Genomic DNA, 66,881 nt, shown 5'->3' on the forward strand with positions numbered 1-66,881 from the left:
ATTTTTCTACTTCTCTTCTTAATCCATTTAAGAACCATGTTTTTTTAAGTAGGTCATGGAATTGAGGAACAAGTTTATTAACTGCTCATATTACTCTTTTGAAGAATTTTCCTACATTCTCAGCCTTCTTTTATTTGAGATGTGGAAGATTATCAATGACTTTTTTATTACTATTTTTTTCTCTAAAACAAATAATAAATGCATCTTTAAGACCTTTTCAAGAATTAAAATATTATGTAAGATATCAAGCATATTATTCAAGTGCCTTTTTTTAATAATAAAGATATATATATATATATATATATATATATATGTATATATATCTTTATTTTTTTATATTAGCCTGACAAATATTATTAAATTTCTTGATGTAAATGTTTAGATCTTTTTTGCCTTTAAATTTGGATAATCTTGCTTTAGTATGTCTAATAGTTAATGTCATATTGGTTGTTTCTCTTTGTTTTAATAGTTTAGGTAAATTAAAAAATTAAATTAAAAATTATATTAGTTTTATACTTTTAATAGAATTTACTGAATTTAACTCCTTTGTAAATTCTTCTATGATTGAAAAACCTCTTCTTTCTTTTTTTTCTTATTAAATTTGTGTCATCTTCACTATTAGAACCTAAATCTTTCATTAATTTTTTTAACTTAAGTTCCTCAAAAGAATCTCTTTTTTATTATAATATTTTCTTCTCTCAACTTTTTTCCTATCAATTCTTTCTCTTCTTTTTGTTTATGTACTCTATAAATATGTTATTATCCAGCAGCTTGTTTCTTTGGAATTTTTGGACTTTTAGAAGATCTAATTTCTTTGATCATTACCTAATATAGTATTTGACTTTTGTAGTGATTTTTTGATTTTTTAATTTTTTTAATTTTTCTTCATACAAATTTTTGTGATATAGATCCCTCTTTAATATATATCTTATTTTTTCTTTTTTCTTGACTAATGTTAGATATTATTTCTATCTTCTTTTAATCTATCTGCTTAATACTTTTGATTTAATATCCAATATAAAATTGTTCCATATCATCTGTATTTATGGTTCTTAATACTTGTCATAAAATTGATAAGTTCCATTCATAGACATCGTTCTTCTTTCTTAAATCACCTATATTTAATTCTAAATTTTTTATGAATTTAATTACTGTAGATAGCAATATATTTCCAGCATGGTTTCCAAATGAACACCTAAATTCTTGCACTCGAAGAATCTCAAGTATTACTTCTATGTTTCCACATAGGAATTATTCTTATATTTATCTTAGATCTCTATGGTTCATGATTTTATCATAGTCAATAATTCAACCTTAAAATTGTCTTTAATTTATTTGTCAATTTAATCTTATCTTCTTCAACCTAGTCATCATACATCTATATTTTTATAAAATTTATCTTATTTTTGTCTTCTCAACATAATCTTCAAGAATCTATATCTTCATTGATTTCTTCTTGTCTTCGTCTTTAACCTAGTCTTCAAACTTTATTTCATCTTGTAATTTCTATAATTCAGTATTAGACCAAAAGTGCATGAAAAAATATGCAAGCATGTTGATTATACTTTCTTTATTATATTTTCTTTTGATAAATAAAACACAATTTTAAAGCTATTTTTAAATTTTATATAATGAATTTTCTTTCTATGTTATTCAACATAGTAAAAAAAATATATATTTCTAACTATCATAAATATCAAAAGTAGTTTCAACTACCTTGTCCTTTAAACACATGGATAGCTAATAGCTTTGTCATTTTACACTCTTTTAACTTTCTCTAATCTTATTTACATTTGATTCTATAAGTTATTTTTTTATACTAAATTTTATTCTCTTTTCTTTTTTTATTTCTTTTTTATTTTTTTATATAATATTTTCATTTTTCTAATAGTGATTTTTGTGGTTAATAAATTTTATTGCCATTGGCAAAGATTTTTTATAATAATATGGTATATTCTTCTACACAACCAATATTTTTATTTATTAATTGTGATTATCAACCATAATTTGATACTTTTAATTTTTAAAAAATTAATGATCTTATAATAGAAAATTTAATAAATTATTTATTTGAGCTATATATAATAATAAAAATATATCTAAAAGAAGCTTAAGAATGATAAAAAAAAAACCAATGCAAATGCTTAATACAAGGAACAACTTCAATTCCATGTTGAGAATAAGATATGATTATTTCGTTGTAATATCAAGACTAGCAAAACTTTCAATAAGTTGAATTACCATAGACTTGGACCATTTTTTATTTGTGAATAAATTAATCCAATTTTTTATCAATTAAATCTACCAAAGTCTATAACAATCCATCCCATATTTCATGTGTTTCTTTTTGAGCCATATAAGATAGTAAACATCTCAAGAAGAAGACAAATATGACCTCTTCTTATAAAATTGGATAATAATAAAGAGTTTGAGGTAGAAGGAATTTTAGACTTAAAGCAATACCAAAATAGGTTAGAATTTCTTGTTCATTGTTGCAAATATGATATTAGTGAATGTACATAAAAGCTAGCTAAGAATCTTGTAAATGTAGTAAAGAAAGTTGATGCTTTTCATTAATATCGTTTATCAAAACTAACATAAAAAATAACAAATCTTTACTATAAAAGAAATATAATTCAAGAAAGATTACATTTTACATTCTATCTTTGTTTGTAGTTTAAGTGTAGTATTAAAGACATAGAGAACTAGCAATTAATAGATTCAATTCAAAAGTTATTGTTTGTTGACTTACTAGAGTAAGATATATAGTGATTGTTACAGCCTTTAAGATGATATAATCAAGATAAAGATCCAAAAAGAAAAATAAGTTCTTCCTTGAATAGATGGCAAGATATAACATATTTGATATCACAACCTTGGAAGAGATTTTTAATATTTGGTGATTTTATTAGAAGTAGGAATGACTCTTGATGGTCTAATAAATATTTTTTTTGAAAAAAGTTATAAAAGCTTCAATAATGATTAAATAACAAGATAGTCTTCTCTCCTTCAAATGAATCATTATTGATAGGTGAGATGACTTATCAACCACTTTTGAAAGAAACAAAGATTAGAGTATATGGAAAAAATAATTTGTCACATCTTAGACTTTGTCAATATATGATGACTACTCCTTGTGAAACACATTCCTAAAAAGAGAGATAATGTCACAAATATATATATTTAATTAGATAAAAAGTATTAAGTAAAAAATAAATATAGATAGATTTAATATTATCTTGTAGCAAAACTTCTTAGAAGTTATATAGATACATATTCAACTTTATATATATTTATAATTGATTGGTAAGTTAAAAAATTAGGCAACAAGTTAGTCATATGTTGCATATGTGGATAACTTATAGTATAAGCTAATGATATTGCAAACATATAGAAAACTTACCTTACAAGTTAAAACATGTGTCTTAAAAATTGAACACATGTTAGAGGCCCTATAGGACATTACTATGTAGCTCCTAGTTAGATAGTATATATAAAGGAAAGAGTGAAGCCTTCTTCATTCTTGTCAATATTTTTTTAGTTTTTAGTCTTTTTTTAAGACTTTTTTATCTTTTTATTTTTATCAATAGCCAATCTAGTTCAATATATTACTATCTTTGAATAATTTTTTAGTCTTTTCTAGTGACATAAGAGTGTATTAAGATTTTTTTTTTTGAGATTTATGTCCTTGACAAGTTCATAGTCATAAAAACAAAAAAACAAACAAATTGGACTTTATCTCTTTTATAACATAGAAACAAATTTGAAACTTATTGAAGAAATTTTAGTAATAATATAAGATAGAATATAATAATAAAATGGAAGGTATAGATACTTATACTATAATAGATTACAACATTTGTGAGATGCCCACTAAGTGCAAAGATTGTCACTGTTTAATACACTTTGAAAAATATATAAAGACTTTCCAGTGGAATAACAACATCAAAAGAGATTTTCAAGAACTTCACCTCATTATGTTAAAAAGGTATTCTAAATTATATATTTTGATTTAATAGGTCTAATGAAAATATCATCGTTGAGAGACTCTTGATATTTTGTAGTATTTACACATGATCATTTTCATAAGAGTTAGGTCTATTTTCATAAGAGTTAGGTCTAAGAAGTAAAGATGAAACCTTTAGAAAGTTTAAAGAATTAAAAATACAAATAGAAAAAGAAACAAGGAAATAAATAACAAGCTTATAAATAAACAAATGGAAAAAATATCTAACTCAAGAATTTAACATATTCTTAACCTTTTATGGAATAAGTTAGTAATTAACAATATTATGTATTTTGCAACACAATAGAGTCAGCAAAATATATAATCTAATAATAGTAAAAAAATATGATATTATGTTGTATTACAATTATAGGATAAAAAATGAAAATATAGATCTTAATATAGAAGAGTCTAGTAAAAAGATATAGTAGCAAAACATGGATAAAAGATATGAATGTAACAAAAAATTTAGTAATAATATTACTTTTTTACTAAAAAAAAAGTAGTAAAAAACAACTTCTTCTTTGTAAATCCACAAATAAGGCAAAACAAAGTAGATTAAGAAAATAAATAATAGAAGTATCTTTTAAAGAAAGTTAATAATAATTGAAGCAAAAATTGCCTCAAGATATTAAAGATTGATATATAAAGAAAACCAATTGTGAATCAAGGTTGAATTAGATCTTGAGGCACAAAATCATGCACCTACGGCAATTCTAAGATTCTTTTGCTGATTAGAGGAAGGGATATAAGGAAAAAAAAAATTATAAAGGTTGTTTTAGTATTGAGTTCAAATAATTTGCTTACATATTGAGTTTCTAAGAGCTTTTCAAAGTAAGAGATGTATTCAAAGATTTCAGATTTTAAGAAATAAGAAGAGGCTTATATATTTGAAGAATTTGGATTATTTTAGTAAATTTATAAGTATAATTTTATGATTTTTTTTTCTTCATTTTATTTTACAAATTTTAAGTCAATCAAACAGTTAGCTTGAAGGATAGAGAAGTTTTATTGAATTAAGGTCTTGGATATTTAAATTTTAAGGTCAATAAGGATTTTTGTGATATGAAAAAATCTTTTATTTTGATTGAACTAAAAATTTGTGAGAGCATTTTGGACTTGGATATTTATATTTTTAATTTTTTTAAAAATAAATAGTTTAATAAAGAACAATGAGTGCTAAAAGATTAATATCTAAATTGGAGAAAGACAATGGTCAATACCCAAAAGTTTTAGAAGCTTATTCTTTCAATTAGTAAATTTAATTTTCTTTAAATTATATAAGCTTATTATTGATTCAAAAAAAATTAGGATTTTTTTAGGATTTATTAAGATTTATTTTAGATTTTTTAAAGGTTTCATTAGGATTTTATTAAGATTTGTTTAAATATTTTTAGGGCTATATTAGGATTTGCTTTAGATTACTTAAGGTTTCTATTTTAGTATTTTTATAATTTTTTATTATTTATTTGAAATTCCTATTTTTAGTATATCTTTATAATTCTTTATTATTTATTTAAAATATCAATTTTTAGTACTTTTTATTTTTAAGATTAATTTATAATTCCTTTATATTTTTTTAAGTATCTTCTTTCAAACTTCTTTTGAATTTGGTTAAAGTTTGAGTAGGATTGTTAAGATTTAATTGAGTTTATTTAGAATTTTATTAAACTTATTAGAACCTTATTGCAATTTCTTATTTACCTTCCATAGCTAAGTACCCAATGTATTCTCAAATAAGAATTCATATAATAAAACAATACTTAATGTCAATTGTTTGTCAACTACTAACACACTTATAGAGAATCTACACTAACAAGAACCTCAACATCAAGTAATTTATTTGATTGCACCATTGAGGAAGTCACATCTTTAAACAAAAAGTGATCAATACCACTCCCTCTTTCACTCTACAATACACTCAACTTCAATTAATATTCAAGGAAGCTAAACAAAGAATTACACAGACATCAAATCATCACTATGACAAACCAAATCACTAGGAGCAAAACTTGAAACTAAACATAATCAAGTTTCAATAAACCAAGTAGCAAAGTAACAGACAAAAAATAACAAAGGCAAACAATGCAACAACTCACAAAAGTTAACTTGTCAACCATACATTGAAGTCGCTCCACCACCTTGCTTAAAGTGAAATGGTGAAGTACCATTCCAAAACAAATGATGAATGCAAGTTGAGTGGAAGTGTTGGTGATACCCAATCCGCACTCATCTTCTTGCAATAATATTGCTTCCTTACACCACCTTTGTCCTTGTGTCACAAGCACATCACTTCCCACTTGCACCATACTATGAGATGAGTAGAAGTCAATTCTTGCTCTCTCCATCCACTAGCTCCACATTGACAGTGGAAGAGACCTCCCCTCAATCTAGTTTTAGGATTAGGTGAAATACTTCTTACTAAATACGTGGACTAGGTTAAACAAATGTATAAAGTGTCACTTCATCGAATGATATTGCAAGTTACTTGAGTGTGTTTTGCAACATAATCACGGTGTCCTGCTCTTCGAAACAGAGGCCAACGCACAGAAACCAACACAAGATCGAAATGCGGCATGAGCGCAAGCAGCTGAACGTTCAGACGAGGTCATAAAGAAGTGCTTTGTAAGCCTTCGGCACAATTCCACTGTTTCCCTACCAGTGTAGATTGGTAAGCACACCACACATTAAACATTAAATGAATCTATGAGCACGGACAGTCAATGGTGTTCCACTAATATCTAAATCTGTACAATGAATTAATTCCCACCATCTAATCTAAAATCTCATCAATTGAGTTACACCGCGGATGGAGAGCACTCTCCGTGAAGCCTATCTCTACGGGGACTGCAAGCACGCTCCGAATCAATGTAAACCTAAGGACTCGAGACGGAATTACGGTTTACTTCCTTGCTTGACGTAAGTAAAGGGATCCAAAGCACACGGACGACAGCTAAATCTTGAGCAAGTTGCCGGGCGTGATATCGAGATCGGCCTGATCGTTGAAACCAATTTTATCACATGAATGAATCTGTCTGTTATAGAATTGTACAGGTCCTGCCATTAAATAGCAAAACGTTATTCGATCGACCACACAAACCATCAGCGGTATATTTCGCTCAAAAATGAGTTGTAAGAATCGCCGGCCTCGATCAGGGAATCGTGCAGCGTGCTGAAGTCGGCGAGGTTGTCAAACGTGTCCAGGAACGTCGAACTGCAAAAAGACTTATGGCAGTCCGGCTTGCAATGGGAAGTTCCATTCTGATGCCCCTCGGTATCGTCGGATGCCTGCTCAATCGAGACGACCTCGGAGTTTCTTGAGCTTAGAGAGCTAATCGACGTTGCAGCCCGAGTAACACCGTGTTTCTGGTCGTGTAGTGGCTCATTCTCGGTCTTCGACGTCGATTTCAGGTGCATATGAGCATCTCTGTGCGCGCTCTCGTTGTCACCTGCGGCAGCTGGTTTCAAAGAAGCGGCCCTCTCATCAGCTATTTTATTTACAACCACGCGGCTGACAGGAGGCCGGCAGCTTGATCCAGCTGTGCCATCGAAGCCGCTGGGTGTTGGCACGGCGCCACCAATGCAGCTATTGCTATCTCTTTCCGTTCGCGTCACGCTCGGCAGCTTCGACAAGAGCGCTTGCAGGCTTGACATGGACGGGAGCAGATTTGAGAGCGTAGGACTACCCCCACTCTGTGGACTTGCAAGCCCAGTATTCAAGGATTTCGGAGGCGAAGGGCATTCGGGCCGGTGTAGGAAGCTCTCACCATTATTCACGTAGGGGTATTCGTTGAAGTTAAACGACAGTGGCTCCGTATCAGAGGGCCGCTTCACCCCGAGGAAAATGGTGTCGCTGGAGGAGCGCCATAGCTGTTGGCCGATCCGTGGCGACAAGAACTGGTTGATCGAGCACGCTGACATGTGGGGGTTCGACGCGAGTTTGTCACAGTCTGGAACTGCAATCCAGTGGCCACGGTCGGAGGGCGGAGAGCCATCGCCATTCGATCTCTTCTTGCCTGCGAACGACATTGGGTGGGGGACGAACACCCCGGGGATGGATTGAAGGTAGTTAAACCTTCTTTGCATTTGGAGTACGAAGTTCAAGTCCTCCATTATCTGTTTCTCAACCGATTCACCATCAAACCATGAGAACTTGTGTTATTATAATTGGGTTTCAGTGGTTAGAGATTTTCTTGTGATCTGCCACACATTTCATAAGATCTTGTATAAACAGCATGTTTCCATAAAGCTCACTAGACTGCCGAAGTTGCAGTCCTCTACCCAGCCAGTGGCTTAGGTCACCATCCACCACATTGGTAAACATGAGCTTTTTCAGGTCAAGCACAACGGAGCAGGCTCTGAGAAAAAGTTTATAAACATGTACTGAAAGGGGGAGAGGCACCTTCTTGGTGGATCCCAATTGAAGAACGCCTTCCTGCACTGCCACCACTGCGATGGTTTGGATTCCAGACTTGAACTGCGCTTCCCATGTGCGTGGGTGCTGCACGCATAAAGTCCTTAAGACTCAGTCAACAAGAACACACCCGAGACGAGTATCCTGTAGCGGACCATGCCTGATGACATGCACATTTTGCACAGGCATTTTGCGGCGACATAGCTACGTTATGCGTGGTGTTAATAGTAGAATACCACTTCACAGGCTGCCATTGCTTCACGATTACAGTAAGCGTTTCGATCCTTCGATAAGGAGGTGAAAGGCTGAAGAGGAGGCGAAACTTACTGGATCAAGGGAGCCATGCCACGGGGAGAAGAAGCTAATTTCGTGCTCCACCGGTTCTCGGTACACCCACTTGTGACTGTTGTCAGCAGCTACTTTTCCCATTAAGCTACCAAACATTAATATCCACAGAATAATCTTCAGCCTCTCACAGACTGGAATTTGACAAAAGTTATACGAAATCTTTGAGGCTATAGAGCTTGCACGGCGCAGCACATACGGTGTTCTCAGAGCAAAGGTTGCAGCATGAAGGAATGGAAAGTGGTACCCTTCTCCATAGTTGTAGACTTCGTGAGACATTTTGAAGAACAGCTCAGGATTCATGGCTTCACAATCTTCGTCGCTTCCTCGCCCTGGCTCTTGGGCAGATTGAGGGAAAGAGGAGAATGCTCCATTATCCATGCCGATGCCTGCAGCGCATGCAGAGAAGTTGCAAAAGCCGTCTTCCCACACCAAAATCCTGCGCATCGTTTCAAAGTTTTGCAGGTGTTTAATTTTTTATTTTAATGCAGGGTGCTCTGAACCAGTTTCAGAGTCTCACACTGCGTAATTCTTCCATCCAGGGGCTGGCAATCACAAATAACTATCGATCAACTAGACCCAATTTTTGGCGGTAAAATAACAATGGTACAAGGGTCGCATCAAACTAACCAGTTCCGCTTGTTGCCTTTAGATCTGTCTATCATGCCGCCTTCGGTATCCAATCTGCAACCCAACCTCAGTTATATTGCTAATAGCTTCACCCCTACGATTCCAGTATATTCAACAACTTTGGAACGGAGTAAGAGTCAAAGCAGTGCATTCTACCCAGAGACTCTTCACGAGGAAACCGTAATAACTCGAATAAGAAACTAGAATAGGCTTCAAGTACGAGTGCATGGTGCACGCGACGGTTATTAACTTTAAAAAAAAAATTAAAAAAACGTTTGTAAGAGCCACATAAAGTCTGTCACAAGTCCAGTGCTACTGAAGACCAGAAATCATATTTTGAACTGGTATTTGGACAGTGTAGATGGTAAACCAAAACCTTGCATGTGATTTACACCAGGAGTTAGAGGGACAGCATTGGCGAATAACGTTTGAGATAAGAGAGGGCATGGAAGAGAGAAGGTTTTCGAAAACTTGAGTATTTGCTACATTTGTGGTGAGCTTATGCGTTATACAGGGATCGCGGAAAGCGGTATCAGGCAGAATCTGATTACAGCACAAACCCGAAAGTACACAAATTGATCCAATCCAACTGAAAATTTCTGAGAATCAATTAGCAGGAGGAACGCACTGTGGGGGTGGGTAATTGCGCGGCAAAATGCGCCAGAAGACAGCATAAACCCACTGCGATTCTGTGCATAGCCTACGAAGAGTGTGCTGCAGAAGATAGTTCAGAGTCGGCAATCCCTGTTGAGTGGTATCCATTCTGAAGACGCGATTAACTTGTGTTCGCCTTCAGTGGAGTGAAGAGTACCTTCCAATGTATCCAATTTTGCGAGCCGATCCGCTTGTACTCTATCAGCAGATAGTCATCGGAGGAGGATCTGAAACTATTGTGCATGTAAAAAGACCCTTGTTACAACTTACAGGTTGTGAAAGCCCAGATCCGGAATCAAACTCCAGAGACGCTTGATTCAAAGTTCACGTGAAGATTAGGCAATCTGAGTGCATCTTCATTAGAATCAGAACCCTTGAATCTTCAGTTCTCTGCGCAGACAAACACCCCTCGGATTCATACAACCTCCCCCTAAAATATTATTCTATTCTCCTAATGAGCTTTACAACTCAGGTTGATTCATGCGAGAGAAATTACACTAGCCAATGACGGTAGGAACAATGGAAGCAATATCCAAAAGTCTGACAAATCTAGCTGTGGACCAAGTGAGAAAAAGGCAATGCCGGCAGTATGGGCAATTCACCGGTGCCAAAAATATAAGAAGTTAGCTACGTCGAGTCTGTTCCTGGACTAAAACTCGCCTTGACACTACCTCTAGATGGCTGAATCAAGGCAACCCTTTCAAAGTTATCACAAAACCCGAGGCAGGAGCAGTGCTGTAGCTGTGCAGCTCGAAATAGATTGATGGACAGTGAGCGGTTGTAGTCGGTGCAGGTGGCTTTGAGCTCAGATTGGATCAAACCCAAAAATACGACACCGACGCACTCCACTGAAACTTATTCAACAAACTGGCGACACTCTTTTTCTGAAGTGCCGTGATATGCACTGCAAAGTCCCTGCCCTGCTCAGAAAGCGAACCCTGCTACTTCTGTCAACGATAATGCGGTGATAAAGCTTACACCTAGCTCTTAAACGCCTTTAAGTACCCGGTGCCCGCGCCTCACTCTAACTCCCCGAGCCGAGTAATTCCCTTCGCAAGATCTCAGTGGGGCTCCTAAACCCAATTTATCACGAATTTTACGAATCAGTCTAGATCCCGCACCAACTGCCTTGTCAGCTCTGCAACACATTCAACTTTGTGCAGAAAGTGGCACACTCGCAACTTCTATCAGCTCCCGAAACTAATTCAAGCTCCAACAATGGGACCAATGATCCAACAGGGGGTCACCCACTCTCATCCACAAACCACACGACATTAACGCCATTACTGGAGCCCTTCTGACTACCTCCGACAAGGAATTCAACAGTTCCAGCAAGATCCTTTTGAGCTTTTCTTGGTGGAAGACTTATGAATCTGCAAACTCGCAGCCAGGGCGTAAAACCAATTCAGGTTCTCGTACATGCATACGAACAAACGAACAAACAAACAAGTATACAAACAAGCGCTGCCTCACCTGTCACTACCAAAAGAAAGAAAAAAGAAAAAAACGCTCCAACACAATAATCTACTCCTCCATCGAAAAGATATATGACAATGATGATGCCGCCGGCCTCTGTGGAAATCGTTACACAAGGAGGCGGGGGGGGGGGGGGGGGGGGGTCACGACCAGGTGACCTTCCAGAACGAACAGGATGGATCAGACTAATGATCGACAAACCCTTCCAGATTAACTGTTGTTATCCCGGGAGTTGCAAACTGATCTAGAACAGTCTCCAGCTCTTCCCCTCTCTCACTCTCACTCTCTCGCCCACCTTCCCGGTGGATCGACCCATCGATCGATGACTGGGCCATCAGGGACTGTCTGTGAGAACTCGCAGCAGGGAAGTATAGATTGAGACCACTGGGGACGAGTTATAAGGCGCCGATTCCAGGGGGGAGCTGATCTAGTGCCGTCTTGTGCTATAAATGTTATTTAGGCCATCGAGTGTGCGAGTAAAGTAACTGAGATCGGTAACACCATCTTTACACACCATCTTTGTGACTCAACTCGCGATGTCTGAAAACAGGGAAACAAAATGCATTCGTCTCTGCCGAACTCATGGCCTGCATTAGCTTCATCAATTCTCTGCTCGTCTCCCAGTCTCATCACCTCCTCTCGCTGCCGTACTTTGGTTTTGCTTTGCTTCCACTGCTAACCTAGCTACTGGACTTATTCATTTGTTTATATGTGTGTATATATATGTGTGTATATATATATATATATAAGCTGAAACTTGTGCAGTTGTGTGCATGGATAAGTTGTTTACATATAGTGAAATAGAGGTCTTTTTGCAGGTTATGCTAAGCTTTAAGTTGATTAACGATTTCTTTGATTTTGGCCAATAAGAATGCTTTCTTGTCTCTTTGTATTATACCCAAGCTTCTTTATATATATATATATATATATATATGTTTTGTGGGTGTGAGTGTCAAATTCAACAAGGCAACTTCAACGATAATACTAACATGTGTGCTAATATGTGTCGGTGCTAAGTGTAAATTATAAAATGACAAAATTAAAAGCATTAATTTGAAAATATTGTAGAATTTTGATTAATGTGTGTGTGTGTGTCTATATATATATATATATATATGTGTGTGTGTGTGTGTGTATGTATGTATGTATGTACAGGTGTGAATATGTTTTAATATAGCAGCTTTAAGAACAATGGTGTTGATGTATGAACATTGCTTATTAGAATAGAATGTTAGGAAGATGAATTGGCTCATTTAGAAATGCTTAGAAATTCTCTTTACATATATTATAAGAAATTTTAGCTTGATTGTGGCTATTTTAATTTATATTTAATAACTGATAGAGTACAAATGACATGTAATACTTTATTTGAATATAATTTGATATATTGGGTTAATAAAAAGTTGTGTGTGTTTAAATACATGCCTACAAATTACAATATTAATTATATATGTTTTATTTTCATTATATTTTTATAATATTAATATATATAGTTGTATTATATTTATATATATATATATATATATATATATATTTTATATATATATATATATATATATATATATATATTTTAATATATATATATATATATATTTTAATATATATATATATATATATATTTTTAATATATATATATATATATATATTTTTAATATATATATATATATTTTTTAATATATATATATATATATATATTTTAATATATATATATATTTTTAATATATATATATATATTTTTTAATATATATATATATATATATATTTTAATATATATATATATTTTTTTTAATATATATATATATATTTTAATATATATATATATATTTTTTAATATATATATATATTTTTTAATATATATATATATTTTTTAATATATATATATATTTTTTAATATATATATATATTTTTTAATATATATATATATTTTTTAATATATATATATATTTTTTAATATATATATATATATTTTTTAATATATATATATATATTTTTTAATATATATATATATATTTTTTAATATATATATATATTTTTTTTTTAATATATATATATATATATTTTTTAATATATATATATATATTTTTTAATATATATATATATATTTTTTAATATATATATATTTTTAATATATATATATTTTTAATATATATATATATATATTTTTAATACATATATATATATTTTTAATATATATATATATTTTTTTAATATATATATATATATTTTTAATATATATATATATATATTTTTAATATATATATATATATTTTTAATATATATATATATATTTTTAATATATATATATATATTTTTAATATATATATATATTTTTAATATATATATATATTTTTAATATATATATATATATATTTTTAATATATATATATATATTTTTAATATATATATATATATATTTTTAATATATATATATTTTTAATATATATATATTTTTAATATATATATATTTTTAATATATATATATATATTTTTTTTTAATATATATATATTTTTTTAATATATATATATATATTGTTTTTTAATATATATATCCTATTTTAATTTTTATTTATCTATTATATAATTTTATTAGTCATACATTAATTCTAATAATAGAATTATAATTATCTAAATAAATACTATATTTTTAAATAAATTTTTGTGATCTAAATTAATATTTTTTATATATGAATGGTTGAAATTTTATCCAAAATTTACAAATAAAAACAAATCATTAGTTGATTAAATCTCAAATTTCATTACTAAGAAGATTACACATTTATAATAATTGTTAATTCATTGGATATTTGGTTGTAATATTACAAAAATTTATTGTTATAACAATTAATATAATTGATGTTATACTACTTTAATTAGATTTTAAAATTTTTAATTTAATTCAAAAAATAAATGATTTGTAACTTAATCTATTGTTAAGAATATACTAAACATCCACATTATGATTTACAAATTAATTTTTTCATCTAAAACTAAGACAAGGTTTTTTTTTTAAATACAAATATATTATGTTTATAAGCCAATATTTTTACCAAATTTTGTGCAATAAAACAAGATAAAAGAATAATAACAATTAATCTCTCAATTATATAAGATATGATTAATGCCACCAAAAATATTGCTATCATTACTACAAAAAAAAATTGATTTTTTAATTATATTTTCATTAAAAAATAATTAAAATTTTATGGAATTTGAATTAAATAATTAAATATTAATTTAAAAAATTACTAGAATAAAGAAACTTATATGTTAAGTGGATAGTGGATTGTGGTGGTCATAAAAACAATTGTGATGGTACGTAGTAAATGGAAAATTGTGATGATAGTAGCAAAAAATGTAGTGGCATTAGCTACACCTAAAATATGTTATAGACCTATTTTGTGATAATATCTCAAATAAAATATATGACTTACAAGGCAAGTGTCCTAGAAAGTCAACACATATTGGAGGTCCTGTAGAACATTGCCACGTAGCCCCTTGTTAGATAGTATATATAGACACAAGAGTGAAGCCCTCTTCACTCTTGTCAACTCTTTTCTTGCTTCTAATCTAATTTCAAGGGTCTCTAGTTTTCTCGTCTTTTGGCAATAGCGATTCCAATTTCTTTTTTAATATACATATTGAATTATTTCTATTTTGTCATCTTTTTTTGAGAAAAGTCTTAATTGTTTATTTATTTTTATCAAGTTCTTGTCCTTGACAATAACACATAAAAATTAATTGCTATACATTAATAATTTTAACAAATAGAGGGATGTGTAGCAAATTAATTAAAATAATTAGAAATAACTATAAATATTTTACAAAATACATTGCAAAATTTATTGAAAAAAAAAAAACATGATTAAAAAAGCACTATATTCTGAAATCAATTAGTTGAGTCATTTGTGGCCTTTCTTTCTATATTATAATATATCATAATAATATTATATCATAATAGTTTTTTGTAGTTTTGGTTATGAAAATTTTACTTTTATTTTTTTTCCAATATATTAATATGTACTAGATGTGTGTATGAGCATGTAGGTATACATACATACATATAAAAGAATATTTTCTTAGAAGTATTACACAATAAAATAAATTGTTGATTATATTTTGTAATAGATAAATAATTAATCACTATTTTTATAAAATCAAAATCAAAAAAATCAAAAAATACCAATTTTTTAAAGTATTAAGTAAAATAAAATTACGATATTTGTTGTAAATGTTAGGAGATATTTTTACTTGATGGAAAAATGAGAGATCATGACTTTTGAATTCTTTCATTGACTGAAATCTATAGATTTTTCAATTTCAACCTATCAAAACATTTAAAAGGTTTGACCTCTCACATTATCTCCTATATAGAATCCACTTATTTTTTGCAGAATATGAGGTAATGTTGTATTTATTTCAGTGAGTGTACTCTGTTCAAAATCTAAGAATTTGTTATTAAAACATCAACTTCACATTCATTTCACCTAATACCCTTCTAATATTTTGTCATTTTAATTTCTCATTTGCAATAGGCTAATTGAACAGGACCAAGTGAACATCTTATTTCAGAAACCAAAATCACCATCAAACATTGCAAAACACAAGTTTAAAATACTAAAAAGTGAAACATGAAGATTTTTATAAGACATTCAACTCATTTGCAAGATTTGTATTCCCTTTTCTAGTGGCTCAAGCTTGAACCACCCCTTTGGCACATGGGCACAACAATACGACCAAACCCTAAAACAGCCACTCTTGGGGAGCGGGAGTTTGGCACCAATATATAATTATTATTATTATTATTATGATTATAATTCTCTCTTCCTCCAAAGGGGAAGGTTCCAAATGAAACCCACCATCTCAAAGTCAGACCATGCCAAGTCAGCAACACAACTCCGTCTTTATCTTTTTCTCCTCATTTTCTTTATTTTTTATTTTTTATTTTTTTTATTCCTTTCCTTTCCTTTCCTTTCCTTAGACAGAAAGTGTGTTATTGGGTCTGAGTCCCAATTTGATAGATGCAAAACTGACATAATAAATGATCTGAATGGAAAATATGATATATATCTTGTTGTGAATAAAAAAATTGATTGAATGATTTAGAAACGGTTTAAATATTCTTGCACTTAAAAAGGGTCTCATCAATTTTAATTAGAACATAGAATCTAGAGTTTGAATCATACATTTTTTAATTTATATTGAAAAAATTCACATATTAAAAAGTATCAAACAATAATAAAACTAAAGAAATTGGAAGTGAAAATATCGAGATATATTTTTTTAAATAAATCACCGTCCAATATTGAATGTACTAGTCCAATATATGTGAATTTTAGGAAAAATCCAACAAGGCTCTCTCGATTGTAAATACTTTTGTAATGTTGTGGAAACATTTTCTCCAAAGTACAAACTTTCCATTAAATAATTGAATACACCAGTAACTGTGATGACAACAATGTACAGTCCTACCCATAAACTGGATTGAGTTTTAGAAGGTAATTTGCAAGAAACACTTTATTTGATTAGAGTCCTAAAATTTGGTTCTAAAATGCACAAGTCCTTTCAATTAAGAATCGAGAAGTAAATTTTTGTATTCCAACCAAATAAACGTTTGGAATTAAAGACTTCCAAAACTTTGGATTAATAAGATCTTAGTCTTCTGGAATGATCTATATAGCCAAATACAGTACTACTAAAACCCTAGAACAACTATCTTAATTTTCAGCAAAAAGTTTTAAACCAAAACTGAATTCAAAACAATATTTAAATATTTATATATATATATATATATATATATATATATATATGAAATTTCTTTTTTCATTGTGAAGTTAACATTTGTTAAACAATAAAACAATAGATATACAAATTATGTAACTATAATTCAATATTTATCTTGGAAGATTTTGAAAAAAATCTGGGAATGAATGAGAATAACAATATTGATCTTGAAATATTCTAAAGGTCTAGATTTTGTTCCACAACTATTGTGTTTTATAAAAGCACTCAGTATCAAATTTTATTTTAAAATAAATATAGATCCACTGTCATCAAAATTTTTATTTACTCATATTCATTAAAAAAAAATTGTATTCAATTATGTTCATCTTCAATGAATTTGAAAACTAATTTTAAAAGCATCTACAAAGTATATGGAAATTTACTTAACAATGAAAACCAATAATTAAAATCTCAAGTCTACATTTTATAAAAAAATTAGGTGTTATTACATGTCATTTTGTGAACTTAATAAAAGTTATAAATTAAAAAAATGATTCAAGTGATCAATTTTTTGAAGAAGTGATCTTTTATTTTTAATTTTTTTAAAACATATGGGCTATATAACTAATTTTTTGAATTATCAAAATTATAAAATCTTCTACTGAGATTATTAAACCAACCCAAAAAAATCAGTATATATATATATATATATATATATATATATATTTCATTACTCATGTAGAAATTATATTCAACAGTACCAATGTCATTTTATTTTATTTTTTATCTTAACTTAATTCACACCATTTTTTTTGTGCATACATTTACAATTAAACTCAAAAAGCATATATGTATATGTAGACACACAATTATTTTTAAGCATTGCCAAATTCGTATATATTTTTAATTTTATTTGATTCTCTCTAAAACCAATTTGTACACAAATTAGTATCTGTTGATAAACAATCTTATTAAAACCAAATTGAAAACTGGAATTCAACATGGAAAAAAGGCTAATTTGTGTGAGATATGTTTTCTGTACCTTAATGTTTAGTTTTTTCAATAAAATGAAGGCTTTACAACATATTATTTATTTTCTCACACCTCCAAACTTTATTGAGGTAAATAAAACACGTTATTAAAGACTGCTTTCACATTCCATGTGTTGTGTGTAGATATATTATTTTTAGATAGGAGAAGGAATAAAAGTGCAGCGGTAAAAGACAAGGACATAGACCCAACACAATATATGCATCGCTTTATCTTCCATTGCCTCATTTATGAAAAAGGAAAGAATACAGAATGACAAACCTGGTTGGATGGATGACAATGAAATGGGGATGAATGAAGGATGGGAGGAGTGCAATTTCGGTTAGCCAAGGACGTCTCAGTTGTGGGAGCTAAATCAGTTCTAGAATTAGGGCTTCACTGCAACCTTTTTCCGTTCGTGACACGAGATTTGCCTCTGGAGTGTTGAAGTTTTCAGCTGAGTCGGAAGGCAACTCATTTCTCTGCGTAATTTCACAGCCTCAAACGAACAAGAGGTGTCCAACAGTCACAAACTCCAGCTCCGTTCTGAACTTCACACAGAATTGTGCCAAGTCATATAGATTTAATCAGTAGGTATGTGGTAATACTGAACTCCAATAGTTACTTTACGAATATATAATAGCTAGTGGAGTTTAGAAACTAGCTTATTGATTGATCTACGTGAGTGTTAGACAATTCAGTTCACTTGGATTTTAAATAGCCTGGTTCGAGTAAATAATGATAAAGTCTTGCATGTGCAAATACAGATGGCCACTGCACTCTAAACATACATTGGTTCCACGGTGACGCTTCAGACACTCGTTCATGTCTCAGGACCAGGCCAGGTTTAGACCAGGGCAGCTCGTGCTCTTTTAAAGGACTCCCTCTAACAAATTCCGATACAAGTTTAAGAAAAATTTTCAGCTATAGATGCTTCATGCTTCATGCTGCTTTCCTTGCTCAACAATTTGTACATAATGCTCATACAAATGGATATGTAAAGCGGTGTACTGTGCGACAGTTTTGATGATTGTTGATAGTAGCGTAGCTTCCAGTCACGGAACTTTCATTTCAATCCATCTCGTCCACCTACATTAAGTACACGACCTACAAGATTTAAACCAGCGAAGTGCATCGTCATTGCCTTCACTCAACAAACGAAATGTTGGAAAAAAAAAACTCCATGAAGAAGCACACTTAATCTGTAAGATCAAAAACAAGAATACTAAATTCCAATTCCCTCAGTTTGAGTATTTAGATAGCTGTTCACATTGATTTAAAAAAAAAGGCACAAAGAATATCTAAATGATGAATCGCTTCTGGAGAGACAAGTCTGAACATCTTCAATAAAAACTTGGCCTAGAAACCAATAGTAAACCAAAGCATATCACATAACGTTCTTTCGTACACATTCGATGCTAGCCAGGAGGAAAAGAACACCTCTATCTCAGCGTCTCTGACTCATTATACGATCACAGCCAAGGCTGTACCAAACTGAATGAACCGTCAACCATATTGCTCATTTTCAAAAAAATCGCAGCAGGTTTAACATAATGTCCATAAATCCAAGTGCTGTTCTCATCACAATCAACTCACACTCAACAAAACTTATAATCACACATATGGCATTCACCACTACGAGTACATAGCCTGCTCAACTGACAAGACAACACGCGGCGCCGATCTCTGGACGGATCACATATTTCGAGGCATGTAGTTTTTCAACGCAAAAGCGATCAAAGCAAGATCACAACAGTCATTGTCACCTGCGAGTTCGAGAGGTCTGATCCAACTCAAACTGGGAATCGAAGCAAACAGAATCGATTTAAGAAGAGCAAAGTTGAACAAATTGAGAGCGGGGACAGATTTGACTCTGAGACTGCATAAACCTCGACTTCTATCCATACCCATGGCTATCCCGAGCCTCGCAATTCATAACGATCGATGCAAGCTTTGCGCAGGATGAGGCAGAGATTGACGCCGATCTCACGTCGACGGCCATGGAACTCTGGCGCCGATGAAGCTTGCGGCGCATCGCCCTCCACCACAATTTAGCTTTCTGTGCCGCGATGACGTAGCTTATACTTTAATATGTACTTTCCAATAAAGGCGAATGAAAGTGCCACGGGTATGGGTGGACAAATGGTACCCACTACCGTGGAGAATGTGAGGTTGCATACAAGTTTTCAAAGGATGTTTGTATGTTGCTATGGAATTTTATTAAAATTTTCAAAAATATGAATTCAAGATGCTTTACGTTATGGTTTTGAAGTTTTGAGTATGTGCCTTTAATCTTATATTAATATTCATATTAAGAATGAATTAATCATTTTATTATATTATACATTGTAGAGGTTGATAAGATTCTACATCAGATTCTATATAAATAAATCTAAGAACACTAATGTTTAAACATTAATACTTTTTATTTTTTATGCTTTAATGTAGTTGAGAGATTTTTTAATATAAAACTCTAAAAATTGTACTAAATGGTTATAATTTGATTGATTCAAGTGCATCTATAACAAATTTATTAAACTCAGGATAAGTATATAAAAATCAATTCAGTTTTTTTTGAATGACATAACGTATTTATAATTAAATTATATTTGTAAATGAATATATTTAAATAATTTTTTCCATACAACTATCTAGCATTTTTTCTTTTAAATATTATTTCTTTGTATTTTAAACAAAAAATTAATATGAGATTTATTTTATTTTCATCCTATTTGTATAGAGCATTTGTTTTTTTTACAGATGATGGAACATATGTTTAAAGAAATTATGATAAAAATGGTTTGTTTGATATATAGAAGTTTAACACCTCAAAACATTAAATAACACTCATTTAAAAAATAAGATGGATGTAATTTTTGTATGTTATATATATATATATATATATATATATATATATATAAAATGATACAAAAAATATTTTTGCATAGTGATCATTCTAAAAATACATATATAATATTTATTTATAGTCTTTCTTCTTAAAATCGATTATTAACTTAGCATAATTATTAGATTTTTTTCTTACATGTATCAACTAAATCCTACATTTTTTTAATCATTTTATCAATCTAAATAAATTTCATTTAGGGCAATCAAACACCTAGAAAACCTCTTTGAAAGATTGATATACAAAAGCCTTATAAAAAGATACTTGCTTGGTGAAGAAAAACTCTCTATTGGAAGTCTTAGATTTTAAAGACTATGTAGGGTGAGAAAAGACTATAAAATACACCAAATCATTTAATTTATTTTGTTGTATTTCTAAGTATGCTAGTTGATATTTTAATTCAAAAAGCATTGAAAAAATATAAAAATGTAATAAAATGCAGTTTTTAATCTTTGACAGTTGCTTTGTCAATTTTTTGTAAAATCATCTCATTAACGTGGATTTTCTAAAATTTTAGAGAAACAATGATATTTATGCTTATATAAGGGGAAAAAAAAAAAAAAAAAAAAAAAAACTTGTCTTTCTTCTAATGGCATCTTAGTTGATTTTTCTAAGCATAACATTTACCAAGTAAGACTTTATTAAAATGTTTGAAAGTTGCACATTCTAACCTTCTCATCTACAAATAAAGATGTCCTTTCTTAGTAAGCATAAAAAAAAGATCTAAAAATACTTTAGTAAATGATATAAAATTAAAATTATTTATTTTATAATATATATTTAATTGTTTACTAACTATACATTTGATTTATAAAACTAAAATAAAAAATGTTTCTTGATTAGGCATATCTTAATTGTTTGCAATCATGTACAACAAATATCTTATTTAAGATACTTTTTTTCATTCCTGATTTATTTTTAATCTAAACAGACATTACGCGCCTTTGCTTTGTCACATCGATGAAGTTTCTTCATTCAAATTCTTTATAGTTTTCAACTATCATTCTTCTTAAGATTGTTTTGAGGTTATTATTTAATATTAATATTTTAAAATTTCAATAATAATTATTGCTATGCAAGTTTCTAATGTTTTAACATTTTTTTGACTAAAATTATAATACCTGTATTTCAAAAGATTATGTATGATATTAGAATAAATTTTCATACATGATGTAGCACACAAAATTCAATTTTTTATTTTTTATTTTAATGTTATGGATTCTATTTTTTCGTTTATTCATTTTTATTTTTTGTAATCTTAAATGCATGTTCACATTCTAAATTCGCAGACACCAATCCTCATACATGCAAGCTTTTATATGTATAAATAAAAACAAACAAAAAGACTTCTCCACTTTGGCTCATAATTTTTCTTGAAAAGTTTTAAAGAGTTTAACATCACAAGTAGAAGTTTGGTGCAAAATCAAAATCTGTTACAACCAATACCAATTTTCTTGTATTGCATTGCATCAGGGAAAAATGTCAGAAAAAAATTCATAATGTTTATTTATTTATTTATTTGCTTCGTTACCATCAGAAAGAACATTTAAATAATTCATATAATACGAGAAAATAATCCAAAATTGTTACTGTGTGATCTGTGGGCATATACTTAAGTTCAAATCAAATCATAGAATTACTATAATACAAATTTTAAAAGTATTTCTGAAGGTTTCCATAAAACTTTTTAATTGAGACCGTATATTAAACACTCTGGGCTGCACCGAATCAATTGAAAATAAACACTGCATGCCAAAATATTGATCATAGTTCCAATAAATTTGTATAGAAAATTAAGTGTTTCTTTTATTCGTACTTTTTATCTGTTGTAAAGCTTCTTGCATGTCACAATAATTGAAATTTTACAAGTAAGCAATAAAATTACACACAATCATTTGAAATGACTATCAATAACAATGTCCACATTAAATTGGTAAGACAGAATCTTGGATGGTTATAAATTCGTGAATTATTATTCATCTTAATTTTCATTTATGATAAAAAGTAAACATGTACTATTGTAAAATGAAAGAATAAGAAAACCAATTGTGTTAAATAAAATAAAATAAAATAAAAAACAAAACAAGGTTCCCAACTCACAACCAAAAAATAACAACATACATAAAACATCCAAAGCATTAATGCTATTCCTCATATATACAACATTCTTTCTAGAGTGTAAAAAAGAACTCCTTGCAGTTTCCAACACTTTTTATAGAAGCATCCATGGAAAACGATCATCCATCAAAGTATTATAACGATAATCCAAAAAAATATCGTTTAAAACGCAAGAGCACACAGGGCCGATCACGGTCAAAGAGTACTATCCACGGTCAAGGAGAATTAGTCCCGAGACCGTGATCACGGGTATGGGTTGGGAGAAGGAGGAACAACGACGACGACGACGAAGACGACGAAGAAAAAGGCGACGACGTCGCATCATCAGCACGGCAGAAGAGGAGGAGAGAGAGACGCAGAGCAGCCAGCCTGCCATATGGGAAATAATCCCATGGCTATGGCGATGATCATCCATGGCCACGCCCTTGCTTGCCCCATGCTCTTCCTCTCCTCCTCTCTTCGTCCTCCTCCTCACTGCTGCTGCTGCGCCACCGCCGTCTCTCCCCCTCCTCCTCTTCCTAACCTTGCCTTGTTCTTCTTCTCTTAGTTCCAAGCTTGCTTCTTTTTTTGTCTTCCTGCCGTTTCTGGCGCAGTTTATGCTGTAATCTTGTGAAAGATCAACGGGTGGCAATTTTGACGAGTGTTTTTTAATTTTAATTTTAATTTTTTCTGTGGTGAGGAGGAGTTTGGAGTTGAAAGCGGTGGAGACTGGGGGGAGGGACACTAAGAGGCGTTGTTGCGGAGAAGCCGGAGTTTTTCTCCAGCGCTGCAGAGAGAGAGAGAGAGGGAAGGTCGTGCGGAGGAGGAGGTATTGGGCCGTGGGGCATGTAGAAGGTGACCCGGATGGTTGGAAGGGGTTGTACCTCTTGGAAGCGTTTCCCACAAGTTGTGTAGTCTGTTAGACGTAGTCCCGTGCCATTTTCTAAGATCTCCTTGGGGAGCGCATCTGAAACATTCTGGCAGTGTGTACGATGGTTTGAAAGGATCTTGCGGGGTGGGTAGAGGGGTGCATTTAAGGTATGTCATTGGAGGGAACCGGTGTTGCGAAGAAAGGAGTTGGAGGAAGTGGAGCAGCAGTGTGGAGGATGCTAGGATATGAGTGAGATATGGAGGGGAAATGGAAGGTACGAGAGATTGTGACAAGGAAAGCACGTTGCGAGGTATTTCTTGGGGGGCAAGTAGTGACGCTGTTACCGTTGCCATGCATGTGATGTGCGGGAGTTAGCTTCAACGGGTTACTGAGAATGTAAGCTTCTTCTTCTTCTTCCTGAGTCTGGATGGTCACACTCATTGCGATTGCAGTCTACTACCATGTCCACTGTGTGGGTAAAGTTTACAGCTTACCCGGGTACTCCGCGTCTAATCACCTAGGAACCCTTTTTTTTTTCTGGGACAGGGCGGCAGTATGAAAAATTTGCAGTTATGCGAAATGTAGTCCTGAAATGTAGATTTCACATCTGTCAACTGCGACATGCAAAACAAAGTCCTCTTCCTTAGTTACCTAGCCTCGTATTCCTGGCTTTCTTGTCGTATTCTTCAGTAGCTGCGTTGCTGACTCGCCGTTGTTTTAACATGACAAATGAGCGCTCATAACCAGAGAGCTGCTTTCGTCCGAGTAGAGTAAAAGAATGCAATGTTGCGTTTTCGCACTGTACTCTGAAGCGACAGCAGAAACGGCATTACGTGCAGTGTGCTTCACTTGTTGATTTCTGCTTCTTCCTGTTGTATTTTATCACGAAACTTTTTTTTTTTTGTCAATTTTAATCCTCGTCAATTTGGAATGAGGTATTTATCAATGGACTTTAAGGTGAAGTCTAATGGGTTGGTTTCTGTTGGACTCTGTTAGTGACCTTTCAGTAAGTAGCTTTTGACACCGTTCACGTGTGTTTTTTCAGCTTTTTACAGGTATTACCAGCTGGACCTAAGGATGCTATTCTACAGATAGGGAAAATAGTACTAGAAGCAGAAAGGTGATCCAGGCACTTGACCTCAGGGGACAGTGGCCCTTCTATGGCATTTGCAACTGCCGGTTTGGCTGGTAGCACGAATATGATCGGAGGAGGGACAGCCCCAATCAAAGCAGGTTCTAGCGGAGTAGAATCGTTACCCAAAGAAATGCACGACATGAAGCTCAGGGATGACAAGGTTGACCACAGTGATGATAAGGTGTGTTTCAGTCGCTTCGTCAGTTTGAGGCACGCTGTGTGCGTTTCGAAGGCAGACAAGTTTTCGCAATGGAATGATTATGTCTTTTTACGAAGGCTATCAGTCATATCAAGTGCGAACACTTTTTTTCCATGGACTCCAGGGAACTGCAGTAAGGAGTTGTAGTCTTAAATATATTACGGATGTTGTGCAGGAAATTGAGGCATCAGTAGTAGATGGGAATGGCACCGAGACGGGCCACATCATAGCAACTACTATTGGAGGGAAGAATGGGCAACCCAAGCAGGTATGGTGACGAACCCTTGCTGGTGTGAGTAATGGCTGCGTTGAGCAGATTGACATGACTGCGGCAACTCCCTGCATACCTTGCAGGCAGCTCATAGAGGGATATTGTCCTTAGTAACAGAGCTCATCATTCAGTGTGCGTTCTTTCTTTCTTTTCAAGGAAATTTCAGGCCTTATAGTATTGCTTGTATTACTGTTAACCATGTACACAATTTATTTCAAAAATGAGTTCGACAACGTCAAGACCTTTTTAATGTTGATAGAAGTGGAAGTGGGTTTATATTTGATGTACGCAATTACGTGGATGCTGCAGACTATCAGCTATTCAGCAGAACGTGTCGTTGGCACAGGGTCATTTGGAATTGTCTTCCAGGTACTTATTAAGCTTGGCTTCCTTCATCACCTATTCCAAGTATTTCCTAGTTCGTTCATGTCACGTATGAGTGCTGTATTAAATGAAGGTTCTGTGCTGTCAAAAGTAGTTTGCTCTGTTCATTAGGCGACATTGTATGATAACCTGGTCTGCATTGTAGAGAAGAATTTTATGGGTTATTTGTTTACGCTAGTCTCAAGCTGGTAGAAGTGCACCGTTGTCTAAGTATCGTGGTGACCTGTGTGATCAGGCAAAATGCATCGAAACTGGGGAAACAGTGGCCATCAAGAAGGTGTTGCAAGACAAACGATACAAGAATCGTGAGTTGCAGATCATGCGACTGTTGGATCACCCGAATATTGTAGCTCTGAAACACTGCTTCTTTTCAACGACGGATAAAGATGAACTGTTCTTGAACCTGGTGCTGGAATATGTGCCTGAGACGGTGTATCGTATTGCAAAGCACTACAATCGCATGAACCAGCGGATGCCTCTTCTGTACGTAAAGTTGTACACTTATCAGATCTGCCGGTCGATGGCATACATTCATAATGGCATTGGTGTGTGTCACCGAGACATCAAGCCCCAAAACCTGCTGGTATGTGTCTCATGAATCTCAATGTGTGAATGAGGACTCCCGCAGTGCATGATGTTGTCTATTTTAGTACTCGCATTATGACGTGATTACTTTAGCAAGTTCCTGAAGCGTGTGATGTTAACCAGAGAAGTTGCAAGAGCTTGAACGGTGTTGTAACTGGGTTGAGTTTTTGTGGCACAGGTGAATCCCCATACGCATCAACTGAAACTTTGTGACTTTGGCAGCGCCAAAGTTCTGGTGAGTATCTGTTGGATGAGAGTGAGCGTTGTTCGAGTTGTGAGGCTGTGAACCACCCAGTGGAATGGACTGTACTTGTGTGGTGTAGATGTTGCACTAATTCCCGATTAGGGTACTTCTCGGTGGAGCGACATGACGGAGGTGGTGATGTTGTGCAGGTGAAAGGGGAGCCCAACATCTCGTACATTTGTTCACGGTACTACCGTGCTCCTGAGCTGATTTTTGGAGCGACAGAGTACACGACTGCCATCGATATATGGTCGATGGGATGCGTGATGGCTGAACTTCTTCTGGGACAGGTACTGGTAGCGTGGCTGTGGTGAGGTCTGTTGGCCTGAGATGATATGGTTGAGTGGATGCCGAGGATTGTTGATTCCTTGCATCGAGTCAGTGGCAGTCTCGAACCACATGTGTGTGTGTGTTGCAAGTCGGAGTCATGGAGTTTGGGCGAGTGAGGTGGAGGAGTAGTGCTGAATTTGACGAGATTCTGGATGTCCTTGCAGCCTCTGTTCCCCGGAGAGAGTGGAGTGGATCAATTGGTGGAGATTATCAAGGTAGGGCACAGGCGGTGCACGGCGTTGTGTTGAAGGGTGGCGTACTTGCTTGCTGGTTGTGACTGTTGCGGGGGTGTTATGATGCTGTGGAGTGTGAGTATGTTATTGAGGAGTACTTGTGTGGCAGGTGTTGGGAACACCGACTCGTGAGGAGATAAAGTGCATGAATCCGAACTACACGGAGTTCAAGTTTCCGCAAATCAAGGCTCACCCGTGGCACAAAGTATGTGGTCTTTGTGAATGCACTGTTTCCATCTTGGGCTTTGGTAGTGTAGTCCAGAAGTGGAGATGTACGACCGTGTTTTCGTGTGAGCGGTGGGTTTGGCTCGTCATCTCTTGTGGTGTTCAGTTTGTTGCTTTCATGGGCGAGTTTGGGATGTGCGACTTGGAGGGTAAGCAAAGTGTGACTGGGTGGATGTGGGTATTGTAGATATTCCACAAACGCATGCCACCAGAAGCAGTCGACCTGGTTTCAAGACTTCTACAGTACTCTCCAAATCTGCGATGCAATGCTGTGAGTAGCTTCACTTACAGACAGTTGGGTGCGTTGGATTGTGATGTTTGTGTGGCGTTCGCGAGGCATGATTTTAAAGCGAGCTTGCAACGGCAGCATACCGATGCAGTTGAATACGATACTGCATTGCGGATGATTGATATAACGATATTAAGAAAGTGGTTTTTATTTGCAGCTGGAAGCGTGTGTGCACCCGTTCTTTGATGAGTTAAGGGATCCTAACTGCCGCCTGTCGAACGGACGGCCACTTCCGCCTCTGTTCAACTTCAAACCTCAAGGTGGGGGATTTTGGTGATGCGTGGGCATAGGGCAATGTTTGATGCGAGCTGTGCAGACGTGGTTTGTAGCGTTGTCAGTTGTGTGTACTCGTATGATAGAAAGTAACGTTGGCAAGGTGGTGGATTTCTAATATGGTTGGGTGTGGTGGTGGTGCAGAGTTGAAAGGTGCAACTCCTGATATTCTGCATCGTTTGATACCCGAGCATGCTCGGAAGCAAAATCCGATGCTGTCTCTTTGAGGAGTGTCTTGGAAGTTAACGGAAGACTTCAATGCGTGAATATTTTCCCTTCTTGGAGTGGTCTGTCGTGTGCAGGGGCTTCATATGAACTCTCTTCTGTCTTGTCTGATCACGTTGAGGACCGAGTGTGCCTTGGACCCCTGCTTTTTCTCTTGTATTGGAGGGAAACTTGGTAGATGTTTAGCATGCCACCGCTATAATTGGTAATCCTCTGGTAACAGAGGTTCTGCTGATACGGGGCTTATGAATCTCCTGACTCTTCTTGGGTTTCACGGGCTTTTGGGAGTTAAAGCATGCAGGAATTTGAAAAGTTTACCTATTTAGGTACGCTTTGTACTTCTGGAAAGGCCCTCATTGCATGCAAATCTATGAGATTCCTACAGCTACGTGTGCTCTCTCGAGTTTGGGAGTGGACTGAATGGCGATCCACTTGAATGCACAGAGAGAGGAGATGTCACCTTTCAAGAGTCTCAGTTGGGCTGTTACATATAGAAGCCTTCTGAGTGGTGAAAAAGTTGGTATAAATGTAGCGGGATCCGAATGTGGGGCAAAATCACAATGTAATTTTCTTAGCAAATCAAGGCTTGTAATGTTTTTTTCCATTTTTCATTCTCGTTGCGGTTACAGACTCCTGACAGCCCTGGTCTGTGATTAGAGTCATTACAACCGTACATACTTTCCGATTGCAATCGATTGTCCTTGCTCTATCTTAAAGAACAATCTTAAGTAGGTTCAAATTATGTCAAAGTCTTGCAAGTTGTCCACAGACTTTCTGTACTTGGGCCAGCCACATAAAGCTTTGCTCGTAACATGTGATAGTTTGTTTGATTGAGTACTCATTTCTGAGTTTTTTTTGCTTCGTCTGAAAAATACAGACAATGTCGGCTTTTGTAAAGCTACACACTTTGATGCTGAGGATTGTTGACAAATGTTAGTAAGGAATGTTAAGTTTTACCTGTAGGTATATCAATGACTATTTTTCATTCTTTGCGCTACAGTTCCGTCGCAAGGTTGGTACACAGGAATTTGTTTATTGTGTCAGTGACATGTATTACGTAACTAAGTGGAATGTGGAAAAGTTCGTGACATAGAAGATTTGCTGTATGGTCAGACTTTAAGAAATACATCTTTCAAATTTGTGCTGAACCCAAATTTATGAAAAGCAAATCATTAGTGTTACAAAATTTCCAATCTTGCTGAGTTAGTTAGCTATTCCTTCTGAATGAAATGCTTTTTATGAAAAAACGTACTGTAGGACGTCCAATGATAGATTGGTGAGTTCATCATCTTAATAAAATGTTTTGGTGTAATTTATTTATTTATTTATTATTTAATTGGTATTATTATTATACAAATACACATACTCATGGATGCCATATGGACATTGCTTTTTAGGCTTTGCAAAAAGATTGATTTTTTTTTTGGTGAGGGATACTTGGACTATGTTTTGCTTCTTAGAAACTCTGTAGTTTGGTTAGCAAATCTCGTGAGATTTTTTTTTTTTTTTTTTTTTTTTCTTTTTTCTTCCAGGAATTTTCTTGAGCAATAAATTACTTATAATTTAACTAACAAGCTTCTACTCTTGCAATTAGTGCCGATATAAACAAGATTAAGTCCTCTTTAATCTCATTATCTCTTTTTATTGAGCTATGAGTATTGATCTTGTTGCAACTTCAGTAAAATTGCAATAAAAAAAAAAAAAAAAAAAAAATGTTGGAATAAAGATTAAAGAAAAAATAAGCAAATTGGACTATATAATGAAAATATTGGATTTATGTTATAATCAACAACCTACATGCATCTTCTTATCAAATGTAATAATGATATGAGTATCTTTAATAAGTATGTCAACTAATATTATGTTTTGAATGATAAACAATAATAGACATGTATTTTAAGAAATTACAAGTTGATATAATTTTAAAAATATAATATTAGGAAATTTATTAATTAAATTTGATTTTTTGACTTTTATGTAAAACTAAATATTTAATTCTAAGAAATTCCAATATTTTGTAAAGTATTTTTTTTTTTAATTTCAATTTTTAAATTTTTTAGAATTATTTTCAAAGACTATGCAAATATACCTACAACTTACAAATGATCTTAATAATGCCTAAAAATTTAAAAATAAATAAATAAATAAATATATAGAATCATTAAATGGATCCAAGTATATACTAAATTGATTTGTCCATCCTAACCATCATCAAAAAATGTTTCATTGCTAGATTTCCATTGGTCAAGCACCAATGGAAAATGGTTGGAACCTCAACTAATGATGATGGATGTGTTGATTTAGTAAATGCATGGGCCATTTTAATAATTCCCTGTATATTATTATCTAAACCACTAGCACAATGACAAAAGAAAAAAAAAAAAAACAAATGAGAAAATTTATGCTTTTGTTGTATAGTCATGACTTTAGATAGACTTGTCAAAAGAAAGTATAGTCATATATAACTTATAAAAAAGAAAGTACATAGAAGAAATATATTTATTTGAAAGAAATGTACTAAAATGATTATTGCTAAATACTAAGATTAAGGAGTCTTAAATCAAGACTTAAATTTAAAAAAAGCACTAACAAGACTAAAAGTGGTTTTAGTTTTGCCTCTTTCTCTTTTTCTCTCTCTCTCTCTCTTTCTCTATGTATATGTATATGTATATATATATATATACTAGTTAATTAGAAAGCCATATGAAAGCCTCCTAAAGACCATAAGAGATAGAAGACAAGAGTTCTAAGTTGTACAATGCTTCTATCACAATATTATAGATGCAAACAACTACTTAGAGAAGTTCATTGTCCCATAGTGTACAAACATCTAAAGATCCAATCTAAGTTTATGAAACTTTGTTTATATTTTTTAAAAAATATATTATTCATTTAATATCTTTTCATTTAACTTATTCACTTTTATTTACATAAGTAGCTTTAGTAAATGTTTTATATTATAGAGGATACATGTACTAAATTATTTAGTTTCTAAAGAAACATTACTATACACATTAAATAAAATACAAGAATATAAGAAATAAAATAAAAATACAATCATAATTAAAAATTACATAGTTAGAATTCATAATCATATTAAATTTCTATATTTTTTATATATTTTATTTTATCTTATCATACTAATAGAAATAGGATTTTAAATGATAATAAATTTAACTTAAAAATAATTTGAAGTTTTTATTTATTTTAAATTATTTAAATATATTTATAATTTTTATATTTTTTTTAAAGAAAGAGTAATTTTAGAAATTTAAAAATATTTATCAATTTTAATTTCGTTCATTTAAAATATAAATTTTAAAATAAATTGATTTAAATCCTATTTCTAATACAATTTAAAGAACTTAAGGGCATATTAGAAAATATAAGAAAGTTTTATATGAGTTCTAATTTTATGATTTGTTTATGATTTTTTTATATCAAGTTTTCTTTTATATATATATATATATATATATATATACATATTGTAGTGCTAATCCCACAATAATTTTTCCTAATGCTACTACATGTTTTGCTAATGCGACCATAGGTTTTACTAATGCTACAATAACTTATCACTCACTTAACATATTTCTTTGATTTTTTTATTCCAATCAAAAACGTTGTTAGTATTTACAATACACAATCAAACCATGAAGAAATGGTTGTGGTGGCAAAAGAAAAAAGTAAAAAAGAAAAAACTTGACTAAATTTTGACTAAAATTTTCATAGGTTGCAGTGGCAATATCAACACCTTCTGTATATATATATATATATATATATATATAATCATTAAAATAAATATCTAGAAAATTTAAATACAACATGAATTAATAAAAATAGATAAAAATAAATATTTGGAATGAGATATAATTATTTTAAAGACAATTTCAAGTCTTTTATCATTAAAACATGATAGCTGTTGTATAAAATCTTATAAATACTCATTAGTAAATTTGAGTCAGTATGTCTTTTATAGAATTTTATTTAAGCTAAAATTATCCAGTATTGTGAAGATGTAAAAATCCATACAGCTATATATTTAATATCTGAAAAAAATTAAAATTAAAAATTTACATCAAACAATATAAAATCATTAAATTTAAGTTTTTCAAACTATTTATACACACATTTGATATTTATATAAGGGAATTTAATGTGATAACACACCGAATGATGAACTTAAATCCTCCGAGAATGTTTGATAAGTTCAAATCAACTTCAAATCACAAGTCTTAATGCATACAATCTAATCACAATGAGCACAGCCTGTGCAAGATGCAGTGTTGTTACGTCAACTTTGTTCAGTTTCAAGTTGCCGACCTAAAGTTGTGATGAAGAACTGACAAATAAATATTGGCACTATGAAGTGCGCGAACTTCACCACGGTGACAAAAGTTGATTACGTAGAAGTCCACAATCTTAAGATGTGTCTGGATCCACAGATGGGCAACTGAACCCACAAGTTTGCATGCACAAAATAGCAGGTTGAAAGCCTGTCTAGACTATCGAGACTGCGAAATCCACAGGACTAGGTTAGGTTCCACCCTTAGCATTCACAGAGTTCGGGATCCTGCAGTTGCGGCGAATTTCGCCCTCGCTGTCAGCTTTCACGTGGATGGACGCCATCTTGAGCATCGATGAGACGAAGTCGGTGAAGAATGCGGTCTGGTCCGTGGCATAAAGCTCAACAAGCTTGAGGGTTGTGCCACTGGTGGTTTCCAGCACTTCGTCCGAGAACAGAAGGCCTCGACCAGCCTGCAAATCCTTGTAGTATTGGTTGTCGAAGGTTGTTGGTGTGCATGGGTCGAGAAATGCAGTCTGGTTTCCGTCGCCGCTTTGAGGGCACCTGTTCTGGAGCTCTGCAAGATAGTGCTTCTCCAGGGATGAGTCGGGTCGTCCCGAATTCCCTTGGTTGTAGAGACGTGCCTGGAAGCTAGCGCATCGTGCTATTCCAATCGTGTGCGAGCCTGAGGTATTTGAAAACAGCATGATGCTCTATTCTCAGTTCAATAACCGACTGTCGAGAATTGTGCATATTAAATAAAAGATGAAAAGAGAAAGGGAATTCGATCAACTTCTAGTTAATTCTGCATGTTTAGCGTATTTCCTCCATGTGGAATACCTGAAAGTGCGACAACATCCTTCTTATCAAGTCCCACGGCGTTGAAGCTCTTGATCAGCTGGGGAACATTGAACCTCGGACTAGGAATGGAATTTACTGCAGCCTGTGAGCTAGTTGTGAGTGCATCTCGTCTTCCCAACTCCACATCCCAGAAAGGCCCGCCACTCTGTCATCCGTGCACCCCCCAGAAATAAATTGGGATTCGATTTTCCATACATACCTCGAACCTTGACACTGGCAGAAATATAACAGAATTCAATCCAATTTTGACATCGATCAGTTCAGAACGTAACGCATGACAAAGTACCAAAAACACTGCGTCACGAGCAGCTGCGGCTACAATGTCCGCGCACGATACAGTCTTAGGGCAGGCATCTTCCAGCTGCTGCTTGATTTCATCAATTATTTCAAACCCTCGCGCAGAATTCAAGTTCGGCGCCGCAGTCTTCTCTCCAACGAATCCTGGTCGGTCGTCCAGCAGGTTGGAGCCATCGCATCCCTGCTCGCCACAAACCAACCTCAACCGCCATTCCCGACAATTAATCCACCAGAAAGCTAATATATATATATAACAGCCAACCCATACAGCTCAAACTAAATCAACACTAGGAACAACGTCGGTCTAACGACCCCCATCGGCAAACCGGAACATCACACATCACTCAGATAAAACCATCCACAACGAACTCCACATCAACTTTCGAACGCACATTCACAAAGCAGTCATGAAAGTGTAGCCGCAGAAGTGACGCAGGAGCCCGGGCGTCGCGCTGCATGGCGGCGTGGACGCCGCCTTGCACGATGGCCAATGCATCGGGACACCGAAAGTCATAGTATGCGACGTCGAGCTCCGCGGCACAAATCTTCACCACCACCACCAACATCATCGCAGCAACAGCCTTAAAAATACTGCATCTGGTGAGACATCGCATTCGGTCACCGCTGTGCATGGTGGATCTACACCCCAGAAACGCAATCAATCCAATCTAGACTTGCAGGAAGTGGACGATGGATCAGTAGAATGAATGTGGGTGTCTGTGCTGAGTATACAGTAGCGGGAGAAGGTGAGTGAGGATGAGAGACGAAGAATGGGAGGGAGGATTAAGAATATATATATACATGAATGAATGCATATTTCTATATATATATATATATATATATATATGTGTGTGTGTGTGTGTATGTTCTATTTATTTACTTAGTTAGATTGCATTATTATTATGAAGTGTGCTTGAGTCTAATGCATGGGCTCCATGCATAATAAGTGCACGGCGAGGGTCAAGCTTCGGCTGCTGCTGATGAGTGAGTAACGAGCCTCGCGTCAACTCATAGTGTCCTTGAACAACCAGGATTTTCTCCGTTTGCGACTTTTTTTCTTTCACGTACATTCTTCCGTTCACTTTTTTAATTTAAAATAAAATTTATTTTTTTGTTTGTTTATTTATGAGTTTTGTTTTGCTCCTTTTTGGTGATTAGGTGAAGGTTTGGGATTGCCTGGTTTGAGGACTTCTGGTTTTGTTTGGTTTGTTGAGTTTGATGAATTTATTTGTTTATTTTGTTAATATTTTGAAGTTGATTAGAGATATTGTGATATGTTAATATTTGAGTAAAAGTTTAACATAAAATAAAGAAGTCAACAAGAATTCAGTAGACAGATGTTGTTAGAGAGTACGGTTTCTTAGCATAATGGAAGGGAGATGGAGTTTGACTTTGAGAAATTATTAATTGAAGGCATCAAGGATTAATTTGAAAATTGTGGGTTTTATTTGAAACTGTTATTTTTATTTATCTTTATTTAGCTTTGGATGATAGTTATAAGTAGCGCCCATGACTTTTAAGCCCATCTTTAATGCCTTAAATTAATATTATCTGAAAATTGTGCTCTACTTTCTCTCTATTCTCTTGATAAATTGTATTCTTTAATGGTTTTTGCAACACTCTCTTATTAGCTTCTCAATTTTTTGTTAAAAATAAAACTGATTTATTCTCACACTCTAATACACTTATTAATTTAAATTAACTTGACTTCAAAAAAATGATCACTAAAAGTTATAAACAACTCTTTAATTAATTGTTTAATCATTGGTCTGCTTGACTTTTCTTAAAAAAATTTCTCTAAGACATATTCCTCTTTTAATGCCCCCTACCATAATAGTTTTAACATTCTTAAAGTATACATATATTATTGTTATATAGTGAAGCAATTTTTTTTCTGTTATATAAGAATAATTTTTTATATATTTTTGTAATTCAAATAAAAAAATACTTATTTTAGTATTTAAGTTATATGAAGAATTTGCAGAAGATCATTCTCATTTATTACACGCTAAAATTTTGTTGTTCATAGATAAATTAATACATTTTAAATTAACTTAATATTTTATAATACTTGAATTAATTAAGTAATATATATTTTTTTATTTATATAGAAGCTCTTATACTTTATGAATTACTCTCTTGCATGAAGAAGAGATTAAATAATGATCTTATGTTATATATATATATATATATATAAAAGGAGTTTTCTATATTATATTTTTAATTTGTAATATTTTTGAATATTAGAATTTGGTTTTCTTATTGAATGTAAGGTTTTAACTCTTGTATAAAAAATCTCCATATTTTATTAAAAATTTAGATTACCTTCTAATTAAATTCATTATATTTTTGTTATTTTCTATTAAATTTTAGAAAGTAAAGTTACAAATACATTTATGTTTTGATCTTTATAAAACAGTTGTAAAATTATTTATTTACCTTTTTTTTTTCCAAAGATGCAATTATTAATACTTTTATAGACATATTAAATTAAAGAAACAATATAATTTATTTATCAAATACTTCATTTTAAAATTTCTCAATAATTTTATTGTAAATTTAGTTCAAATAAACTGACCTCTGTGACACTTAAATATTGAAGTGCCTTTAGAATAATTTACAATCATATATATATATATATATATATATACACACACACACACACAAACCTATATAATATTTTATTTATATTAAATGTTTTATCTTAAGTCTTAGTGTTATATTCACTTGTTTCTATGACACCTCTGCATTTTTTTAATTTTTTGAATATTTAATATTAAATTTTTGTTTAAAAGGTATGATTAAAAAACAGTAGATTTTTACTTTTTGTAACAAAGTTTTTTTAGTATTATATATAAAAAGATTCTCTCTAAATAATTTTCAAAAAAGTATTTAAATAAAATACTAAAACCTACTCTTTTCTAAACTAAATCTTGTGCACTCCATTCCTTGTTTCTTTGATACGACTACCAAACTTCTCTTTCTCTTCGTTACTCCAAACATTTTCTGTAAATGATAAGAAGGCATCAAAACTTCACACATGAAATCATTCCTCCCCCTACGCAGTTGGCAGAACTTTTTAATCCAAAAGGTCTTGTTTAGCGCAGCATTAACTCAACAATTGTTCTGGTTGCCACAAAGTACCAAATATATATATATATATATATATATAAACATATATGTTTGTCCAGTGCTGTTCAATTGTCAAGCTGTGTACCGACCATGACTTTTCACATCAAATCTGGCAGACGACCATGTAAAGCCCCCTGCAAACAGGACAGAAAAGCATCATAGTTTTCTGATGCAAAAAAGCTGAACAGCATTTGCACCTCCAAGTGGTTGAAGCTCTCAAGTACGCACAACACTGAAGATCCATGGGACAAACTACTTTCATGGCACACTTATCTGGTAATTAGGTAGCATATCTTTCTTCTTTCCTTTTCATTGTAACTGAAACCTAATTGCTCAGGTGTTCCACATTAACAGTTCTATCCTTGTTGCTGGACATTTAGAGAGAAGATAATAAAGAAAGAAAGTATTAGTTTGACTGTCATAAAGTGACGCGCTGATGTGTTTTCCTAAGTATAAGGGTATATACATATATCGTTGGAACTTCAAATCCTGGAGAAAGATGGGTGTGAGTACGAGCTGACGAGAATGCACCAGCTATGCATGCTCCAATGGGTGATTCAGTTACATCCTGTTTTGGCTCACACAAGTAATTGACATGCACCCACGTTGTATAATTTCTACGCTAATGAGAAAATTTAGGATTGCAAGAAAGACAAACCTTTCGCAGCACAAATTCTCCGGCTAAATTTCTCAGCTGATCACATGTATCGAGTACACAAAGGTTTACATACTGAATCCAGATTATGTAGCATCCAGAATACTGCTAATGGTCCACTGCGTCAACAGTCCTCTGCAGGAATCGATTATTTATATTGCAATTTACATCTGGTGCTGTTCCTTAAGAAGCAACAGAGATACACTCACATTTGACAAGCTACATGTGAAACTATCAACTACCGTAGATCTTAATGAAGACGTGAAGTCAGTCGCTTGCGTCACATATATCAGTGCAGCGCCTTCCTTAGTCGAAAGCCCGCAAATTCATTCTGCCATACATTGAAAAAAGCGACGTTGAGACATTGGTATAATGAGCTATCTTTTCAGCTTTCTTTTTGCTGATGACATGCAAAAAGCAGCAGGCATGGATATAGATGGAAAAACAGATCTATCTCTTGTTACTTTTTTGATATGGCCTGGCCTATGATGACTGTATTTAAGAAGCTAGGTAAAAACCTAGTTTGAGCCGTCATATCTTTAAGAACGAGATTCAAGACTTGAAAAAATAGTCCACTAGTGGTTTTATACCATAGAAGGAGACTCATGCTATCCATTCTGAAAGGGCTGCTGAAAATCACCCAAAGTCGACCATAGATTATGAACTCAGATAGTCCATATGTCTATTGTGAAACAGGAAAAATTTACACACGTCCTGAACAGATACAGCCGAGGAAATTACTACTAGATAAAAGTTATCTCAAAGCTACATCAGGGGTGCATTGTAGTGATTGAGCTTCGAAGAAACTTACCAAGTTGGGAATGTGAATTCCTGTGTCAGCGTCATGGGAGGAACACTTTGGAGGTGTCTCGAATACGGCAAGCGCTAGTCTCTTTGTCAAGACACCGACCTCGAGGTAGATGTAGGGTGTAGCTGGAACATCCACATATATTCCTGTCACTGGCAACCAAACGAAAAGCTGCTTTGTCTCGATTCCATTTAAGTTACTGATGGTGCCAAACTTCAGCTGTCCCGTAATGTTACGGCTGTAGTATGCCAGCTAAAATTTAATTGCACAAGAGACCAATCAAACAGATCCATGTCAGTATTGATTATACGTGCATAATCAATTGGCATACGCTCAAGAATGCAAGCACAGACATCCAATTTATCGTATACTCTGCACAGAACGACCCGACGGTCATGATGACAAACTTTAATAACGAAACCACATTCATCACAGGACTTCCTTCAGACCTTCAGTTCCATGAAAGATTTGAGTTTTTGACGACCGCTTGGACAAAATTCACCGCAAATGATAAGGATCCCTACTTCCAGTGGCTCAAAAAAGAATAATCATTGACCCAGGTTTGACACCATGAGATAATAATTATTTATCTACTCATTATCTATCAAGTGTCAGGCACCTGTCGGTTATAAAAGCCCTAACAGGCGTCTTTTGAAATCATATTCCAAAATGTGTATGAAAGAGGAGTAAAAACGAAGACAACGGCATCGTGCAATGATAGCATGTCTGCACTTGATTGCGGCAATTGAAGAACTCGGCAGTTTCCTGACCAAAGTTTACTACAGAAATTACCAAGTGCACGCACGAAAGAAATAGGTCAACCCTCAAATATAATTCTAAATCTGAAATCAGGTTAAAGAAGCACACAAAAAGATCAGTCCTGAAATTAATCGAGATGACAGTTGCACCCATCTCAACCGTACCCTTAACGCTGCACTGCATGCCTGACGACTTTAACCAGTAGGTCCAAAACTCAAGTACTGTACATAATTGTATAGTCAAAATTACCGCAAGCCAAATTATTTCTAATTTCAAATACACGCATATTCAATCCCTCGCTGTCTCTAGTGGCCAACACTTGATCGCACGTTGATATATCCCCTCAAAACAAGAATCGCGAAAAACAGAAACAATAACAGAGAAGTTCTGCACACTGTCAAAACAACACTTCATAGAACTGAAGATTAATCACCACGCAAAGCAATCCTCACTGCAGCGGTAGCTGAAGAGGGATCGAGCAACTTCACAAAAGGAGAGAAACAATCTCACCCACTCGTATGAGCCAATGTGAGCACCCAAGATCTCACACTTGAAGAACCCAAAAAGACAACGAAACGGATAAATCAAACGCCACGATCCATCCCAACGCTACAACCATTTGGTCAAAACGATCTCATCGGTATCGCATCACAAGGTCCCCTCACTCTTCCCAAACTACGCAACGAAACCAAGAACGTCACCATTACTCTCTCTCTCTCTCTCTCTCTCTATCTCTCTCGCTCTCACCACCAATACAGCATCAGACAGCAATTCCACACACCTGATCCTCAATCTTTGCGTAGCAAGAGCTCTGCAGCGCAACGCAAAAGTCACCGTCCTCGCTAATGGAGTAGCTCTTCACGGAGCTCGGGAGGAGTCCTACTGGCAGCCCGTGCTTCTCCAGCTCCTCGACGACGGAATCCGCAGTCACCATGGCCGCCCCGAGCACCAAAAGAAGGGGAAAAATCGCAGGGTTCATCGTGGAGGCTCGGTGGGTTGTTGCTCCAGGTGGAATCGTCGCAAATTCCCGCAAGAATCGATCGATGGGAGACGCAGATGATGCAGGAAACCAGAAGAAGCCAAGCTTTCCTTCGTGTTCGGCTGCTGCTGCTGTTGCTGCGGCGTCGTCGAACGCAGCTCATCCAGGTCCTCTTCCACATCCTTACTTCGTTATTAGTCTTCGTTCGGGACCTGGATGTTTTGCCGTGTGAACGGCGACAATATTCATCGAGACTTGTTTGCTCCACTGTCCTGATGCATCGTTTTTGCCACGTGCTTTGGGTGAGTGGGAACGTGGGAACGTGGGAACGTGGAGTCGACGGTGAGGTTTCATTTGGGTTTGGGTTATATATATACACAAGTGGAAACCCATACCATTGGCCACGAGAAAGTTGTAAAATTTTAATTAGTGATTGCTTAGTTAAAGATTTTCCACTCTTAAAGAAATATTGACCAAGAAAAAAAAGTATATATATATATATATATATATGTATTTATGTATAAAAATGGAACACTTCCACACACTAGTGGAATGTAAATATATAATAAATATGAATCATGTTTGCCAATTACATTGAAAAAGGAACACTTCCACACACTATAAGGAAGATGTTGCGTTTCTGCAGGAGGTTGATAGCATAATTCTCAAGCATGTGTAGTGCATAAAAAAAATAGACCAAACCTTCAATTAAACAAAGAGAAAATATAGGTCACATTACACATGATCTTTACTTGATCAAATTGTGAAGTATAAAATGGAATTCCAACACCTTGAACAAATATACTAATAGATCTGAGCTTGGACCTTGCGAAAGCCTAGTTGAGCAGCTGAAGTTCATGTTTGGCGACGATATTAAACCTTCAGACCTTCAATTTGCGCACTAAGCTGAAATACTCCACCACTCCTCCTCCGCCCTCTTCAAATTCTACAAATGATTGCTAAATTTGAAAACATCAGTCCTAGAACATGAGGATCTATTGATGAATATGGGTGCCTCCAAAAGCATATCCATGTACACGAAACTTCGTTTACTTCAGTGTGAGTGTGCGATAGAGAGATAGAATGAGAGGTAAATAGAGAAGTTCAGTAAATACAAAGATAAAAGACCTGAGATTTAGACTTGTCTTGTTTCACTAACAGTAGTTCCAATGGATTCCCTTACTCTTCCATATAAGATTTTCTACTCTCTATGAGTTCCATGACCCATGACCCATTTGTAAACCTGATCAGAAGAAACACACACAAAAATCGCATTAGCTAGAGTGGTTTACAGAACAATAGCACGGGTTTCACAAATTCCAGCTGCAAGAAACGATAGCAAAGCCACAATCGTCTTGCATAATTTAATCGAAAGCATGGATGTTCAAGGCGTAGACCTTCCAATTTTACACTTGTACATTGACATTCAGGACAAAGATGCTTGTCGCAGATGTAAACTCGATCTCGGTTCTGCACCAATCTTGTCCACCATCAACGCCATATGTGGGACACTGAACATTCTAATGCACAGTTTTTTGACGCTTCAGCTTGCGACTCATGGTCAAAGACGCATTCCAAGTTTTTGCTTTGCAGAAAGCCACTCGCTCTATCAAGCAGGCACTGTGAAGGACATGAAAAACCTGCAAGTTTTGAAACTTTTTTGGTGAGCTCTCTGACAAAAGACGTTTGTAAACCAAAAAAATGTTCATGAGGAATATCAAAGCTCCTTCATTCAAACGCCGTCAATTTCTTAAAAACTGGTTTAATCATGCATTTCGTTCCGTCATGGGAGGCTCCATGGAAACTACAGATGAAGTTGATCATGCGCGGACCAATGAAGAAATCATGAAAACTGTTAACTCAGGAAAACGGTACTCTAACGCTTGTACTCTTAGCAACGTGGTCCATGTAGGTTGCCATCTGATCATATATATATATATATATATATATATATTTATATATATCAAGATTAAACAGTGTCCCTGTTTGTTACTTCCTTCTAAGTGTGAGACATGTGACCGCTTCCTGCTGCTAGAGGCAGTGAGTGCGATGTTAGTGGCGCGTGGATGACTCAGTGAAGCTAGCACTGCGAAAAGCTTATGATCCGCTTGTGGAAATGTTGAAGCAATCAATGCAATGTAATTTCGTCTCAGTTCCTGATCGTTTCAGCAGCGTCGGGTTCACATCGTCGATGGCAAGTGCCGATAGGTGGGTCCACCTTGCTGTGAGCTTCAAACTCATCCGACGAAAAAAAAACTTCTTTTGACTCGCCACCCGTTCCATTACCCCAACTTCCCACTTCGGCCCACCTGTCTTGGAATGAAGCTGTTGTTAGACACGAACGTACTCCATTCTTATGTTGATCAAAGCATTTTCTAATCAAGACCGGTTGAACACATACTACATACTGCAACACATACACCGCACTCACTGTCTTGGGTCAGATCCACTTGAATGATCTGCCCCCGCCCACTCCATCGCACGCCACCTGTCATTTTCACCCCCGCGCAACCACTCACCAACCACTCAACAACCTTCATAACCAAACACCCCTGGTCGTTGTTATACTTAATCAATACGAACATATATGTGTAGATCGTGTACTATATGATACCCAGGACTCCTCCCGCTCTCCCCACAAAAAATCAAGCTACAAACTCAAGCTCGCATAGCCAGAAAAGTGATCCTCCCCTACTGGTGAAGATCCTGCAGCGGGGAGGATTGCGAAAGCCCCCATCAGCTCAGCTCCCATCAATTCACAGCACAGTACACAATGGCGATGGCAATTGTGGCAGGGACTGTGTCAACGAACCTGGTATGTAGGAGAGCAGGTTGGTGAGCAAGTAAGGTGGCAATAAAGAACCCAAATCAATTGAGAGCCCCTCCCTCTCCCTTCCCTTTCGCAAGGCCGCACGCTCTCTCTCTCTCACACATACAACCTCAGCGGCACTGAGCTACTGCTATGAACTGGGTGACCAACGAAAAAAAGCGGTGGGCTTTTTTTGTTGGGTTCCGTTGCCGGATTGCAGTTTTTTCGGCGATGGCCTTGCAATTCCTTCGAAATGATGCCTTAACAACCGCGCTCGCGCAATCGGTGCCCTCCATCGCTGCTACCAAGGCTGCTGGTTGGTGGTGTTGTGCGGAACCCCGCTGCGTGCGTCCGTTCTCGCTCTCTTGCTGTGTCCCATATGATACCGACATTCACATACCCTGCCAGGCACTATCAACCACCAAACCACAACCACCTGTGCCTGAAGGATCGGCCATCACGCACCCCAAAGTGGAAGCTCGTCTGCAAAACCCACCCACAACACAAAACAAACACACATTCCACTGTCAGAGACCATTCTATCACTGTCATTGCAACATCGTATTCACCTCAACATTCGCCTAGCAACTTAGCATTCCTCTTCGCAATCAACTAATTCATACCGAGCTCTGTCCCTCCCTCCATGCACATTCCAAGGGCTACTTCATGCTCTACACTAGGCTCACAAAAACACAACTGCTAGTCACTTCATTAACACCTTCACATTATATCCAAGCATCTGCATCCCACACATTCTGGACTTTACAACTTACCCATGAAAAACTCAAACCAGTAAGCTTGTGCCACAGCAGATCTCAATGCAGCTACTGACGTGCCGTCCAATGTGAAACTGCATATCGTCTTCTTCTTCACGGGTGATGCATTGCAAAACCCACGTCAGTCATCGAGTGACATCACTGCAGCACTAGTTACCTCCGCCCATTACTGGTTTTGGCACCCCCAACCAAAAACCCTGCCAAACCATGCACTAAATTTTTAAACTTCATCGTCCATCAGAACAAGTGCACAAACTACAACCTTGTGTCCACTCCCGTCCCACTCTAAATAATCAAAAACTTCAAGTCCTGATTTCTCAAGGGTGCCGGGACAAAGTGGAGGGGTTGGCAAAGAAGTAATTCTCAAAATCCTAATAACTCCAACAACCCCAACCATTTTGCATCCCCAAGTTCTCAAAGTTACCTCTCAATAGCAAATCAAATTGCATTTTTGTCCTTTTATCTTATATCCAAGTTATTTTATATAATAGATATGGTTATGAGATTGAGTAACAAAGCTAGGAGTGGACGCTAAAAATTGAGAAGGCTACGATGAAAATTACGAACGGGGGGTGAAAAGAGAGAAGGTGTACCAAGATGGAGATTAAAAATGAAGGGAGTTGGAATAAGAGTTGAGAACAAAGGGAACAGGGGCTAGGAACAAGAAGAGTGTGGATGATTGTAATGATGGTTATTATAGGAGTGAATCACTTTAGTAAAATTTTGAGTTGCTTTAATATTTGCTTATATAAAACTTATATAAAATATGTGCAACAAACTCTATTCTTAAATGCAAAGAGCTTTGAAATTAATACTCTATAAGAAGATATTTTAAAGTCAATTTAACCAAAAGAAAGTCATAAATATACTATAGATTAGATATCACAAATCTAAGAAAAAACTAAACTTATACAAGAATCACATACAACCTTGCAAATTAAGACTTTGTGATTCATCTAAGAGTTGTCAACATTCTATTAGTATGAACATGTTGCATCAAATAACTTCTATAGTAAAAATATCATAAATGAACCTAAGCTCTTAAAACTTTTAGTGATCAATGAAATACGATTCAAGCCTCGTCAAGACATGGCTCGTTTAATTTGATAAATTATCAAACTCATAGAATAAAAAAAATTAATACATAGCATTTATTATACTTTCTCCATTGTCCTTAAAATAAGATTCTTTTTAAATAATAATACAAAAAAACTTTGATATTGATTATTAACAAATTTTGAAAATAAATTTGATCATCTGCAATTCAAATCATTCAATTTGACAAATTCTAGCTAAATACTTCAATTGATCTAATTTATGTTTAAAAAATGCTAATAGAAATCATGATTCATCCATGATTCATTCGCAAGAAGGTTTTTGAGAAATAACATTTAGCACAACAGTCCTATAAGGAATTTAATAGGTTGTCTCCTCTACCATCAAAGTAGTGTATTTAGAGGGGGCTAAGAAGTGTCTTACTAAGGACAAAGACTTTGATTGCACTATTGTTGTGTTTAGAAGATCTCTATATATCAAAATCTATAGAAATAATACCAATCTTATTATACCTCTTATGGGCATTCACTTCATTAAGAATACCTATTACTACATAAGATGCATTGTAGTGATTATCTCTAGAAGGCCTTTTGTAATTGAGACATACTTGCCTCATATAAATGCCCTTGTTGTAGCATGGTTTCTTAGAACAGAGGCAGACCTTAGTATTCTATATTAACCCTTTGGTACTTATAATTTTATAAGAAAGATCTCACAGACATGGTTTCAAAGGATAGATTAGCTATCCATAAATATAGGGGATAAGTATTATAATCTTTTGTTCCTATTTGGCTTTGACTTATGAATGGAGATTGATGGATAGATACTTATCTTGTCTAGTTGAATTTATGATCTTATTCTAAAGAATTATACCACATATCTTATAATTGTATATTATGTAATCATTCAGTTTGTTTCAGTTCATCACATTTTTGCAATGCAATATATTAGATTCTTTAAAAATAAAAATGAAACCCTCTTGACTTTAACAACAATTGTATTGCATATATAATTATGATTGGAGCAACTAGATAGATCTTACATTTGATGTTCTATTAATAAAAAAATTATTAAGTAGAAATTATGATTAAATATCAACTATATAGCTTATAGAATTAAAAGACAATTATAAGTCAAAACATAAGTTATCAGATAAAGAAAGTAATTGAGATGAGAGCTAGTAATAAAACTAGGAGTAGAGGTTGAGAATGAAAGAGGTTTAGATGAAAATTAAGATCATGGAAGGAGGGTATATTAGAATGGAAGTTGAGAACAGACATAGCAGGGGTTGAAAATGAAGAGGTCAAAATGAGAGCTAAGAAGAAAAAGAAGAAAGGTCGGGAATAAGTAGAGTGTGGATGATTGTAGAACAAAGGAAATAAGAGCTAAGAATAAAAGCAGTGTAGATAATTGTAATGATGGTTATTGTAGGAGTGGATTTTTTTAGTAAAAGTCCAAGTTGATTCAATATATATATATAATTCAAAAAATTATTTTAATGTTGACATATTATGGAAAGAATGTTGTATTACAAATGAATTATAATAAATAATAATACTTGGTTTAAATAGAAAATAAAGTACCCTTTTATAGCTACTAAATGAATTTAAGTTGAAAAAAATCCATTAGATAATTGTGGAGCTATGACCAATCGAATTTGAAATAATATTGAAATATTTTTTTGAAATTGGTATTCAATTATATATGAATACTTTGTAGGACCTCTTTTGACATTGATAATTGCTTCCAACATCCTAGACATACTTTCTATTAACTTTTGGCACAAAATTGCTTCAATATTATTCTATTCTGCTGTTGTATTGTAATTGCTTATAGTATGTAAAATTTAATTAAAACATATGATATGTTTGTAAGTCTTGATATAGATTAGAGTGGTTAATAAATAAATTTAAAGAAAATTGATATAGGAAAATTTATTTGAAGATTTATCTATTTTGATTATAGTGTTTATATTATGTAGGATTTAGATATTTAGTATAAAACTTAAGGGAAGATTGGAGTCTAAAGATGAAAGCCTAACTATTAGGAGGCTTATTGGGAGGGATGAAAGCAAGGCATGGTTGGATGAAGGTAAGAAATGGAGATCTTCATTCCTATTGGTCGAAGGCCATGCCTAATGGGCTTCAAAGAGGTTGTGCGAGGCCTTATTAGGGATTAGGATTTCTCTTTCGAAGTCATTCGAGCTTTGGAAGCTAGGATCAGCAAGTTCAAGGTTTTGGATATAATTTTGTTGATAGTAATAGTTGGAGACATATCTTGAGTTTTTAGACGAATTTTTTATTCAAAATTTCCATAAGTATGAGCTATTAAGTTAAAAAAACTATAGATCAAAGTTTTATGGTATTTGAGTACTTATATTGTGAGATATAAAGAAATTAGCATGCAGGTGTATGTAAGCTAGGATTTAAAGCTACTATTAGGATTTTGATGATATCTCAAGATGCATAATGAATTTGTAGTTGAATTTTTTTGTGGTAGTTTTTGAAAGTATATCAGTACTTCATGTAAAATTTAGGATTGTTTGGACAGTCTAATCGTGAAATATGAATTGTTGAAGTTTGAGAAACATTTTTCATAAGGATATATAAGGTTTTAAGATACTTTATCATACATTTGGGTGTTTTCTTGGCACTTGGGCTTGTATATTGATGTAATTGCCCAAAAAAAAAAAATATTATATATATATCAACTTAGTATTTTTTATATCTTAGACTTGTTTGAGTATTAGTGGCAGCTAGAAGCCTAATGCTTTTTTGAAGCAAAGTCTCTCTACCTTGACACCACATCTATTATTTTCCATAATTCTCAAACTCTCTTTGATTTTATCTTCAAAGTATTGAGCTCGTGTTTGAGGTGCTTCCAAAGTTGTTCAATGGAATTAAGATCAAGAAACTGAGCAAATCAATCGATTATTTTAATCCCATGATGATCAAATCACTTCTATGTTAGTTTTGAGTTATGCTCGGAGTCGTTATTTTGGTGAAAAATTACATCATCTTCAAAAATGCCAAACTCTTCAATGCTAGGGAGTAGATTTTTTTTAAGAATTTCTACAAATTTCTTGGCATTCATCCTACCCTCAACCTCTGCCATTATCTCAATTATATTTTATTCCATACAATCCTATACCATTATATTTCTATCCCAAGATTTAATTGTTTTTTTGATCTCCTTGTCAAGCAAGGAATAATCTTTTTGTTTTCACATCCACTTTCTACCATTTGACTCAAATTTGTTGATTTTTGTCTCATATGACCAAATAATCTTTTTCCAATCATCCAAAGTCCATTCGTTGTACTTCAAAGCAAAATCCAAGAATTATTTTCAATGGGAGGTAGATAATAGTAGATTTTTTTCTTCACCACGGCTTTCATGTTTTATTTCTTAAAAATATTTTAAATGATATAGATCAATATATGATTATTAATAATATTATTAAGGTTTTTAGCAACCTCAATAATATTTGCAACCTTTCAAGTATTGATTTGGTAAATGATTTCTCTTTCATTTATTATAGTGAGCTTCTTTGATTTGCCTAATTTAAGCTTGTCCCTATTACAAGTGATCTTTTTTACTAGCTTAGAGATAGTAGCTTTATTGCAATGAAGTTCAAAAGTAATTTGGCTATAAGATTTTTAAAAATGAAGAAGAACAAAGGTGATTTTGTCTTAGAGAGAGTGAGAAATAGATTTCATAGTTGTTCAAGGAATTGTCAAAGATATAAGAATCTAACAAAGAAATATGTCAAGATTAAAGACAAAGAATGAAATTAATAGCAAAAGTGGTTCCAAAGACTCCTATTTATACTATAATGAAGGTTACACAAGTCTATGGTAATTTCTATAGAAGTTTTTAGAAGTCTAAAGAGGCTTTCAAAAGCATATGGAACTTTTTAAAAGATTGTGGAAGATTCTACAAATATCTAAAAGATTCTAGAAATTTGTAGAAGATTTTAGAAGGTCTTAGAATGTGGTAATTTGGAATATATCCATGTTAAGAATTGTGATTAAGAATGTTGCTTTTATAGCTCTTAATAAGCATTAATAATATCATTAAATTAGTAATAATATTATCATAGTAAATTTGATGATGATAGAATGCTATAATATTGAATAATTGATAGAATCTTAAAATTAGATACCACACTCAAAAAATTGTTTCAATACTCCAAATTAGATTGGTCATAGCTCCACAATCATCTCATGGATTCTTTTCAACCTGAGCTCATTTGATAGTTGTAAAGGAGTACTTTATTTGTTATACAAACTATGTGTCATTATTCACTATAATTTATCTGTAATACACCATTCTTTCTAAAATATGTTAATATTATAAAAAAAAAATTGAATCATAGTATATTAGTAGAAATCCACAGAATTGGCTACAAAAAATTCTAAAATAAAATGTAAGAACTTATTGTCTTGTGCCATGCAAATCTACAAAGATTAATACTAAGTTCACTTAAAAATGGATCAATCTATGAAGGTATAAATCCTAAAGTGCAATATTGTATCAAAAAGTCATAGAAGTAAAGATCACAACTCTTAAAAGATTGTGAATCAATAAAAATAAAATTATAAATTCAAATTTTTCTAATGGTTTTTTTTATCATTTTTTAAAAATGTACCAAAGTTTTACAAATATATTGAAGCATGTTTATTTTTTTTTCATAAAAAAATTAATATAGCATTTAGTACCTATTTTTATACTTGAGGCTTCAATATGTCAAAAATCAAAATCCAAATAATTTACTCAACATAGTATTGTTGATGAAAAAGATTCTTTTTATACTTTAAAAAAATTATAAATTTATCTATTTTACCTTATTTTTATGTGTTTTTTTTTAAAACCTTCAAAAATCAAAAATTTCAAATTCAATCAAAAATTCTACATTTTATTTTTTAATTTATGTATCATGTAACTATATTCTGAGTTGTTCATTAAAATGCATTTTACATTTACAAAATAAAATAACTTAACGTGAATAGAGTTATGGATGAAATACATAAAATTACACACAATCTGAAGTTATAGATGCATCATTTCCTCAAACTGAAAATTTAATTACATATATACATATATATAAAAACTATTTTTATCTATTTGTTTGTTCATTTGTTTGTTTTGTTTTGTTTTTTTTTTTTTTTTCATAACTAAACTAGGATTATTAAATTATGGATTAAAAAGATATTTATAAATAATTGAATTGTCTAAAATAGGTTTCATAAAGATATTTGCTTGAGGCATCACATTCTAAACACGTCAACAAAATATCAGCTCATATGCAACATCCAATTTTGTAAAAACCATATGTGTAAAATTATACCAATTCATTCATAAATACACCTCCATCTATAAAAGCATAATAAATGTTAGAAATTTATTAGTTATTAGAAATTAAATTTTTAATTGATTAATTATTAGAAATATATTAGATAAAATTTATTAGTAGAAATCCATGTTGTTGGCTATAAAAATGTTGTAAAATCTTAATTTGTAATTGGTAAGTTAAAAATTTACTACTTCTAAAAAGTAATATAAGAAAAAGATTATATATAAAAGAATAGAAAAATTAATGTTTCTTCATTATAATTTATAAATATAATTTTTTATATTTCACATAAATAAGAGTTAAAATAATTAAAATAAAAGAAATTTCAAATAAATTATATTTATGGTGATATTTTTGCCTTCATTATTTTCTAAAAATAGGATCTTGATCATATTCAAAAAAGCTTAAGACATTCTTTATATAGTATGTTTATTTGATTCATCAATATTATAATTTTAAGTAGATAAAATAGATGTGTTAATGAAATAATCATTGCCAAATATTCCATCATCATTCATTCCAAATAAACAATTTGAATCAAAACATTTGATTTTGGACCTACTTTCATATATTTTAGAAGAATCTAGGTACTTTTTAATGGATCTACAATTATTGATCTATTTCTAATTTGTAAATAAAAAAATATTAAACATGTAGAATAGATATTAGTTCGTTTTTGTAAGATATTGATAAAATAGACTAATAGTCCATAGAATAGTCAATTTAGGAGGACAGATGGTTAAATCAGTTATTAAAAGTAGTTATTATAGGATTATGGTGTCGTATTGTGGTTCGGCTACTATATGAAAATAATGTAATTATGTACTTAATATATAATTTATTAAGTAACATGGTAAGAGCCATGTTAGTAGATTTTAGTTGGTTAAAGGATACAATTTGATTATTACTTTGAGAAGAGGTTTTTTAAAAAGATTACTATAGAATTTGTATAACTTTAATTTCTTTTTGATAGTGGCTTTTAAGATTGGTTTTGGTTGATAGTAACTTCTAAATATTTAGAGTCACCTTTATTCGACATTGGTGACATTTGAAAATTTATTTTTGGTTCTTTTATTTGGTGTTTAGAGCATACATTATGTAAATCTTATAAGAAAAAGGATTGAAGAAGGATTTTGGTAGCAAAGGGAGTAATTAGGGCACCAATATAGATGAATGGAGATGAATGATGAAAATCTCCATTCCTATTGATCAAAAATCATGACCAATGGGCTTTGAGGAGGCTGCCCGAGGCCATATTAGGGATTAGGGTTAGTTTCCGGAGGCGATTCGAACTTTGAAGACTAGGGTCAGAAGGTTTAGGTTTTTGATTAAGGTTTTGGTGCAAGTTTTGTGTCATTTGGGGTTTTCATGAAGAAGTTATAGGCGCTCAAAGTTAAGGTGTTAGTTTTGGACCTACTGTCACTCTTTTGGGCATAACGCACGCGTACGGATGGCAATTGAGCATCAGCGACCGCGACTGCAGAGAGCACTTTTGCGGCTATACTTTTCACATACTGCTTACTGGATTCTAAGTTGGAATGAAGGAGTTATTGGATTTTGAAGTCAGCACATGCAATCTAAGGGTAGTAAGCAAACCGATTTATTTGTGTTTGTCTCTTGAGCTATATCTTGAGCAATTTTGTGAGGTTTTGGCTCAAAATTTCGAGGAACGTGTAATTTCATGTTAGTAAACTTTGTGCATAAGCTTTATGACATTTGCAGTTCGGGGTTTTGAGATATAAGGAAAATAGTTTTCGAGTGCTTGTAAATTAGGGTTTGGAGTGTCTGCTAGGGTTTCTTAGATTTCAAAAGATCGGAAGTGAATTTGCAGTTGGTTTTTTTTGTGGTACAAGTTAAGGGTAAATTCTACCTATCTTGTAAATTTGAAATAAACTGAACGGTTAGATCAATAGTTATGATTTTCTAAAGTTCGGGGCGAGAAAACCCTTCGCGGGAAAAATATGTTTTGAAGGGATTTTGTTATATTTGGAGTTTTATACAAAAATAAAGGAGTTTTGGAAGCCAAGAAAAGAATCATATAAAGGTTTAAGGTACACTCTCTACAGCTAGATACCCAGTGTATTCCCAGATAGCAAATCACGCCATATGATAGACCTGGTGAACCCGACGTGAAAATTTCTGGGGTAGAGAGTTTTGAAGAAAATATTTTGGCTTTTATTATGGAAGGGGGGCAAGGAAGTGGTAGTAGGAATTGCATTGGAGAATCTCCATTGCAACATGATCCTACTACAATTCAAATGTTTCAAGCATTTACACTTTTTATGCAACAACAGCAAGCTGTGGAACGCAAGGAGGCAATGACTACTAAAGCCTTGCAATCTGTTGTTGGTTTATTGGATCAATATGATGGAAGAAATATTTCCAAGTATCTTAAGTATTATTCTGGGGAGATGGAGCTCAATAAAGTGTCGAAGAAAGATATGATCCTAACATTTGAGCTTGCAATTGTACCAGAGCTTCGTGAATATATAAAGGAGATTATTAAAACTCATGGAAAGAAATGGGAGGATTTTATCTTTCATCTAAAAGAAGAGTATTCTTTGGAAGATGTAGAAAGGGTGACAAGAAAATCGTTTATGGAATGGGTCAATAAATCCAACAAGGATTTGGTTGCAACAGAGTTATTTTGAGAGTTTAAAAGACAGTTTCTTCAATTGTCTCGAGTGGAAAAGCTTACACTTGAAAATGATAAGGTGGAGTTATTTCTTCAATCAGCTGGCAATGATTTACAAAGAGAGTTGGAATTATTATTGGAGGATAATGCAGAGGAAAATGGACTTACTACTGATTGGAAGAAAGTCTCTGAAGCTGTGGGCATACTTGCTAAAAGAGAGTATCGGAGGGGTAAGGTGGTAGTAAGGCAAGAGACTAGACCTCCACCAACTACAACATCTCGTAGGCAACAGCCAGAACTTGCTATACCAGTAAGAACTATTCCAATTCCTATATCTACAGTTGCACCACAGAAAGATGTAATTGATGAGTTGGTAAAAGGAATGAAAGACTTACAAATCAAACTAGCAAAGCTAGAGGAGAAAGAAAGACTACCTGAGAGCAAATCTGTATCAAAGCCAGGATATATACAATGATGTATTTGGTGCAATAGTATGGAGCATCCTCGAAGGGAGTGTGGAGATTTTATTGATATTCTACGACAAGGAGTAATTTTATGGAAAGATGGAAAAATTGCGTTGCGAGATACAGGTGAGTTTCTCAAAACCAATTTTGGAAAAGGAGGGATGAAAAAAGTTTTGGAAGAGCATTTATCTCAATAGGCTATGGCATCAAGAGAAGCTATTACTTATGGCATTGAGGCTGTAAGGGAGAAAGAGGATGTTTTTGATAAGTATATAAATACAGGGGATCTATAGAATCATGCTATTATCAGCATGAATAAAGAAAAAACAACAAGGCAGGAATTACTTAATACAGCCACAATAATTAGAAATGCTACAGGATGGGATGATCCTGTAGATACTATGTCTGTACATGCTTATTTGGCAAAGTCTCAACATGAAGCTCTAATGGAGGTGAAAAGGAGAAGAAATGAAATAGAAGAAAATCCTGAAGAGCCAATAAACAAGAGGAGATCTCAAAGGCATGCAGAAACATCACAAAATAAAGAATTACCTATACCACATCTTAATAGACCATCTAAGGCTGGGCCATCAATATTGCATCCTGGAAATGCTTCACTGCCAAAAGAAAAATGGGAAGAAAGGATAGAGGTTGATAGAGACAAAGAGAAGAGTAAGCATCTTACTTATAAACTTCAATCTGATATTGAGGCAGCCATAGATTTGAAAGGAGTCTTGGAAGAAAGAGTATTGAATGCCAAAATTGAATTTACTCTACGAGAAATTTTAGGCATTGCAAAGAGAGAGTTTCATGAAGTCATCATAGACACTATTAAGCGAAAGAGGCAGTTGACAAGAGAATCTGCTGTATCTAATGCTTTGGATACAATCTTGACTGAAGAAAAGGAGCATGAATTGGCAGAATGTTGTATCAATAAAAAGGGACAATTTGATTTGGATGAATACAAGGATGATGACAAGAGCCCTGGACACTATACCAAGGGACATTGGACAAGAGCCACCACAAAGACTTTAGTAAAAATGGAAGACTTGGAAGAACCAGTAATTGCTCTCATTGACCATGGATCTGAAATTAATATTATGTCAAAAGAGGTCTATAAACATGGAAGGTGGCCCATTGATATTAACCATGGATGGGTGATTCGGGCAGCAAATAATACACGAGGAGATCTTTATGGTGCTTGCCCTAATGTGAAGGTAAAGGTTGGAAATGTGACCACAGAACAAATTTTTTTTGTTCAAGACACTACTTCATACCCGGTGATTCTTGGTCAACCATATATTACAGCTGTGAGGATGGAGACCAAAGTTTTGCATGATAGATCAGCATGTGCCTGTATTAGAAGTCAAGATGGGAAAAAGGCAATGTAATTTCTAACAGTACCTGCAAACTATGAGCGCAATCGGAATTATTTACGAAGTGAATTACTACCAAGGGTTAGTGAAGAGTTTATGGATTTTTGCAGGGTACCACTATAGAGCGGGAATGTAGTGGTACATCAAAGAAGGTACTCTCGCATGAAAAAGAAAGTACCTTTTGTACAGGTGTTATAGAATTATCTAAGAATGGATTTGCTATCTATACACAACTTAATGATCTACCAAAGAGGGAGAAAAAAGTTGTGCAAAAATCTCAAAAAGACCTAAAAAGAGTGGGTGTGATTGATGGAGATGATAAGATAATAGGTGTATATATGGAGACTGGTTTAGAAAATTTTATAGAAGAGCTTTTAGAGGTTGAATAAGGAAATGAAGATCAAGTGATGCAAGTACATTCAAGAGAGCTCTACTCAGCTATACAAGCATTTCAAGATTATGAAGTCGAAGTTGAAACTAAGTACAAGACTGTGGAGAGAAAAATAAAACCAGTAGCTATACTATTACCTAGTGATTCCAATCATCAAGTTCAATAAGCTTTGAAGGAGAAGGTCTTACAGGATTCTAAACAAATTGGCCATAAGTTTACTAAGAACACACTTAATGAGTTAAAAATAGGATCTACAAATTTCCTATTGCCTATTGAAAAAATGGAATTTAGAAAAATGTTAAGTATGCATGGAAAGGCCTTTGCTTTTGAACCTTCAAAAATTGGATGTGTTGATCCAAGTGTTGTGGCACCAATGATTATATTTACAGTTCCACATGTTCTTTGGGATTTAAGACCAATTTCAGTGGCTAAAGCACATCTACCTAAACTTATGAAGCTTTTAAAAGAAAAGATGCAAATGAAGATCCTCGAGCCATCATTTGCACCATATTCTAGCCGTTGGTTTACAGTACCAAAGAAAAATGGAACACTTCGGTTTATTCAAGATATACAACCAGTAAATCAAGTAACTATTAGAAATACTGGAGTTGGACCAACTGTTGGAGAATTTGCTGAGGCATTTGTTGGTAGAGCTATTTACTCTGTTGGAGATTTTTATTCTGAATATGATCAATTTTAACTAGCTGAAGGAAGCAAAGATGTTACTACTATGAGGACACCTTTAGGGTTGGTTAAGATGTGTACATTGCCACAAAGAGCAACAAACTCAGTAGCTCATATGATGAATGGGATGAATAAGGTTCTTCGTGATTTCATTCCAGAAAAGACTATGCCCTTCTTAGATGATATTCCAATAAAAGGATGTGTGGAAGAAAAAAAAGATGAAACAATAGATAAGAAGGGGTGCCGTAAATTTGTATCTAATCATATTTTAGACTATGATAAAATTTTATCTTGACTTGACGAGGTTCACTTGACACTGTCAGGAGCTAAATCTACTTTTGGAATTCGAGAAGTTGTTATTGTAGGGCATTTATGTGGATGGTTTGGTCGCAAACCTGATCCTAATAAGGTGGATGCCATACAACGAATGAAGGATATTTGTAGCTCACAAACAGAGGTACGGAGGATTTTAGGAGCTTGCATATTTTATTGTGTATGGATTCCTCATTATGCACATGTAGCTGATCCTCTTTATAGTTTGCTATGAAAAGGGAAGAGATTTAAATGGGAGAAAAAACATACAGAAACAATTCAAAAGTTAAAACAATTATTATCTTCTCCACCTGTATTGCGAAGGATAAGTTATGAGGATGGTAAATCGGTGATACTTACAGTTGATACTAGTCCAATAGCTGTTGGTTGGGCTTTAGGACAAAATGATGAAAAAGGGAACAAGTTTGCTATTAGATTTGGAGCTAAAGTATTAAGTGAACGACAAAGAAACTATCCACAGGTGAAACGGGAGCTATGGGGAATAGTTACACCTATGAAAAGTGAAAGAGATTATTTAATTGGAGCACCAGTGATAGTGGAAACAGATTGCTTGCCACTATTGGGAATGATTACCAACTATAATATCCCTGATATTGCTATGCTAAGATGGATTGCATATATTAAATCTTTGAATCCTGAATTTAGGCATATAGCAGGCAAGGATAATCTTGTAGAAGATATGTTATCCAGAGCCAGATATGAACAAGAAGAAGATTTGATTGAAGATACTGAAGATATAGGTACTACCTTTTATTCTAGGGTACAACAAAGAGAAGATGAATATCCAAGTCTATTTACAGAAGAATTATATGAAGAAGAATGGATTGATATTGGATGCTATTTAAGCACATTATCAAGACAATCAGGATGGAGTAATATTCATTTCAAGCAGATTAGACGAAAGGCTTATAATTATCTCTTACAAGGTGGTTACCTATTGAAGCAATGCAAACGGGATAGTGGAATGCCACAAAGAGTAGTTTGTAAGAAAGAGATGCAAAAACAACTAATCCATGAATTTCATGATAGTTTGTGGGCTGAACATAGAGGTATTTATGCCACCTTTAATAAGCTCAAAGAAAAATATTGGTAGCGTAATATGTATAGAGATGTGGTGAAGTTTGTAGAATCATGCCAAACCTGTCAGATGTACTCGGAGATTCGACATAGAGATGGATTGCATCCTACATATCCACTTGCAATACATTATAAATGGGTTGTAGACCTCGTTACTATGCCTATGGAGATATGGCAAATGCGATACTTGACTCTGGCACGAGAAGATTTATCTAACCAAGTAGAAGGAAGAACTCTACGAACAAAATCTACTAAAGGAGTTTGTAGATTTTTATTGAAAGAGGTGATTTGTAGATATGGATGTATTGGGAAAATTACTGCTGAACGTGGGGAATTGGATGCACATGAGGCTAGACAATTCTTTGAGAGATGTGGAATCAAGTTAGCACTTACTACATCTTATAATCCAGAAGGCAATGCTAAGAGTGAGAGAGGTCATCCTCCTATTGTAAAGGCCATTGTTAAAGCCTACAAAGGAAGAGCAAGAGAATGGCCAAGATTATTGCCATTTGCTCTTTGGGCTGATTGGACTACTTACAGTTCAGTGACAGGATATATGCCAACAGAGTTAATACAAGGACAGAAGCCCATTATGCCCATTGAAGAGCAAGTACCTACTTGGAGTATCTTGCCTTGGCAAGACAATATATCTAAAGAAGAACTTCTTGTACTTCGAATTCGTCAACTAGAAAGAAGACGTGAAGATGTAAAAAAAGCAATTATAAGGCTAAGAGAGTCACGCTTGAAGAATAAAGATAGATTTGATAAGCGACACAAGTTGAGGTCAAAAGATATTCAAGAAGGTGATTGGGTTTTGGTATATGACAACAGCTTGGATAATCAACATAGTGCTCTTAAAAAGTTTTCTAAGCGTTGGTTTGGGCCTTATGTGGTTGTACATGTTTTGGATAATGCTACATATGCATTAAGGGAATTAGACGGAACAAGACTCAAAATTCCAATTGCAGGAAAACGTATAAAAATTTTCAAACAACGGAATCAAGAATTAATCCTTGAAGATGTTGAAGAAGAATTTGATCCATCTAGTTATGAGGAAGAAGAATTGGATTTTGAAGAAGACATTGCTGAGGAGGTAACATGATGCCGACCACAACTTTGGTTCTTTTGGTGCATACCGGAGGATGCACAGGTTTAGAGGGGGTGGATGTCATGTTGTGGTTCGGCTACTATATGAAAATAATGTAATTATGTACTTAATATATAATTTATTAAGTAACATGGTAAGAGCCATGTTAGTAGATTTTAGTTGGTTGTAGGATATAATTTGATTATTACTTTGAAAAGAGGTTGTTTAAAAAGATTACTATAGAATTTGTATAACTTTAAATTTTTTTTGATAGTGGCTTTTAAGATTGGTTTTGGTTGATAGTAACTTCTAAATATTTAGAGTCACCTTTATTGGACATTGGTGATATTTGAAAATTTATTTTTGGTTCTTTTATTTGGTGTTTAGAGCATATATTATGTAAATCTTATAAGAAAAAGGATTGAAGAAGGATTTTGGTAGCAAAGAGAGTAATTAGGGCACTAATATAGATGAATGGAGATGAATGATGAAAATCTCCATTCCTATTGGTCAAAAATCATGACCAATGGGCTTTGAGGAGGCTGCCCGAGGCCATATTAGGGATTAGGGTTAGTTTCCGGAGGCGATTCGAACTTTGAAGGCTAGGGTCAGAAGGTTTAGGTTTTTGGTTAAGGTTTTGGTACAAGTTTTGTGTCATTTGGAGTTTTCATGAAGAAGTTATAGGGGCTCAAAGTTAGGGTGTTAGTTTTGGACCTACTGTCACTCTTTTGGGCATAACGCACGCGTACGGATGGCAATTGAGGATCGACGACCGCAACTAGAGAGAGCACTTTTGTAGCTATATTTTTCACATACTGTTTACTGGATTCCAAGTTACGTGCTTTCCTACTCGAGAATGCATCGGGCATCTGGCTGTAGAAGGTAGTATGGAGATTCGCCAATATTCAAGTAGTCTATTGGTCTTTGACTGTTGGAATATAAATGACTACAAGAATACACCGTAAATCTATACGGATGTCCTTCGACTACTCGCCAAAGTCCTTCTTGTCCCAACCGGTAGGTCTCCAGACATTACAGAGAACGCCGAACAACCCAATTTGCTAATCTTCGATACCACTTTATACTCACGATCTTGTATCCATTGATTGTCTCGTTAGATTAATCCAATAAATTTCATTCACTCCGCATACTCAATCCTATAGACATCCTTTTAATTCTTCATCACAGACGTAACTCGATTTCACAAAACAATCAAGAGTAATCAAACCCACTTCATTAAAAATCTCGATTCACCATTATAACACCGACTTGAACAACGATTGTCTCAGTCTTCCCAAAACCCTATGAAGAAAAAAAAACCCAATTCTCTGTTTTTTTTTTCTCGCTCGAAGCATGAAACTAGCTCTCTGATCCTTCTAAAAAACCCCCCCAAAACTCCCTCTCTCCCCTCTCATTTTTTAACCTTAATTCTAAATTTCATCAATCTTCCATCTTGGATCCGAAATTGGCTCCCGTCGTAAGATCTTGGATCCAAAATTGGCTCTTGCCGTCAGAGCTTTCTCCTCCGTTCTAAACTTTAAGAGATCCTTTTACCGAAAAGACGTTCTCGGAATGGCACAAAGGATGGAACAGCCTGAAACGGAATCGAAACCCCCATAATTGGGACCACATTGAGTCGCCCGACCAATTCAGGTCTCATATTGGGTAAGAGTCCAGTAGTAAGACCCGGATGTTCCCGTAATTGGATCAAATTGGTGTCAAGGACAAAGACTCGATGAGAAAAAATATACACCAAAAGGCTATCTCGATATAATAAGTCAAAATATAAACAAGTAGGTATATTAAAAGGAAACTGGAATGGCTATTGCCACAAGACAAGAAACTAAAGACTCTTAAACCTGGACTAGAAGTAAGAAAGGAGTTGACAAGAGTGAAGGCTTTTATCTACTTTTACTTACTTCTACCTATTTCTATATGTAATTATTAGCTTACATGATTATGGCCGTGACATTACCCCCCCTTCTAGAGACGAGTTCCACGATGAGCGGTCATCATATGTTGAGGAAATCTATGATGCGACGAATTATATTCGCCACATACTCTGATCTCTGTTCTCTTCGAAGATGATTGATAGGGCCTCTCAACCATCGGTAGTGTCCCATACCAGGGCGGGAAGACCACCCAGTTATTTGATCATTGTTGAGGCCTTCGTAACTTCCTTCGAATAGAATATTCGGAACACCATCAGAAGTTGTTCCTACCTCTAGCAAAATCACCAAACATCGAGAGTCCCTTCCCAAATTGTGATACCAAATGCGTTGTATCTCACCATTTGCTTGAGGAAGAACATGTCATTCTTGAAGATCTTCATCTCGATTGCGTCATCTTGAAGGTTGTGACAATCGTAATGTCTCGTCCGACAGGTCACAAACGAAGGTTCTTGAGTTGAATCCGCTGGTTGTTGGCTCTTCATCTAATTAGCGTCACAAATGCAAAGAAGTTACAAACAAGGATAGGAAATTGAATGTTATCTTGCCTCAATCTTGTCTCTTTTATAAGAGAGATTTTCATCTTGGTTTTGATGGATGTCGTTGATGAAAAACTTTGACTTTAGCTGATGCATTTCCTAGATTCCTAGATGGCTCCCATGTGCGTTCACTAATATCATATCCGTGCCAATGAATAAGATATTCCAGCTTATTTCGGCGCCGCCTTGAGTCTAATATCTCTTCCACCTCAAATTCTTCATTATTATCTACTTCTATAGGAGGCGGTGGCATTTGTCTTCTTCCTTGTATATCCACTGTCTTATATGGTTCAAGAAGAGACACGTGGAATACAGGATGGATCTTCATTGACTCCGGTAGATGTAACCGATATACAACTGGGTTGATCTGTTCAGAAACAGAAAAGGGGCCAAGCCTACGATAGTCCAACTTGTCACAAGGTCGAGTAGTCTTGATATTGCGACAAAGTAGCCATACCTTATCACCCACGTTGATTTATGGTTGCTCCTTACGATATAGATCTCCGTTTATCTTTTGTCGTTCTTGAGCTTCCTTCAATTGCGTCTTCATTATTGCATGTAACTCTGACAACCGATTTGCCATATCTTCTGCTGCAGGATTATCAACTTTTGAAAAATCAAAAGTATCAAGTCGTGGATGATAGCCATAATTGGCAAAGAAAGGTGTTTGTTGCATGGAAGAATGTACTGTATTATTATAAGCAAACTCTGCCAATGGCAGAAGGGTTGTCCAATCATTTTGTTGGTAGTTGATAGTACACCTTAAATATTGCTCCAAGACTTGGTTTACGCGCTCTGTTTGTCCATCAGTTTGAGGATGGAAAGCCGAAGATAGCTTTATGTCCACTTTTAAAATCTTGAAAAGAGTCTTCCAAAATCTTGACACAAATTGAGTTCCCCTATCTGATATGATATCTTTAGGTAATCCATGATAGCGATAGATATTATCAATGAAAAGCTTTGCTGTTTCTTCACCTGTGATAGATTTTGTACATGGCACAAAATGTGCCATCTTGGTGAAACGATCTACTATCACAAATATAGAATCATAAGATCTTGAGCTTGGAAGATCTGTGATGAAATCCATAGAAACAGAAGACCATGGTTGTTCTGGTATAGGTAATGGCTGAAGAAGTCCGTAAGGTCGATGACGAGGAATTTTTGATCTTGAACAAATAGCACATGATTGTACAAAGTCTTTGACTGACTTCCACATTTGTGGCCACCAAAAATCTCTTGATATGAGTTCTAAAGTCTTATTATATCCAAAGTGCCCTGCTGCTGGAAAGTCATGACGTGCTTGAAGAACACGTAAACGTGCTTCTCCTTCTGGAACATATAGGCATCCTTCAAAATATAATAGATTATTCTTGAACTCGAACTTAGAAGGATCATGAGACTTGGAAGAATTATTCTCGATATCATAAACAAGAGGGTCTGAGGACATACTAGACTGGATTTGCTTGAAAAAAGTTGAATCAACAGTCAATGTTGATTTCATTGCTCGGAGATGAAATTGCTCCGGTTTCAAGAGGACCGTTCTTTGTTGCTCAAAAGCTACATCTCCTTCTTTTGGTGCAAAATAAGAACGTCTAGATAGGGCATCAGACAAACCTTGTTGTTTTCCTAGCCGATAAGTGATAATGAACTCGAATCTTGACAAAGACATACTCCAACGAGCTTGACGACGATTCAACACGCATGCTCACATGAAATACTTGAGGTTCTTGTGATCTGTATACACAGTGACTGGACTAGAAGCGCCTTCTAGATAATGACGCCATTCTTGAAAGGAATCCATGATTGCAAGAAGTTCTTTATCGTGGATCTCATAATTGATCTCGGCTGCTAAGAATTTTCTTGAATGAAAAGCTATCGGATGAAGTTTGTTATCTGTTCCCATTTGTGATAAAACTGCACCCAAGGCAAAATCTGATGCATCTGTTTCCATAAAAAATGCCTTGGAAAAATCAACACGATATAAGACTGGTGCAGAGACAAACGATGTCTTCAAGGCTTCAAATGCTGCTTCCGCTTCTTGATTCCATTGGAATTTATCTTTACTAGTCAAGCTTGTAAGTGGAGCTGCAACTCGTGAGAAATCTTTGATGAAGATCCGATAGTAATTGGCAAATCCCAAGAAACATTAGACATCTCTTACTGTCCTTGGAATCTTCCAATCCATGATTGTTTAGACTTTCTTAGAATCCATCATGAGACCATCATTTGAAATGATGTATCCTAAAAAGTCAACTTGAGTAGTGTGAAATACACACTTTTCCATCTTGGCGTACAATCCTGCATCTCTAAGTTTTTGTAATACTTGACGAACATGTATTTCATGTTCTTCGACGTTCTTAGAATAGATCAGGATATCGTCTAGATAGCAGACGACAAAATTGTCTAAGAATTCACGAAATACATCATTCATGAGATGTTGAAAAGCAGCTGGTGCATTCGTGAGTCCAAAGGGCATGACATTATATTCGAAATGTCCATACCTTGTTCGAAACGCAGTCTTCCATTCATCTCCTTTTTTGATCCGTACTAGATTATATGCTCCTCTTAGATCTATTTTTGTATAGATCTTAGCTTGATTCAACTGGTCAAGGAGTCTTGATATCAAAGGTAATGGATACCTGTTCTTGATTATGATCTTGTTGAGTCCTCGATAATCAACATACATTCGTAAAGATCCATCTTTTTTCTTTACGAATAGAATTGGAGCTCCTGCTGGAGATTTTGAATGGCGTATGAAATTCTTTGCTAAATTTTCGTCAATATATGTCTTGAGTTCAGCCATCTCATCTTGCGATAAACTGTAAATTGGTCCAAATGGTGGCTGAGTTCCTTCCTTGAGGTCGATTGAACAATCATATGGGCGATGCTCAGGAAGAATATCTACATTTTTTTTCTCAAAAACGTCTTGATACTCCTGATATTGACTTGGAATGCCAATTGAAGTCTTTACGTTTTCAGAAATAGGTGCAACATAAATAGCAAAAGTTGATCCTTCTTTTGCTGCGTGTATAAATGCTTTTACACCTATCAGTACGGGTTTTACTATACTAGACTTATAATTTTTTACTTGGTTCGTAGAACTATTAATAACGCTTTGGAAAAAGTCAAGTTTACGCAAATTCCAATCTATTCGAGGGTTATATTTTTCTAGCCAGGATAAACCTAAAATAACTGGATTGGACGGGGATTTAATTATGTTAAAAGCTATGTAGCTATCATGACCGTCTATTGTTACTTTTATAGGATGAGTTTCATGAGTGACATCTCCAGAAGACAAGGGATGACCATCTATGACTTCTACATGTACTGGTTTAGGTTTCTGTACAAAGGATATTTTACGACTTTTAACAAATTGTTCATCTAAAAAACATGCTGAGGCTCCCGAATCTAATAAAGCAGAGGCTTTGTAATTCTTAGGTCCTAAATATAAGTCTATTATAAAACAAGGAGAGGGTTCTGAGGAGAGGATAGGACCTTCATTAGGAATTGTACAAGAATCCAGCTGCACGGTCCCTATTGTAGCTGGACGAATCCGTTTTCTGACATGTTGTCTTCTTTGACCGTCGTATCCCTCATTTTATAGTTGCGTCGTTTCTTTGGACAATGTTGAGCAGTGTGCTTAGGTTCTCCGCAATATAAACATAATCCTTCTTGACGACGACGAATCTTTTCTTGCTCAGTTAGGGGTTTAAAATGTACCGCGTCAATTTGCATGTCTTCTACTTCCGAATGTACGTTTGGCAAAGATGTTGATGTTGCCATTGAGTAATAATGTTGAGGTTCCCGTGAATGATTCTCGGATTGAAATTTGAAAAGTCGATTATCACATTTTACCGCAAAATCGATTGCTTGACTCAAAGTTTGAGGATCAGGTAAGTTGAGCATCAATTTCTTTACTTCGTATTGCAATCCATAAAAAAATTGACTGATGAGTGCAGCATCATCCCACTTGATGTCAATTGCAAGTTGTCGAAATTGTGAAGCATACACTGTTAGAGAGCAATTTTTTTGTCGCAGAATTCGGATCTTATTTGTTGCAACACGAGTTGCATCGTGTTCACCATACATAGATCGAAACTCCACCAAAAAAGCTTCCAAATTATCCAATATTGGATTTCGTTGTTCAAGAAAAGATGAAAACCACGATAATGCAGAACCAGAAAGTAGAGTGCCAATAAACCTGACTTGTGATCCTAGAGTTGGATAGCTTTGCGGTTGAAGTTCAATTGCCAATTGTACTTGATTGATGAATCCTTGAAACTTAGATCTCGTACCATCAAATTTCTCGGGTAAGGCAATTCTTGGTTCTCTAGTGCTTATAGGGTGTTGTACAATTGGAGAAGGAACGTGATTTGTTGTAGATGTTGAAGCAGCTCCGATCATCTCAATATCTCCACTTTCTGCTATTCTTGTTCTTTCCTGTGTTGGTGAATTGAGTTGATGCATCGCAAGCATTAACTCCCTCATTTGCTCTTGCATTTGTGCCATTGCACTCTTCATTTCAACAAGCTCTGCCATAATGACACTAAGAAGAAAAATTTGTTTGATATTGCTCAAGACAAAAGAAAAGAAAGACTTGATAACAAAGAAGATACTAAGAACAATATCAGTTTAGAAGTGGGTAATCCGCAAACTTCTAATACGCTTATGTCTTGTCAAGAGAAAGGGGTAATCCACTCTTACTCAAGAAGAAACAAAGCTCTGATATTGTAAGTGTACTCTTGTCAATCTGTCAAGGACAAAGACTCGATGAGGGAAAATATACACCAAAGGGTTTCTCGATATAATAAGTCAAAATATAAACAAGTAGGTATATTAAAAGGAAATTGGAATGGCTATTGCTACAAGACAAGAAACTAAAGACTCTTGAACCTGGACTAGAAGCAAGAAAGGAGTTGACAAGAGTGAAGAAGCCTTCACTCTTGTCTCTATATATACTATCTAACTAGGGGCTACGTGGCGACGTTCTATAGGACCTCCAATATGTGTTGACTTTGTAGGACACATGTCTTGACTTACAAGGCAAGTTTTTCTACGTGTGGGCCACATAGTTAGCTTGATCTTCAAGCTAACAACATGTGTGGCACATGGCCAACTTGTTGACCACGTTTTTAATCCAAAAAGTCAATTAAAGACACCTATGAAGTCAAAGCAGTGTCTAGAAAGTTTCTAGGAAGCTTCTATATTAAATATTATAGAATTAACTTACTTTTATCTACTTTTACTTACTTCTACCTATTTCTATATGTAATTATTAGCTTACATGATTATGGCCGTGACAATTGGTCCTTCACATCAGATTGGTTGAGGCCCGTAGTAAGACTTGGATTTTTCCGTAATTAGACTACATTGGGTTGCCCGACCAATTCAAGTCTCATATTGGATAAGAGGACCCGGATTGGATGTCTTGAAATTGGATCCAAATGGCTCTTCGAACCAGGCTCACCTGTCGTTGAATTGGTCGTTTTCTTTTTTTGCTGACTCCCGTTATTGGAATCGAACGGAGCATTTCAGTATGCCCCGGCTGACTGTAACGGGGTGACTGACCTTGGCCTCCCAGTATTTGCACTGGAATTGGTCGTTGCTCCCAATATTCGAGGTAACTGAACATTAATAAAAGTCCCCTTTCTTTATATTTTTACAGTATACTCGTGTTACAACACGACATCCATCCCTTCTGAACTTTTGCATCCTCCGGTATGCACCAATTTATCCAATTGCTGTTTGATTTAGAATATATTCTCTATGTCTTTATCGAGTTCGTCTTCGTCACCTTCATTATCCAAATCACTTTCATCTTTTTGCTGCGGAATCTCTATATCTTCAATAAGGTCTTCCATATTCATCTCCGTGTGTCTTCGTTTAAATATTTTTACTCGCTTCCTGCAATTGGTATTTTCAATTTTGTACCATCTAACTTTCGTAATGAGTAAGTCGCATTATCATGAACAGTTGTTACTACATATGGTCCAAACCAACGTTTTGAAAATTTCCGCAAAGTACTATATTGATTA

General features: G+C 34.2%; 5 protein-coding genes and 1 long non-coding RNA gene across 14 annotated transcripts; 1 reads left to right on the forward strand and 5 right to left on the reverse strand.

Moving 5' to 3' along the window:
- Nucleotides 1–6,569: 6,569 nt before the first annotated feature.
- Nucleotides 6,570–10,867, reverse strand: LOC112281046 (uncharacterized). 2 transcript variants are annotated; one of them, XM_024517193.3, is made up of 7 exons: nt 10,721–10,867; nt 10,024–10,439; nt 9,396–9,449; nt 9,013–9,204; nt 8,748–8,853; nt 8,409–8,507; nt 6,570–8,122 (listed from the first exon to the last, which is right to left on the reverse strand). In XM_024517193.3, exons 2-7 carry the CDS (start codon nt 10,155–10,157, stop codon nt 7,109–7,111), a joined length of 1,599 nt encoding a protein of 532 aa, XP_024372961.1. In that variant the 5' UTR covers nt 10,158–10,439; nt 10,721–10,867; the 3' UTR covers nt 6,570–7,108. The 2 variants fall into 2 exon arrangements, with proteins under 2 accessions (XP_024372961.1, XP_073389298.1); XM_073533197.2 differs by lacking the exon at nt 10,721–10,867 and having other exon boundaries at nt 10,320–10,461.
- Nucleotides 10,868–18,494: 7,627 nt separating this feature from the next.
- Nucleotides 18,495–20,345, reverse strand: LOC141045341 (uncharacterized). 2 transcript variants are annotated; one of them, XR_012217408.2, is made up of 3 exons: nt 20,183–20,345; nt 19,287–19,364; nt 18,495–18,821 (listed from the first exon to the last, which is right to left on the reverse strand). It is a non-coding gene; the product is annotated as an uncharacterized LOC141045341 (long non-coding RNA). The 2 variants fall into 2 exon arrangements; XR_016502692.1 differs by lacking the exon at nt 18,495–18,821 and having other exon boundaries at nt 19,122–19,364.
- Nucleotides 20,346–23,632: 3,287 nt separating this feature from the next.
- On the forward strand, nt 23,633–29,145 carry LOC112281232 (shaggy-related protein kinase epsilon). Its single transcript, XM_024517514.3, has 12 exons — nt 23,633–24,544; nt 25,194–25,464; nt 25,658–25,750; nt 26,063–26,122; nt 26,373–26,720; nt 26,901–26,957; nt 27,116–27,256; nt 27,461–27,511; nt 27,639–27,734; nt 27,942–28,025; nt 28,201–28,303; nt 28,461–29,145. Exons 2-12 carry the CDS (start codon nt 25,309–25,311, stop codon nt 28,541–28,543), a joined length of 1,272 nt encoding a protein of 423 aa, XP_024373282.1. The 5' UTR covers nt 23,633–24,544; nt 25,194–25,308; the 3' UTR covers nt 28,544–29,145.
- A 3,570-nt stretch (nt 29,146–32,715) lies between these two features.
- Nucleotides 32,716–34,805, reverse strand: LOC112281233 (peroxidase P7). The gene is made up of 4 exons (XM_024517515.3): nt 34,377–34,805; nt 33,974–34,165; nt 33,667–33,832; nt 32,716–33,511 (listed from the first exon to the last, which is right to left on the reverse strand). The coding sequence occupies exons 1-4, from the start codon at nt 34,614–34,616 to the stop codon at nt 33,078–33,080; spliced, it is 1,032 nt and encodes a 343-aa protein (XP_024373283.1). The 5' UTR covers nt 34,617–34,805; the 3' UTR covers nt 32,716–33,077.
- Nucleotides 34,806–37,891: 3,086 nt separating this feature from the next.
- On the reverse strand, nt 37,892–40,696 carry LOC112281234 (uncharacterized). Its single transcript, XM_024517516.3, has 3 exons — nt 40,120–40,696; nt 38,583–38,831; nt 37,892–38,102 (listed from the first exon to the last, which is right to left on the reverse strand). The coding sequence occupies exons 1-3, from the start codon at nt 40,315–40,317 to the stop codon at nt 38,061–38,063; spliced, it is 489 nt and encodes a 162-aa protein (XP_024373284.1). The 5' UTR covers nt 40,318–40,696; the 3' UTR covers nt 37,892–38,060.
- A 297-nt stretch (nt 40,697–40,993) lies between these two features.
- Nucleotides 40,994–44,104, reverse strand: LOC112281235 (uncharacterized). 7 transcript variants are annotated; one of them, XM_090249967.1, is made up of 6 exons: nt 43,900–44,104; nt 43,130–43,609; nt 42,749–42,805; nt 42,536–42,626; nt 41,715–41,957; nt 40,994–41,560 (listed from the first exon to the last, which is right to left on the reverse strand). In XM_090249967.1, exons 3-5 carry the CDS (start codon nt 42,793–42,795, stop codon nt 41,838–41,840), a joined length of 258 nt encoding a protein of 85 aa, XP_090106093.1. In that variant the 5' UTR covers nt 42,796–42,805; nt 43,130–43,609; nt 43,900–44,104; the 3' UTR covers nt 40,994–41,560; nt 41,715–41,837. The 7 variants fall into 7 exon arrangements, 5 of the variants coding, with proteins under 5 accessions (XP_090106093.1, XP_073389911.1, XP_090106094.1 ...); XM_073533810.2 differs by lacking the exon at nt 43,900–44,104 and adding an exon at nt 43,750–43,891; XM_090249968.1 differs by lacking the exon at nt 43,900–44,104 and adding an exon at nt 43,750–43,891 and having other exon boundaries at nt 41,715–42,626.
- Nucleotides 44,105–66,881: the final 22,777 nt, after the last annotated feature.

Source organism: Physcomitrium patens, chromosome 4 (genome assembly GCF_059467195.1).
Source record: "Physcomitrium patens ecotype Gransden chromosome 4, ASM5946719v1, whole genome shotgun sequence".
Lineage (NCBI taxonomy): Eukaryota > Viridiplantae > Streptophyta > Bryopsida > Funariales > Funariaceae > Physcomitrium > Physcomitrium patens.

Excerpts from the sequence above, each read along its gene's own strand:
- LOC112281046 (XM_024517193.3), bottom strand. The coding sequence starts at position 10,157 with ATGGATACCACTCAACAGGGATTGCCGACTCTGAACTATCTTCTGCAG. Across the intron at positions 9,450-10,023 it reads CGCAATTACCCACCCCCACA|ATTGGATACCGAAGGCGGCA; the intron begins GTGCGTTCCTCC and ends GTTGGGTTGCAG. Across the intron at positions 8,508-8,747 it reads GGCATGGCTCCCTTGATCCA|CACCCACGCACATGGGAAGC; the intron begins GTAAGTTTCGCC and ends TTATGCGTGCAG.
- LOC112281232 (XM_024517514.3), top strand. The coding sequence starts at position 25,309 with ATGGCATTTGCAACTGCCGGTTTGGCTGGTAGCACGAATATGATCGGA. Across the intron at positions 27,512-27,638 it reads AATTGGTGGAGATTATCAAG|GTGTTGGGAACACCGACTCG; the intron begins GTAGGGCACAGG and ends CTTGTGTGGCAG. Across the intron at positions 28,026-28,200 it reads CAAATCTGCGATGCAATGCT|CTGGAAGCGTGTGTGCACCC; the intron begins GTGAGTAGCTTC and ends TTTTATTTGCAG.
- LOC112281235 (XM_073533808.2), bottom strand. The coding sequence starts at position 42,902 with ATGTTCGTATTGATTAAGTATAACAACGACCAGGGGTGTTTGGTTATG. Across the intron at positions 42,627-42,748 it reads AGTGGATCTGACCCAAGACA|GTGGGCCGAAGTGGGAAGTT; the intron begins GTGAGTGCGGTG and ends ATTCCAAGACAG.
- LOC112281234 (XM_024517516.3), bottom strand. The coding sequence starts at position 40,317 with ATGAACCCTGCGATTTTTCCCCTTCTTTTGGTGCTCGGGGCGGCCATG. Across the intron at positions 38,832-40,119 it reads ACGCAAAGATTGAGGATCAG|CTGGCATACTACAGCCGTAA; the intron begins GTGTGTGGAATT and ends ATTAAATTTTAG. Across the intron at positions 38,103-38,582 it reads GAATTCACATTCCCAACTTG|AATGAATTTGCGGGCTTTCG; the intron begins GTAAGTTTCTTC and ends AATGTATGGCAG.
- LOC112281233 (XM_024517515.3), bottom strand. The coding sequence starts at position 34,616 with ATGCACAGCGGTGACCGAATGCGATGTCTCACCAGATGCAGTATTTTT. Across the intron at positions 34,166-34,376 it reads TTCATGACTGCTTTGTGAAT|GGATGCGATGGCTCCAACCT; the intron begins GTGCGTTCGAAA and ends TGTGGCGAGCAG. Across the intron at positions 33,833-33,973 it reads CTCGTGACGCAGTGTTTTTG|AGTGGCGGGCCTTTCTGGGA; the intron begins GTACTTTGTCAT and ends CACGGATGACAG.